Below are 72,089 nucleotides of genomic sequence, written 5' to 3'. Positions count from 1 at the left end.
CTAAGAAATTATGATTTAATGGATTAAAATAGTAAATATACCATATTAGTTTATAATGCACTGTTGTGGCATTGTTTTTAATGAAATTTTATTTAAATAATAAATGGTAAACTCGTAATTAAATAATTAAATTAAAACTTAAAACAAAAGATGAACAAAGCTATTTGTTCATCTTTTTGCTTGAAAAACCGAAACCCCATGGAAGCTTAGACCAAAAAAGCTTTCGACCAAGATTCATTTCACTTGTATGGTATGTATTTTTCACCTATTTTCATGAATTTTATGTTTTTAAGATCGTTTTAGCTTAATCTAGCAAACCCGAGGGTTAATTTGTAAACCTGTTAAATTTTTTGAAAGACACCATTGATGAGTTTGATATGTTTTTGAAGTTTAATGGTAGATTATTAAGCTTGGTTGTTACATAGGATTATTTTGTAAAGTAATTTTGTATAATTTTTAAGTTTAGGGTTTCATTGAAAATAATGAAAATATGACATGCTTTCTCATGAAATTTCAACATGTTAGAAATGATTTGGAGTATAAAGTTTACTTATAAAAATAATCTTGTTTTGGTCATATAGACCAAATTGATCAAGGTGTAAAAGTTTAAGGCAATTGTGCAAAAATGTAAATAAGAAGACATATGTATTAAATTGAATATTACATGAAATTGAGGCTAATGAATTGAAATAAACTACTTTATAGATCAAGAACAAGTAGACAATATAGGAAAATGGAAAGTTGCTAATTAGCCCCTAAATCTTTATTAGCTCTGCAGTTTAGCCTTAAAAAGTTCGTACGGTTTAGTTTAGTATAAATTGAAATATGATATTGATTGTGAAATGTGGTTGTTGAATATTTTATGTATAATTGAATTGTTATAAACTGTTGTGAGTTGAGAAATTAATTGACTTGAACATTCTTAACACAATTATATGTTTTGAGCCCAGATGAACGTAGGATAAGGTACAATTGGCATGCCAATAGGTTATATTGCGCGTTGTACGAGATTGACTTGCGATGAGATGATGATTTCTGACTTGTTATTATTCACTGTATATACTGGAGCTCAGCATTTGTTGTGGGCTATCGTGTTATATTTATAGTGATTCTGGCGTGTTACTGGGTGCGGGTGTAAAGCCTTCGGGCTTGGAACTTGGTGCCCAGGCATGTTGCCAGAGGAATGTTAGCCTACAGGTTAGGCACTTGGTGCCAAGGCGTGTTCTCGGTTGGTTTGGCTCGTTTGAGCTTTCTAACATGTTTCGGGTGGATAATCACGTATCCGTATCTGTTATATTGTTTATTAGGCAAATTTCTAGTGGATGACTTGTTATTGAATTATATAAATGTTTGCATGATTTTTCGATATTATCATGACTTGATATCAAATGATTTCGTGTGGTTGAATAGATTATGCAACTTGTATATATATACATAAACTCACATGTTGAATGATTGTGGTTGACATCATTATTGTTTATTAATCTTGTTAATGTATAATTACTATGTTTTTTTACGGTAAGTCTTATTGTTTTGACCGCTGAACTTACTAAGCTCTATTGAAGCTTACTCATGTCACTTTCCCATTTCTTTGTAGATAATTTTTTGTGGAATCAGGCAATTGGATCAACATGAAGATCACACTATCTACATAGCTTTTAGTAGATTTTGACATGTTTACTTTTGGATTATATGGCATGTAATAGGTGTGTCTTGTAAATGTTTTGGATACTTATTACTTGTGATACATCTTATACATGATGTTGTCTAAACTTGATTTTTGGCTCACTTGTATATATATGTCTTTGGCTTTTGGCTTGTAAAGGTCCATAAGAATATCTTTTGGTCATTTTGTTTATGTTACTTGTGAATGAATAGGTTATGGTAGAATTAGATATGAATGGAATGGATGAATTGTAAGTTTGGCATGTGTTTAAAGTAAATGCTTGTGAACTTTGAATCTGAATTAGTTGGTGTAGAAAATGTGGTGCCATTGAGGGCATATTGGTTGGACACTTAGGTTGTATGATTTGGTATGTGTTAAGCTTGTTTAAATGTGTTTTGGTGGTATATTAATGCTTGTTTTTTGTTTGGCTTGGCACTTAAGGATTTGGTTTAGTTTTGCCTTGTTTTGAAAGCTATTTTAGGTGCACAAAGCCTGGGTCAAGGGCTGTCACACGACCGTGTGCCACACACGATTACACCACACGGCCTGTAGACTATTTAATTTTAGTGTAGGTTAATTACACACAGTCACAGGTTGTTACACGGTCTGAAGACACAATCGTATGACCATATTTCAAATTGTATACGATCTGGTGCACGATATGCGACACAGCTGTATGACCCTACTTCGATTTGCACACGGGCAAGCACACGGTCTGCGATATGGCCGTGTGACCTAAATTTCAAATTGTTCAAGGTTTGGCCACATGGCCATGTTCTTGGGCCACACAACCTGGGCTCTGTCACACGGTCGTGTAACCCATGTTTCCAAAATTTCCAATTTTTTATTTTTTTTATTTTGTTTCAAATTAGTCCCTAATTATTTCTAAACTATTTTTTAAGGTCTTGTAAGCTCGATTTAAGGCCTAAAACTGCTTATATGTTATGCTTAATGTCTAGATTGAATATTGATTTTTTAAATTAATAATTGAATGGTTTTGATATGTCATTTGATTGAATGTGTGCCGTAATACTCTGTAACCTTAATCTGGTAACGGAGTTAGGTTAGGGGTGTTACATTTAATGGTATCAAAGCTATGGTTTAGTCGATTTTCGGACTGAACATAGCATGTTAAAGTCTAGAAATTATGTCATATAAACCTGTGATAGTGTGATAATAATTGATATGATCTACCCTTATTTTTTTTATAGATTTAAAGGATGTCAAAAGAATCTGATCATGCTGACATTGATGAAGTAAATAGCAATGTCCCGACTTCCGAACATAAAGTAAGTCGTAGTCTACCGATTTCGCAATTGTCTAATAATGAAGTAAAAAATGTCTTCTTCAGTTTAATGGGTCAATGGTTCATGGAATTTATACAAACCAACCCTGTGGCTCAACAACCTCCACCACCTATTGTACCTTCTGTAGTACCTCTACATCCTCAAATGACTGAAACAAGTAGACGGCCTCCTATTGATAAAATCAGAAAATGTGGTGCTGAGGAGTTTAGAGGTAGGATAAAGGATGATCCAGGTAAGGCTAAATATTGGCTTAAAAATATCCAATGAGTCTTCAAGGAAATGGCCTACTCTCCTAGTGATTATCTCAGATGTGTTGTGTCATTACTTCAAGATGAAGCTTATAGCTACGGATCAACGTTAACAGTAGTGGTATCGAGAGACAATGTTAATTGGGACTTCTTCAATTTTGAGTTTAAAAAAAAGTATGTCAGCAAACAATACCTGGATCAGAAAAAGAAAGAATTTTTTGAATTGAAGAAGAGAAATAAATCAGTAGTTGAATACAAGAGAGAGTTTGTGCATCTTAGCAAGAATGCTTGTGAAATTATGCTGAATGAGGAAGAAATGTGCATCTGTTTTGAAGATGGACTAAATGGTGAAATTAAAATACTAATTAGAAGGACGAAAATACAAGAGTTCATTGATTTATCTTATTGGACACAAAAGATGAAGGAAGTCACAAAAAATAGAAGGAAAGAAGGCTCGGGAATTTGGTAAAAAAAGTTTCTCTAAGTCACTTTTTGGATCACCATCAAAGAAATCAAAAAACGATTTTAATCGTGTCACTTCACCATCTAGGTTTTCTGGTAAAAACAAATTGAGGCAACATGATTCGAAATCTCAGGTTAAACATGCTGACACTGTAGGAAGTGTTCATAATGCCTCAAGATCGGTGTGTGAACATTGTGGAAAACATCATGTTGGTGAACGCAAGACCAAATTGGGTGCGTGTTACAGATGCGGTTCGACAGATCATTTTTTTGTGAAATTGTTCGAGAATAACGGGGGATAATGATGAGTGAAGTAGTAAACAAGTGTCTACACCTCAAAAAGGTAGATGTATTGGTCAGAGGAATAATACTGGAGCAAATCACAGTGGGGCCAAAGATACAGTTGTTAGATCTGAAGTTAGAGCACCTACGCGAGCATATGCTATTTGAGCCAGATTGGAAGCTATTGCACCTATTGTTATTGTTGGTATATTTTATCTCTTTGATCTTATTGTGTATGCATTGATTGACCATGGGTCAACTCACTCGTATATTTGCACTGCATTAGTAACGGATAAGAATTTACCTATTTTGTCAACTGAGTTTGATGTTCAAGTCACAAATCCACTAGATCAGAGTGTGATAATTAATTTAATATGTTGTAAGTGTCCGTTGAGAATTCAGGGTTGTGACTTTCTTGCTGATTTGATGTTGCTACCCTTTTGCAAATTCGATATTATTCTGATAATGGAGTGGTTGACGTTACATGATGTTGTGGTGAATTGTAGGATGAAACAGATTGATTTTTGATGTTAGATGGGTGAAATAATTACAGTTGAGTTAGATAGATCAAACAGTGTTACTAGAGTTATTTCACCTATTTCGGCACAAAAATTTATTGTTAAAGGTTGTAAGGCATTTTTGGCTTATATATTGGATACTCGAGAACCGAAATAGAAGCTTGATCAAGTACCGATTGTAAACGAGTTTACAGATGTGTTCCCTAAAGAGTTATTAACATTACCTCCAAAACGTGAAGTTCAATTTGTGATTGACTTGATGCTTGAGACTGTTCCGATATCAATTGCACCGTATCGAATGGCACCAGCTGAGTTGAAAGAACTTAAAGCACAGTTGCAAGAGTTGTCAAATAGAGGTTTTATTCTATCGAGTGTATCTCCTTAGGGTGCACCAGTATTGTTTGTAAAGAGGAAAGACGGGTTGATGAGATTGTGTATTGATTACAAGCAATTGAATAAAGTTACGATAAAGAATAAATATCATTTGCCTCGTACCAACGATTTGTTTAATCAGTTGAAAGGTGCAACAGTGTTTTCAAAAATATATCTCAAATCTAGTTACTATCAGTTGCGAGTTAAAGAAGTCGACGTGCCAAAAACTGTTTTCCGTACTCGTTATGGCTATTATGAATTTCTTGTGATGCCATTCGGATTAACCAATGCCTATTTTGTTTTTATGGATCTAATGAATCGGGTTTTTCAACCTCATCTGGATAGATTTGTGGTTGTGTTTATTGATGATATTTGATCTATTCTAAAACAAAATTTGAGCATGCTCGGCATTTACTAATCATATTGCAGATTTTACGTAAGAAATAGTTGTATGCGAAATTTAGTAAATGCGAGTTTTGGCTCAAAGAGGTTGGATTTCTTGGTCACATAATTTTTGCAGACTGGATTTGTGTTGATCCGAGTAAAATTTCCACAATTGTTAATTGGAAAGCTCCGAAAAATGTTTTAGAGGTACATAATTTTTTGGGCTTAGCTGGTTATTATCGTCGATTATTAAGAATTTCTCGTAAATTTCTTTTTCGATGACCAAGTTGTTACAGAAAAATGTTGAGTTTGTTTAGTCAGATAAGTGCTAGCAGAGTCTTGATCAGCTAAAATCTCTATTGATGGAAGCTCCTGTAATGACTCAGCCTGAATCCGAGAAAGAGTATGTTGTTTATAGTGATGCGTCGCTTAGTAGGTTAGGTTGTGTATTGATGTAAGCCGAAAAAGTTATAGCATACGCTTCTAGATAGTTAAAGTCACATGAGAGAAATTACCCAACTCGCGATCTAGAACTGGTTGCGATTGTTTTTGCTCTAAATATTGAGTGACATTACTTTTATGGTGAGAAATGTCATGTATTTACCGATCATAAATTTCTAAAATATTTAATGACTCAAAAAGAATTGAACCTGAGGTAGCAATGGTGGCTCGAATTATTGAAAGATTATGATCTAATTATTGATTATCATCTGGGAAACGCTAATGTGGTTGCAGACGCATTAAGTCGAAAATCATTGTTTGCCTTCAAAGTGTTATATGCTCAATTGACCTTGAATGTTGATGGTATGTTTTAGCGAATTGAAAGCTAGACCATTGTTTCTTCAGTGAATTCGAGAGTTGCAAAATGATGACCCGAAATTGTTAGGTAAATAAGAACAGATTCAGAGTGATAAATCTACGGAATTTAGGGTTGATACGGATGGTATGTTGTATTTTCATAACAGATTGTGTGTTCTGAATAATCTAGAGTTAAAACGAGACATTTTATCTGAGGCTCACAGTAGTACATACTTTATTCATCCGGGTAGTACTAAAATGTTTGGTGACTTGAAATAGATGTATTGGTGGTCGGGTATGAAACATGAAATGTTAGAATTTGTGGCTAAATTTTTTGTTTGCCAACAGGTGAAAGGTAAGCATCAAGTTTCTTATAGGTTATTACAGCCTATTATGATTCTCGAGTGGAAATGAGAGCGAGTTACGATGGATTTCATATCGGGGTTGCCTGTGACAACAAGAAAGAAAGACTTGATCTGGGTTATTGTTGACAAATTGACGAAATTGGCTTATTTTATTTCGGTCAAAACCGATTATTTTCTTGAAAGGTTAGTCGAGCTGTATGTGTCCAAAATCATTAGATTGCATGGAGTGCCGATATTTATTATCTCTAGTCGAGACTCGAGATTCACCTCTAGATTTTAGGGTAAACTTCATGAGGCTTTGGGTACTAAACTCAACTTTAGTAAGACATTTCATCCGTAGACAGACAAATAGCCAAAATAGGTAATACAGATTCTGGAAGACATGTTACAGTGTTGCATTCTCGAGTTTGAGTGTAACTAGGAAAAATATTTATGGTTGGCTGAATTTGCTATAATAAAAGTTATCAGTCCAGTATTAAAATGGCATCCTTTAAAGCTTTGTACAGAAGAGAATATAGAAGACTATTATATTGGTCAGAGTTGAGTGAATTCAAGTTAATTGGAATCGACTTGATTCGTGAAACTAAAGACAAAGTCTGTATTATTCGTGATTGCCTGAAAGTTGCGTCAGATCGTAGAAATCGTACACATACTTGAAAAGAAAATATATAGAATTTTCCATTGGCAATAGAGTGTTTTTAAAAGTTTCACCATTGAAAAATGTGCTACGATTCGGATGAAAAGGGAAACTAAGTTTGAGGTTTATTAGGTCATACGAGATTATTGAAAGAATTGATCTTGTAGCTTACAAGTTGGTTTTACTTTCTAAACTTTAAAAGATTAACAACGTTTTTCATGTTTCAATTCTGTGGCGGTATAGATCAGATCCTTCACATGTGATTACTTCAAGTGAGATTGAATTACAGCATGATCTGTCGTATTCTAAAGAGTCGATCAAGATTTTAGCTCACAAGGTAAAAGAGCTCCAAAATAAATGAGTACATTTAGTAAAATTTTTGTGGCGTCGGCATGGCATTGAGGAAGCTACCTGAGAAACTGAGTAATTGATGAAATCGCAATATTCGAACATATTCTCAGGTAAGAATTTCGAGGACGAAATTTTCTAAGGGGGAAGAGTTGTAATAGTCCGTTTTCTAGTGGTGTCAAACAATAGTGGTTTTGGGACCACAATTCCAACATGTTAGTCTGTAAATATTATTTATTTATTTAATATTTACGAGGTCATTACAGTGTCGTATTAAATTTTGGTCTAGTAATTTCAACGTTTAGATAGCTAATTAAGTAAAATGACTAAATTGTAAAAGCGCAAAAGTCAATCATTATTAGTTTAATTGTATTAAATGGCTAAGGAATTATGATTTAATGGATTAAAATCGTAAATATACCAAATTAGTTTATAATGGCATTGTTTTCAATGAAATTTTAAGTAAATAATAAAGGGTAAACTTGTAATTAAATAAATAAATTAAATCAAAACATAAAACAAAATATGAACAAAGCCATTTCTTCATCTTTTTGCTTGAAGAAATGAAACCCCATGGAAGCTTAAACCAATCTTTCAACCAAGATTCATTTCACTTGCATAGTATGTATTTTTCACATGTTTTTCATGAATTTTATGTTTTTGAGATTATTTTAGCTTAATCTAGCAAACCCAAGGGTTAGTTTGTAAAATTGTCAAATGTTTTGAAAGATATCATTGATGAGCTTGATATGTTTTGGAAGTTTAATGGTAGATTATTAAGCTTGATTGTTAAATAGGATTATTTTGTAAAGTAATTTTCTATAATTTTTAAGTTTAGGATTTAGTTGAAAATAATGAAAATATGACATGTTTTTCTCATGAAATTTCAGCATGTGATTTCTGATTTGAAGTAGTTATAAATTCAGTTTAATGGGTATAAAGTTTAATTATGAAAACTAATCTTGTTTTGGTCATAAGGACCAAATTGATTAAGGTGTAAAAGTTTGGGGCAATTGTGAAAAATTATAATTAGGAAGACATAGGTATTAAATTGAATACTACATGAAATTGAGGCTAATGAATTGAAATAAACTACTTTATAGATCAAGAACCAGTAAACAATCGAGAAAAAGGGAAAGTTGTTAATTAGTCCCTGAATTTTTACTAGCTCTGCAGTTTAGCCTTGGAAAGTTCGTACGATTTAGTTTAGTATAAATTGAAATCTTATATTGATTGTGAATTATGGTTGTTGAAAATTTTAAGTATAATTGAACTGTTATAAATGGTTGTGAGTTGAGAAAGTAATTGATTTGAACATTGTTAACACGATTATATGTTTTGAGCCCGGATGAACATTGGATAAGGTACAATTGGCATGCCAATAGGTTATATTGCGCGCTGTACGAGATTGACTTTTGATAAGATGATGATTCTAGACTTGTTATTGTCCATTAAATATACCAGGGTACAGCATTTGTTGCTGACTGTCATGTTATATTTGCAATGATTTTGGCATGATACCGGGGGCAGATGTAAAGCCTTCGAGCTTGGCACTTGGTGCCCAGGCATGTTTCTAGAGGGAAGTTAGCCTACGGGCTAAGAACTTAGTGTCAAGGCATTTTATCGGTTGGTTTGGCTCGTTGGAGCTTTCTGGCGTGTTTCGGGTGGATAATTGCGTAACCGTGTATGTTATATCATTCATCGGGCAAATTTCTAGTGGTTGATGACTTGCTATTGAATTATGTAAATGTTTACATGATTTTTTGATATTATCGTAACTTGATGTCGAATGATCTCGTGTGATTGAATAGATGTGCAACTTTTATATGTATATATATAAACTTACCCGTTGAATGATTGTGGTTGATAGGATTATTGTTTATTAATCTTGTTAATGTATAATTGTTATTTTTTACGATAAATTTTATTGTTTTAACCGTTAAACTTACCAAGCTTTATTGAAGCTTACTTGTGTTATTTTCCCGTTTCTTTATATATAACGTTTTGTGGAATCCGGCAATTGGATCAACCTAAAGATCACACTATCCAGATAGCTTTTGGTAGATTTTAACATGTTTACTTTTGGATTATATTACCTATAATAGGTGTGTCTTGTAAATGTATTGGATACTTATTACTTGTGATACATCTTATAGATAATGATGTTGTCTAAACTAGATTTTTGGCTCACTTGTATATATATGTCTTTGACTTTTGACTTGTAAAGGTCCATAAGAATATGTTTTGGTCATTTTGTTTATGTTACTTTTGAATGAATAGGTTATGGTAGAATTAGTTATGAATGGAATGGATGAATTGTAAGTTTGGTATGTGTTTAAAGTAAGTACTTGTGAACTTTGAATGTGAATTGGTTGGTGTAAAAAATGTGGTGCCATTGAGGCCATATTGGTTAGCCACTTAGGTTGCATGATTTTGTATGTTTTAAGTTTGTTTTAATGTGTTTTGGTGATATATGAATGCTTGTTTTTGGTTTGGCTTGGCACCTGATAACTCTTAAAAAGAGTTATAATTCATGCCTTTAGAGTGGGTCAATTGTCTGTACTTAAGTGAACTTAGTTGCATTTTAGGATATTATTTTAGGACCTTTTAGAACGTTGCATAAAGAGCTTGGACGGTGCTTAAATATTATTCATGTTACTTTTAATTGGATGTGGAAGGGTTGTGTTTGGTGGGTTGGCATGTGTAGGATGTGGAGAAAGTTTGCCGGGGCAAAAGGTTGGACATTTTGTCAGCATGAATGACGTGGCAATTCTAGGAAGACCGAGTCAACACTCAACGCATACCAGTTTCAGCCCAACTATACTTGTACCAGAAAAATCTGCCTAAAAAAGAGAATAAGATAATCTTCGGATGTTAGTTTTTATCCTAGAAAAAAATTAAAAAGAGGAGAAGATAATATTGGGTTGTTGAAAAAATAATTTAAGAAAAGGAGAAGATAAACAAAAGTTGTTGGATTTACCCTAGGGAAAAAGCTATAAAAAATCAAAGGAGGAAACCCTAAACGACAAACACAAAGGAAGAGAGATCTTTAGGGAAAAATAAAGGGTAGCGGCTGAGTAGTGACGGGAAGAGGAAGACAAAGGCAGTCCCTCTCAGCCACCATAGGACACTGTGTCGTTGGAGTGTGGGTTGGATAAGCGAAAGCTATCCTCTCGAAGTTCTTCCGTTATTTCTTGATTGCTCTTCGTTAATTGATTCGTTGAAATGATGTTAAATAATATTTTGATTTTGAATCTTAATTGTCGACCCATGAGATAAAATCTCATAGGGTTGGGATTATATCATGAAACATTTATTTTCTTTAATGATTAAATCATATATCTGAATTAATTTATTGTTTCATTCAACTTTTTTTTTATTTCTAAATTGTACGCGTGCAATCCCTAGACATAGACGACTGTGCAGCATACCCATAAACTAATTTAATTCTGAAAAGGTTGGATTAGTTAGACCAAAATTGTATGACATGAGCAAGTACTTGACAGATACTTGTAGTAGACCCTAGACATAGAGCAGCGTTCATATAGAAGGAAACAGTGCAGGGTACCATATTAAGGCCTATAGACACGGGTAAGGTAACTTGAGGTTTTTGCTCTGGAAAGAAGTAGACCACTTTAGAACTCTTCTGAGCAGTAGATTGATTACGATTTTGCTGAGGCATTTCTGACAGTAAAGGTAGATTCTTAGTAATTCCAACCTTCCATATCAACATCGTTTATCTCTTATCTTTTGCCATAGTATCTTTGCTATCGCATCCTTATTTGTTAATTTGTTCAGTTGCAAATTATTCATATAATCATTTTCATAATTGTCATTACATTCCTACTCTCATTTTGCCATACCATTTCCTAGTATTCATTAATTCTACATATTGCATTCATCATTATTCCTTTTAATTGCCACTACATACTTACCATAGTTTTACCATAACTTTAATTGCATTTTATTCTAATAACTTAACCACTTTCGTGCCTTAATCCGATCCTCGTGGGAACGATACTAATTAATCATTTTATTACTTCATTCGATGTGTATATTTGCATAAATCGTATATCATTTCACACGTGATAACACCTAAGGATTTGGTTTAGTTTTTCCTTGTTTTGAAATCTATTTTAGGTGCACACGGCTTGGGACATGGATTGTCACACAACCGTGTGTCACACGCGGTCATACCACACGGTCATGTGGACTATTTAATTTCAGAGCAGGTTTATCACACAAGGTCAAAAGTTGTTACACGGTCTAAAGACACAGCCGTATGACCCTACTTCGATTTACATACGGTCTGTGACATGGCCGTGTGACCCAAATTTCAAATTGTACATGGTTTGACCACATAGTCGTGTTCCTGGGCCACACGGCCTGGGCTCTGTCTCATGACCGCGTGACCCCTGTTTCCAAATTTCCAAATTTTTTCCATGTTTTCTGTTTTGTTTCAAATTAGTCCCTGTTGGTTTCCAAACTATTTTTTAAAGTCCCATAAGCTCTATTTCAATGGCATTGTTCTCTTTTAATGGCATTCGCAGAGTTGTCGATATAATTGAAAATTTCTTCCAACCATTCCATCTTTATTCTACTACCAAAAAACTTGTCTGACACATTGCCTAATAATTGCTCATAAATTGTGCTTCAATCGCCTACGATCACTGGCCCCATAACTATTGGGTCATCCACTGGTAAATTGAGTTGTAAAGCTATGTCCTCAAGTGTGATTGTACACTCACCACATGGAAGATGAAATGCATGTATCTCGGGTCTCCATCTTTCCACCAAAGCATTGATTCAATTTAGTCCCCCGGGCATACGAGACATGTGCAAGAATCCTGCCTCTTATAAGTGTTGTTTAATAACACGCGGTGCCCTTACACTTAAATTGTGTATTTACGTCTCTAGCATCTGAGCTTCAGTCTGATTATGTAATTAAAAAAATTATAAATTTAATAATGTTAACAACTTAATAATGAACTTAATTAAAATTAAAATATTTAGTAATATTTTCTTACCATTTGCAATTGGACGCCAAAAATGTGCTTGTCATCAAAACCAAATAAGCGAAATTGTCATTCCAAAACTAAACTAAAAACAAATAAATTTCAAAATATAAAATTAAAACAATAAGATTTTGAGAGAAATTGAATGAAAAATTAAAAACTAAAAAGTTGAGAGAATAGAAAGAATGGATGGATTGAGAGAATTAAGAGAATAAGATTTTAATGCAAAAAAAGAATAAAATGACTTGAGTTTATATAGCAAATAAACTAGTCGTTGGAAAAAATTTACCCATTGAACTTTTTTACTGTTGGAAAAGTTACCGTTAGCTAAAAATGCGTCTACTACGACACGTTTTCATCTGAGTTGATAGGAAAGCGCATACAACAAAATACATATTTTATTTTTCATTTCAAAATGAACCAATTTCCTTTAATATAAAAAAGGGCATCGTACAAATAAAGGCTCATTTCAAAATTATTTACGAAAATGGGCCGTTCAAAAATAATAATAACGGGTATGGATCGAAAGCACTAAAACGCACTGACGTGGACGCTTTTTCAAGGGATAATGCAGAAAAGTGCACTGACAAAGATGCATTTTTCCTCGTGTCAGCCAAAAGTGCGCTAACATGGACGCGCTTTAGTGAAAAGCGCTGATGGGGACGCACTTTTCCCCGTGTTTGATTAGGGTTTTTGGGTTATTTGCAAATTAAGGCTTAAGTTTAGGGTTTTGGGGTTTGTTTAGGGTTTAAGAAAAAATAAATTAGAGTTTAGGGTCTAGGGCTTAGGGCTTAGGGTTTAGGGTTTAATTTTTTTTAATTGCTAAGTATTGTTCTGGAAAAAAAATTTCACAAGATGGGATATGAAAAAATAAATTTGAAGTGATGTGTTCTGAAAAAATTATTTTGATGAGATAGATTTTTTTGGAAAAACGCTCTAAGTAAGAAGCACAGTCAGTAATAGTATAGAAAAAGCTTCCATCTGAAAAAATAATATTGCGAAGATGGTCCTGAAAAATATTTTGGGATTCCCGAGAAATCTGATAGTTGGGTTGAAAAACGCTCCAAGCAAGATGCGCTGCCAGTAAAAGTACTGAAAAAGCTCCCAATTGGATGCCCTTTTCAGTAGTGCTAATGACAGTGCATCCCACTATCCTTTATGCTATAAATGACCCAAATTTCATTTCTGGTTGCATAAGTTACAGCAAGAAAAATTGAAGAAGTTTAGAAGAATAGAAATTGAAGTTTAGAAGGTATAAGTTGATTTATCGTGTTAATATTTATATGAATCATTATATTTTTGCATAATGTTTTTTGTTTTGAATTTCTTTCAACAGATAATTTGGTTGAAAATGAGTGGACGAATTAGTGTTGTTATTTACTACGACGGTGAGGCCCGTGACACTAAAAACGGTGTTGTTTTTTTATTGGAGAACACAGCGCGACTAGTTTTTAACCAGAACATAAAATTGACAGAACTTCGTAAAAGAATTAGGCGCAAAATCTTCAGGACGACGCCAATGAGAGTTTCGTCTATTAAGTATTAATTTTATGCTTCAGCTGATCCGGTGACATATGACTCATTTGATATCAAAGGTGCTCGTGGCTTGGAGGCGATGGTGTTGATGCACCTCACTAGTGGATCACCCTATCTTGAGTTATATGTGGAATTTTCAAGGCCAAATGAAGTACTTGCGACTTCAACATCTACTACTATTCGAGAGGAATACACAACCCTTACTCGACACTCTATTAGTGGGAGGCAGAACACATAATCGTCCATTTTTTGTGGCAGGATGAAATATACAACCCCTGCAGAACATTCCGATAGTGGATGAGACACGCACCTCGGTGGGTCGATGTTCAACTTCTAGTGGTTGGAAATCCACATCTGATTAGGGACATTCTGAAACGTACACGAGAAGGGATGATGTACTCCTTACAACATTCACTGATGAGGGGACCTCCTACATTGCAGATATAGGTGGGTCGAATGATGAGTCCAATATGAATCCACCCTTGGAGCCCGGTGTCGATGGTGCAGAAGTTGCATTATTTTCTGAACAGGAGACTGTTTCCAACCAAACTTGAAGATAGTGAAGGAGGTTCAAATTAAGGAGAAGAAAATCCCCGATTCAGAGCATACTCGCCTCCATCCCACATGCATAATGTCAATCTATTGGCAGATGATGCGTTGGAGTTTCCAAATCTACTACACAAGAGGCGTGACCACACAAGTTCGTCATTGGATTCAAGTGAATTTGAAGTTGGTAAGGAGTTTTCCAGTAATGATGGCTTTCTCGGTGCATTGAAGCAATATAGCATCATGAACAGGGTTAACTACCTCGTGATTAAATCCAAATCCAAGAAGTTCAAGGCCAAGTGTGTAGTGCGAGACGGTACACGTTCATGGAAAATCATGGTTCGGTTAAGAAAAAGATAGGGTTGTGGGAGATAAAGAAGTTCACCAGTTCGCATACGAGTGTTGTCTCTAGTACAGTATCACTGGGTGTTTAGGGTTTTTGAATATTACTGTTATTATTTAATGTTCATTATTTAACGTACTCATGGGTTGACAGGTGTTTCAGAAGATCATCCCAAGCTGGATTCAGAGATGATAGCGGGCTTAATACTACCAATGGTGAAAGTGAATTCCAAGACTGCTGTATCAGTCTTAATTTCCAATATTCGTAGCCAATTCAAGTACACGCCTTCTTACTGCAAGGCCTGGATAGATAAGTAGAAGGTGTTCGAGAAGATGTACAGTGGGTGGGATGCTTCATTCAATGAGGTGTGTCAGTGGTGTCAGGTGCTGGAGAGGTACATCCCAAGTTGTGTAATAAACCTTGAAATGGTTCCTATGTATTACAACGGTCGCTTGCTCCGTGAATGCCAAGCGTTCAATCATCTGTTTTAGAGCTTTAAACAATGTTAGGACGCATTTCAGTACTACAAGCCATTGGTACAAATTAACGGTACCTTTATGTATGGTAGATATATCCATCAGCTATTGCTAGCCATGGCATAGGATGGTGATGGGAGGATCCTTCCAATTGCATTTGCAATAACACCAGAGGAGTCAAGTGACGATTGGAATTTCTTTCTTTCTAGGTTGAGGAGGCATGTTTACCCCAACCTGATATCTGCATTATATTGGATCGGGGCACTAGAATACTAGCCACAATTGAATGACAAGGAAGCCTCTAGGATCACACACACCATCGGTATTGTCTAAGGCACGTTGCATCCAACTACTACGGGCAATATCAGTCTACCGCTGAATGACGACAAGTGACCAACACGGGTATTTAATCGCCACTAATATTATTTGGTTTGTAATATTCAATTTTTTTCTGAATGGAATAGTGGTACGTAATTATTGCTATCCACTTATATTGACCGGGTACGAGATCAATAAGGACCGTTTTCATGAGATGTTGCTAATTTTGCAGTCAATTAACGATCAAGGCACAAACTAGCTCTGTAACATACCTTTTGATCAGTGGACACAATCATACGACGGTGGCTTACGATATGGTTAGATGATCTCAAACCTGGTTGAATGCATCAATTCTGATTTAAAAGGAACGTGTCATTTGTCACTAACCTCAATTGTGCCAGAGACATACTTTTGTTTGACGGCATTGTTCCCAAAGCGAGTAGCGAGTTATAAAGGCTACATGCAAGGACGCCATGTATGGTGCCGAAAGGTAGTGTAAGAAATTAATAAGGCCAAGGCGCGGGCCAACTCCATGCACACAGTATGTCATGATCGCAACAACCTATGGTTTTGTGTGACGGAGTTTGACAGACTGAACCAATGCATTCCCGGCGAACAATATCATGTACACCTCAAAAATAGGACTTGCAACTTTGGGAGGTTTGACACACTTCGTTATCCATGCACTCATGTAATTGCAGCTTGTCAGAATCTCCGTCTGGATCTCATGAGCTATGTTGACGAGGTGTACAAATTAGAATACATGTACAATCTGTGGAGACATGTATTCCGACCAATCTCAGATGAATGTAAGTGACTGTATATATCACTTGTTTCGTTTAAGTTCTTATCGTATAGAAAATTGAGTCGCAAACCAAAAAGTCGACCGTGCTCAACTAGAATATGTCATAATTTGGATATCCAGGAAAGAACGAACCAATAGAAGTTATGCGGGTGGTGTAGGAACCCGAGTCATATAATGCCAACATGTCGACATCGAAATAACTTCTAATTTATTAAATAAAACAATATAAAAATAATTTGTATAAAAATATTCAAAAGAACATCTAATTTATTAAATGAAACAATATAAAAATAAATCAATGCATGTGCCGGTCGGAATCAGTGCCACATTGGAGTGGTTGACGATTACACGCTAGATTCCTTCTTGGTTCAGCTTTCGGCCGGGGTTGTAGTTGTTCGAGATCATATTCTAGTTGTGGATGTTGGGAAGATGACCCACCTTGGTAGAACAAAGATTGCGAAGGTGTTTACATCAACCACAGTGAATGAGCATAACCTTCTTGAATCATATAAGGCAATAGGGATTGGAAATGAGTTGAGCTCCACGATGGTGCCTCGTGCGGTCCCTCCTACGATGATAGCCTATATATCATCGGTTGACTCAGAGTCATTGGGAAATGAGATGCACTAGGCCATACATTCCAACCTTGCATAGGAGTAGAAAAAGGATATACATACGGGTTAGGATATGCAACTTGCATAATCTGAAGGGGCAGTGGCGTGGGCATCGTCGATTGCTCCGTTAGGGCTAGTGATTGCGTGGGCACTGTTGACGGGCTCGCCTCGCCCTCTCTTATCCTTGGATTTAAAGGGCCCTGTTATTCCCTTTCAACACGGATTTGCCAACGCCACTCTTTTTCCAAGAGCAAATATGGCTTGCCATGGATCCTAAACTATGTAACAGCCCGTTTTGTAGTGGTGTCGGAAACAGTGGTTTCGGGGCCACCAAATCCAATGAGTAAGTTTGTAAATATTATATATAAAATTTAAGAGTAAAATATAGTTTTTAAAACATTTTTGATGTGATAATATATGTTATATAAACGATTTATAAAGTTCAAGTGGTTTGACCCTAAAGTCAAGTGATTTTAGAAAATGAGGTATAGAGACCTTGTTTCAATAAATCGAGTAGTAAATATTTAAATTATTTAAATATTTATAGAGTTCTATTAAGGTGGTATTAAAGTTTTCTTGAAAAACTTTAACGTTTCAATGGTTAATTAAATAAAATGACTAAATTATAAAAAATGTAAAATTTAATCACTATTTGATTTGAGTGATTAAATGGTTATTTGCATAAAGGAAAAGGGACTTAATTAGTAAATTGACCATTCAAAGGTTCGTGGACTTTAGTGGCGTTATAAATTGTTAATGTTTGGTTTTAATTACAAGGGTAAAAGAGTAAATTATTAATTATGTATATTATAATCAAAATATGACAAAATTAATTATCATCTTCGTTAACTTTGGTTCCACCAAAATTTGTTGAAGAAGGAAGCCGTAGCTAGGGCTTAACATTCGGCCAACTTTGTCTTCTTGAATTGGTAAGCAAACTTTACCCGTTTCCGAAAATTTTTATGTTTTTGAAATCGTTACAACTAGGTCCAGCTAGCCCATACCTTTGATTTTGAAACTATTAAAGATTTTAAATGTTGATGTTGATTAATCTTCAGATTTTTTATCTTTGGTGATGAATTTGGAATGTTGATTGATATTTAAAAGTATTTTTGTTAAGTAATTTTGATGAATTTTTCGATTAGGGACTAATTTGTTAACTTAATAAAAGTACAAGGATTTAATGTGAAATTGTTGCATAAATGGGATTTTTTAAATACTATGAACATTTTGCTAGCTTGGGTTTGTATTAAAAATGGTTAATTTGCATGTTTTGGGTTCAGGGACTAAATTGATAAAAGTAAAACTTTAGGGGCAATTTTGGAGAAAATTCAAAAATGACCAAATTGCAAAAAATGATTTTTTTTATTGTTTGAATTAATATATTAAATGAAAATATTAATTTAGATCAAGACCAGGGTGGAAAATTGAGGAAAATAGAAAATTACCAAAATACCCCTGAATCTTGGTATTTCCGCAATTTAGCCAGGTAAGTTCATATGAACTATATTCTGTATAATTTTGATTAAAGTGAATGTTAATAGGTGATTATATTCTGATTAAATCAATATATATATGTTAGTATGCAATTTATCGTGTTATGAAACGACGTAAATCCAACAACGTACAACGATTACCGAGTCTCGTTTGAACCATAAGAATTCATAGGATACCAATGACATGTCATTAAGGTTACCAATTCTTAGCTCGAGAGAGCTTATTGTTATTCAGCTTGTATGAGGTTACCGTTACTCAGCTCGTATGAGCTTACCGATTACAGCTCGTAAGAGTATACCGATTCAGAGCTCGTATGAGCATACATGTATAGGAATTAACGGATTATAGTTTAGCACACCATGTGTGAGCTACTCGAGTATCCAATGATATTCTAAATGGTTCAACGGGAAATGTTCTGTTACGAGATGATATGAGGTCGATACAAACTAATACAGGTATATATATGAAATACATAGAAATGATGGTACATGATATATTGATATATTGAAATGGATGATATATGTATATGAAGAAACGGTAAAAGAATTATATGCATCATGACATGTATATATATGAATATCTTTAATATGTTGATACATGGAAATTATGTAAGTTTAGACGAGTAATAAACTCAAGCGTGACATGTTAAGAAAATAAGGTTATCAATGTTGAATTTATATAAAATATGTTCAAGTATGCTAACAAGTGTTGTTGTTTAATGCTTAAGCAAGTGCCAAGCTGTTGGTTGAATGGTATTATGTTTACTTATAAGTTGCATTGAAATGGTAAGTGCTCAAATGAAAATATACGTGTACTCATGAAAAAGTGGTAAGGTTTAAATTATGCAATTTCTTGTGAAATGGCTTATCATGTGATTAATTCGAAACGGGCTATGTTTAAATGCACTAGCTTGTGGCTATGGTTGAAAGATATGCTTATGACTTGTGTGTTATGCATATGGAACGAGTGTGGAAAGTAATGAAATACAAATGAAAACAAAAAAATTTGAAAGGGTTTAAAGTTTTATAAATCCTACTCTGCTAGGGATGATTTGTATATGTGATGCTGTGAAATTATTCACTTTGTGAGTTGTTGAATATGGTTTCATGAATCTTGCGGTATTGGTATAGGATTATTTTTTATATGTATAAATTTCATATTTCAATTAGATTGATATGACTAATGTTTATACGAGCTTACTAAGCATTCATTACTTACTTACCTGTTTTTCGTTACTTTTTAGATTATTGGAAGCTCGATTGGGTTGGAAGCCTGTCGGAGTTATATCACGCTATCCATCAGTTCTATCGGTACTTTCGAATGTTTTGATTTTGGTTATAATGGCATGTATAGGTATTCTGGTTAATGTTGGCCCATGTGTTTGAATGTTGAAATGGCCATTTGACTTGGTTGAGTTTTGGTATCTTGATGGTATAATGGCAAAGTTTGGTATTTATGTGAGTAGCGTTATTATGGTTAATGTTTGGCTTGTTTGTTTGAATGATAGAAGATGAAATGATAGTTGAATATGCATATGGTATATGTGTTTTATGATATGTGGTATATGTGGTGATTTGGTACCTTGTTATGTATAGGTATTTTGGTTAATTGATATTAGTTAAAGAATGGTATTTTGGTACTAAATGGTTTGTGTTTTGGTAAGTAAGATTTATGGCATGTATGGATGCAAATCAAATTGGAAGTTAGTTGTTTATTTTGACCAAACGGAGTACTTGGTTATACATGTTTATAAGTTGTTATTTGAGATGCCTATGTGCATATTGGTTGAGTGTGGTTATATTATATGTATAAAGCTAGAATATGCATGATTTTGATGCCTTGCTATGGCTAGTATACATATGCATTTTTACTATAGGTACATGCCTTGTTGGTCTAGAAAAATGGCTTGTAAAATAGCCTATTTTCGTCCACACGGATATGTGTCTCAATCGTGTGTAACACACGGCCAGGTGACACAACCATGTGTCCCTTATAGCTTGTAAAGGTTTGTAAGTCAGTATGTTCACACGGCCTAGCACATAGGGGTGTGGCTTGGCTATGTGACCTAAGTCAGTATACTCATACGGGCACAGGCTAGGACACGACCGTGCGTCCCTATTTCGAATTCCCACACGGCCTAAGACATGGACGTGTCTCTTGGCCGTGTGAGTCACACAGCCTAGCCATACGGTCGTGTGACCCCTACAGTTTTAAAAATTTTAAGTGTTTCTGAAAAATTCTCTGAGTTTTCGATTTAGTCCCGATTTTTTTCTAATGTGTATTTTGGGCCTCGAGGGCTCGTATAAAGGACAATATGTATGATTTGACTTGCATATAATGTGTTTATTGATATGATATGAAATATTTTAAATTTTTGTCTGTTTGATTTGTAAACGCCGGTAATGCTCCGTAACCTTGTTCCGGCGACGGATATGGGTTAGTGGTGTTATATTTAGTGGTATCAAAGCTACGATTTAGTTGGTTCTTAGACTGAACGTTGTATGTGTGAAGTCTAGAAATACATTCCATTATATAACCTGTGATAGTGTGATATCTCCCGATGCTGATGTGATTTGTTTCATTTTTAGACAGATATGTTTTCTAACCGAGCTAATTCTGATAATGCTTAATGCGACACTCTAATATCAGATTAAAAAAAGTGTTGCTTATGATGAGACAGAACTCATAAATGTATGAATAAATGTTTATAATGATTATGTTGATGATAAATGTTATGTTATACGTGTGTATATATGAGAGTTAAATTTTAAGGGTTTACGACATTCACCCCCTCACCTATAAAGTCTTATACAACGGAATTTACAAGATTTATATTTATTAAGCTTATAAGTGTGAAACTGAAGAGTTCAATAGCTGAATGAATAATAATATGGCCAGAGCTGAGGATAGGTTAGCAAGTAAAGAGGGTTCTAGAAGAGATATCATATTTTTCAAAAGATTATTCGGGATACGCAATGTTGTTGTTAAGGAAAAAGTTATTCACGACTAATAGACTTATTCAGGTATGGTATTTAAAGAACGAGCTAACCGGAATTTCTTCTGAATTGATTTCTTTAGTGATTGGGATAATGTGGGATCATTGATGACTGTAGTAGTCAGTGGGATAGTATTGAAATTACAAAGATATCTGAATGCAGCTATTATAGTCGAGTATCTTACAATGATCTCTTCTGGGTATTCTATATGTTCATTTATTCTCAGTGGTTTATGTAATAATTCATCTTCAGAGGTGATTCTTATCGTAAGATTACATTAGCTAATCATAATGTTAGACGGAAGTATTGTTAGGCTGGTTGATTTTTGATCAGCATTACTCTATCTTTCTTTGGCATTCTATTCCATTATGTTTCGTAGAAAATTGGATGATAAAACTCATGTGATGTTATTATTCTATTTCTACCGGTTATTGCTTTACTTTATATATACGCAAATTATGTTGTTTCTATTACAATTGATTCCAGGGCGTATGAATGGTGTTCTTCTTCTGAATTTTCTCTGAAGAATCATCAAGCTCTTTATCATTCAATATGGGTTGTGTTCTCAAAAATTCAGTATAGCTTCACATCTTGGATTTCATTATCTCGATTTTCTTATCATTTTTGTAGTTTAACTTATCAAACATGGCTCATCTGTAAAGGATATTCATTGGCCAAAGATAATTATATCTATTACGGTTATAATTTCTAGTTTAATCATGGAGCATGGTGATACAGTTCTCAGGTTTTTAGAGATTGTGTTCCTGTACTGATTGTTACTGGAACTATATTCGATTTTCCTCTTTTATTTCGAAGTACATTATTGATGTTGAAATATTGTTCTATCTATACGGTTGAAACATCATCGATCTTATTATAGTACTATGGTTTTTAATCTATTTGATGGTTGTGGTTTCGGTATAGTTCAAAGCTTCAATGTTAATAATTAAAATAGTTTTATTATATATAATCCTTTCTAGCTTTCGTAAAAGGGTTGACATCGGCAAAAGTGTAGATGGTGGAAGATCGAGCTCAAACTTGTATATTGGTTTTCATTCCTCAGGTAATCTTGATTAATGTCAGCGAGTTAAAACGGGATGTTATGTTTCTTCTGAGTTAATGCAGTTTTTAAATATCTTTAATTAGTATTCTGAGGGAATTGTGATAACTTGTATGTTTGGGTTGTCTTGACAACAAGAAGAAGGGATTATTCTGAAATGTTATTATTTGATAGATAAAATCGACTCGGTTTTTTTAATCAGAGTGGGTTATTCATTTGAAAAGTTAATTAAGTTATACGCATTTGAGTCTATCCTCAGGTTCGGGAATAAATTTTGTGCATTCACGGGTAAATAGACGGACAGTCGAAATGAGAAATTCAGATTCTAGAAGACATGATACAAAAATATATCTATCAGGTCAGTTCTAATCGAGAAATGTTATTAGGGGTTAAAGTCATCCCGATTGATGAAGTTATCGCACCTGTGTAAAATGATATTGTTGGACGTTTTCCAATAAAAGGGGAACAAATATCAGTTGAAAGTTACAGATGCAAACATGTTAGAAGCACTAATTAGAGTTTGATAATCCGGGTTTCTTGGTTACATTTCAGCAGACGATACTGGGAATTTCTTGGTAGTTATATTGCTAATGATAAAGTTGTGACAAGAGAACATCATAGTTGTTCAGTTAATCTTAGATATAGTATCAAGTTCTGATATGACTTCCGATACGAGTTCTGAATCAAAATGAAATTATGATTGACTTATCTATGAATTATCATTAAGAAGATGATAGAAAGACTCGACTTGATAGCTTGTGTCAAATGAGAAATTTCGAGGATGAAATTTTCGTAAGAGGGGAGAGTTATAACAGCCAGTTTTGCAGTGGTGTCGGAAACAGTGGTTTCGAAGCCACCAAATTCGATGAGTAAGTTCGTAAATTTTATATTTAAAATTTACGAGTAAAATATGGTTTTTAAAAGGTTTTTGATATGATAATATATGTTATATAAACGATTTATTAAGTTCAAGTAGTTTGACCCTAAGGTCAAGTGGTTTTAGAAATGAGGTATTGGGACCTCGTTTCTATAAACCGAGCCGTAAATATTTTTATAAATATTTACATAGTGTCATTAAGGTAGTATTAAATTTTCGTTGAAAAATTTTAACGTTTCGATGGTTAATTAATTAAAAAAGACTAAATTGTAAAAGATGTAATTAAATGGTTATTTGAATAAAGGAAAATGGACTTAAATAGTAAATTGACCATTCAAAGGTTGGTGGACGTTAGTGGCCTTATAAATTGTTAATGTTTGGTTTTAATTACAAGGGTAAAAGAGTAAATTATTAATTATGTATATTATAATCAAAACATGACAAAATTAATTATCATTTTCTTTTAACTTTGGTTCCACCGAAATTTGTTGAAGAAGGAAGCCATTTCTAGGTCTTAACATTCGGCCAACCTTGGCTTGTTGAATTGGTAAACAAACTTTACCCGTTTTCAATAATTTTTATGTTTTTAAGATCGTTGCAATTAGGTCCACCTAGTTCGTACCTTCGATTTTGAAACTGTTAAAGATTTTGAATGTTTCCATTGATGATTCTTCTGATTTTTTTATTTTAGATGATGAATTTGGAATGTTGATTGATATTTAAAAGTATTTTGTTATGTAATTTTGATGAATTTTTATTAGGGACTAATTTGTTAAATTAATAAAAGTACAAGGATTTAATGTGAAATTGTTACATAAATGGGGTGTTTTGAATACTATGAACATTTGGCTAGCTTGGATTTGAATTAAAAATGGTTAATTTGCATGTTTTGGGTTTAAGGACTAAATTGAATAAAAGTAAAACTTTAGGGGCAATTTTGTAAAAATATCAAAATAACAAATTGCATGAAATGAATTGTTTTATTGTGCAAATTAATATATTAAATGAAATTATTAATTTAGACCATGACCGGGTGGAAAATCGGTGAACTGAATCTTGGTATTTCTGCAATTTAGCAGGTAAGTTCGTATGAACTGTATTTTGTATAATTTTGATTACAGTGAACGTTAATAGGTGATTATATTCTGATTAAATCAATATATATGTTAATATGCAATTTATCGTGTTATGAAACGACTTAAATCCAACGACGTACGATGATTATCGACTCCTATTTGAACCTTAAGAATTCGTAGATACAGATGACATGTCATTAGGGTTACTGATTCTCAGCTCGAGAGAGCTTACCGTTACTCAGCTCATATGAGCTTACCGTTACTCAGCTCGTATGAGCTTTCCGATTACAGCTCGTAAAAACATACCGATTCAGAGCTCGTATGAGCATACATATATATGATTAGTGGATTACAGTTTAGCACACCATGTGTGAGATACTCGAGTATCCAACGATATTCTAAATGATTCAATGGGAAATGTTCTATTACGAGACGATATGGGGTCAATACGAACTAATACAGATATATATATGAAATACATGGAAATAATGATACATGATATATTGATATATTGAAATGGATGATATATGTATGTGAAGAAACGGTAAGAGAATGATATGTATCATGACATGTACATATATGAATATCATTGATATATTGATACATGGAAATTATTTAAGTTGAAACGAATAATAAACTCAAGTGTGACATGTTGAGAAAATAAGGTTATCAAAGTTGAATTTATATGAAATATGTTCAAGTATACTAACATGTGTTGTTGTTTGATGCTTAGGCAAGTGCCAAGCTGTTGGTGGAATGGTATTATGTTTACTTATAAGCTACATTGAAATGGTAAGTGCTCAAATGAAAATATTCTTGTACACATGAAAAAGTGCTAAGGTTTAAATTATGCAATTTCTTATGAAATGGCTTATCACGTGATTAATTTAAAAAGGGCTATGTTAAAATGCACTAGCTTGTGGCTATGGTTGAAAGTTATGCTTATGACTTGTGTGTTATGCATATCGAATGAGTGTGGAAAGTAATGAAATACAAATGAAAATAAGAAAATTTGAATGGGTTTAAAGTTTTATAAATCCTACTATGCTAGGGATTATCTGTATATGTGATGCTGTGAATTTATTCACTTTCTGAGTTGTTGAATATGGTTACATGAATCTTGAGGTATTGGTATAGGATTATTTTTTATATGTATAAATTTCATATTTCAAATAAATTGATATGACTAAAGTTTATACAAGCTTACTAAGTATTCATTACTTACGTAGTTGTTTTCCATTACTTTTTAGATTATCGGAAGCTCAATCGGGTTGGAAGCTTGTCGGAGTTATATCACGCTATCTATCGATTCTATCAGTACTTTCGAATGTTTTGATTTTGGTTATAATGGCATGTATAAGTATTCTGGTTAATGTTGGCCCATGTGTTTGAATGTTGAAATGGCCATTTGACTTGGTTGAGTTTTGGTATCTTGATGATATAATGGAAAAGTTTGGCATTTATGTGAGTAGCCTTATTATGGTTAATGTTTGGCTTGTTTGTTTGAATGATAGAAGATGAAATGATAGTTGAATATGCATATGGTATATGTGACTTATGATATGTGGTATATGTGGTGATTTGGTACCTTGTTATGTATAGGTATTTTGGTTAATTAATATTAGTTAAAGAATGGTATTTTTGTACCAAATGGTTTGTGTTTTGGTAAGTAAGATTTATGGTATGTATGGATGCAAATCAAATTTGAAGTTAGTTGTTTATTTTGACCAAATGGAGTACTTGGTTATACATGTTTATAAGTTGTTATTTGAGATGCCTATGTGCATATTGGTTGAGTGTGGCTATACTATATGTATAAAGCTAGACTATGCTATGATTTTGGTTGAGCGTGGTTATACTATATGTATAAAGCTATACTATATGTATAAAGCATGCTTTTGGTGCCTTGCTATGGCTGGTATACATGTGCATTTTTAGTGTAGGTACATGCCTTGTTGGGTGAGAAAAATGGCTTGTAAAATAGCCTATTTTCGTCCACACAGGCGTGTGTCTCAGCCGTGTGTGACACACGGCCAGGTGACAAAGCCGTGTGTCCTCTATAGCTTGTAAAGGTTTGCAAGTCAATATGTTCACACAGCCTATCAAACGGGTGTGTTGCTTGGCCGTATGACCCAAGTCAATATACTCACATAGGCACGAGCACGGGCTGGGACACGGCCGTGTGTCCCTATTTTGAATTCCCACGCGGCCTAAGACACGGGTGTGTCTCTTGGCCGTGTAAGTCATACAGCTGTGTGACCCCTGCAGTTTTGAAAATTTTAAGTGTTTCCAAAAAATTCTCTGAGTTTCCGATTTAGTCCCGATTTGTTTCTAATGTGTATTTTTGGCCTCGAGGGCTTGTATAAGGGACAATATGTATAATTTGACTTGGATATAGTATTTTATTGATATGATATGAAATATTTTAAATTTTTGTCCGTTTGATTTGTAAATGCTGGTAATGCTCCGTAACCCTATTTTGGCGATGGATACGGGTTAGGGGTGTTACAAACCATAGCATGTAATCTGGATCGCATGCTAACTCCAGAACGATAATCGGTTCACGAGTAGGTATATTATCATATCGATTTTCTCACATTTCGATATATTCCAAGTGGAAGACCAGCCAATGTGTATTGGGTTGCCGTAAGTCAATTTTGTGCTCATCATCGAGCACCTCAAGTGCAATGGGAATCAGTTTTCAGAATCTGAATTGCCACAACACTTTATCCGTCTGGTGCATCTTGACGGTAGCATAGTTGACCAATGGGACCCTAACGTGCCAGATGTTCAGATTCTATAGGAATTCATCTGGAATTACTGTCCGAATTGTTGGATCCTCGTATGGTGTCCATTGAAACTATATGAATGTGATAAAAATATTACTTATATACATAATTCTAAAAACTAAATACAAAATCGATTATGTTATGTATATATAGTTCAAAATGAAATAAATACTTACATGCACTTTCAATCGTTGGTATTCTTTCGTAACTCAGCGAATGGTTCCACCTATTTAAATAAAATTTTAGCATAATATTTTATTTTAAATTTATTTAATAATTGTAAAATCTAATATAAATTTTACCTTGTTAAGAGTGGAAATGTATACGAGTGGTCTACTTGAGGACGTAAAAATGGAAAGCGAAACCTAGCCCATGATTGTAGTAGTGAGAGGTTACCTCTGATTTTGGTTTTATTTGGTTGCGTCGCCCGACACATCTTTCGGTACAATGTCGACAAAATGACAAACCCCAACTGAGTTTGCCAACTACTCTAAAATCGATGAGTTTCAGCAACCACCTCAGATGTACGAGGTTTCATAACTTGTCCGACATCAGATAACCTCCGAGGATTTGAAGGATGTACATCCGAGCATATCGTACTCTTTGTACTTCAATTTAATCATCCCCCAGCATCAGGAATGTCTCTCATAACCAACCCATATCGATCCTACCTCCGTAAATAATATCTGAAATCGCACCCATAAGATCGTAACATATGACTCCCCAATCAGCAGATTGAGCAGACCCGGTGAGTACGGACCCATCCATAGGTAACCCTAACTGTAACTGAACGTCCTCCAAAGTGATGGTATTCCCCACATGAAAGATGGAGAGTGTGTCTTGGGTCTCCACCTCTCCACAAACGCGCTGATGAGTTTTGGGTCCAACTTGCACCCCTAGCCTATATTGGCCACGTGCCAAAAACCCGCTTCCCTCAAGTAATTTTCAATCAACGGTGATGGAGGACCAGGTATATTACGAATAAAACATTGTAACACTCGATTTACCAACTGTTATAAAAAATTATAAACAAATATTAATTAAATTACAAAAATAAAATAAAAATATTAAAAATAAAATTAACCCTTACCATTTTCATTTGGTCGACGGAGATATGTTTATCATCGAGACGAATTAATTGTCGGGTCATTGCTAACATTATCAAATTTCTTAGAAATTATAAAAATTAATACTACAGACAAAAATTAAAAATTTATAGAGCTTTGGAAGCTTTTTTGAGAAATTTAGAGAGAAATTTGGAAGAATTATAATTTGGAAGAAATTGGTGTGAAAAAAATGGGTGGGGATATATTTTTTTTCCTTACCGTTGGGACCAATGATCAAATTTTTAAACGATCGTTAGGGGAAAACACGGGGAAAAGTGCGTCTATGTCAACACGCTTTTGCCTGACACAAGGAAAAATACGTCCTTATCAATGTACTTTTATGCGTTACCCCTTAAAAACACGTCCACATCAACACGTTTTAGTATTTCTATAAATAATTTCAGAAATAGACCTTTTTTTTGGTACTATGCCCTATAAAAAAAATTCAAAACTCTAAATCATTTTCTAAAAATTGCATGTACTTAAAATTTAACTACGAGGCGTTACGAAAATGGAAAGCCTATATATGAGGAGTTGTAACGGAAATATCTAAACGTCGGTTAAGAAGTGCCACGTCTCGAGTTGTTCCATAAGCATTTGCTACCCATTTTTTCATTTATGATTTTACTTTTAAGTAACCAACAAATAAATAAATGCGGCGAATGACGCTTTCAGTGTGAGATCGGCACCTAGAAATCGACGGCCGCGACATGAAGCAAAAAACATGGCCGGATCGATCCGACGGCGTCCGCTTCACTGCTTTTCCCTTGTCGAAACCCAACGACAATGAAGAAAATATCATATTATCGAGGCGTTCCAAGATCGGTTCAAAACCTTCATTATCGCCGACCGACGGCCCTGATTTCTCGGCTCTCCCTTTCGACATCTTGACGAAAATCGCGGCGTCGTTTAATTTTCCGAACCTTCTAGCGGCTTCGCTGGTTTGCCGGTCATGGAGGGACGCGCTCCGGCCGTTGAGGGAAGCGATGATGCTGCTGCGTTACGGGAAGCGATTCAAGCACGGCCGTGGCGGTGTTCGGCGTAATTTGGATAAAGCTCTCGACTCTTTCTTGAAAGGCGCTGCGCGTGGATCTACGCTTGCTATGGTCGATGCGGGGCTTGTCTACTGGGAAAGGGGTCTAAAAGAAGAAGCAATTGCTCTTTACCAGAAAGCCGCCGCCCTTGGCGACCCTGCCGGCCAGTGTAATCTCGGAATTTCATACTTGCACGGTATTTTTCGCCAAAATTACTAAACATTTTCCCTCAAATCTTAGCTCCTTATTCAGTTTCATATTATCTTACAAAAATTGACCTTTTCAGCTCAACCTCAAAATCATAAGGAAGCTGTAAAATGGTTGCATCAAGCTTCAATTGGGGGCTATACACGAGCTCAGTACCAGTTGGCGCTTTGCTTGCATCAAGGTCTTGGAGTTCATCGAAATCTTTACGAAGCAGTAAGAACTTCTTTGCTTACCCATTTTAATTTTATTCATAAAGTGAACCTTTCTATTTAAGAAGATTTAGGTGATTCCTGGCCAAGTAGTAAGGAGCTCGGTGCCCTTATAAGCTTCCCCATTTCGAGTATTATGAATGGAGAAAATAGGTGTCAGGAGAACTTTTCCTGTTCTGGTCTGACCTTGAGGCCCAATGTGGTTACCAGATGGTGAGGGTTTTAGACCCAAATTTTTGGGTGATTAAGATGTGCTCTGTTGCTTATTGATTATCAGGCAAAATGGTATCTAAAAGCTGCTGAAGGTGGATATGTTCGTGCAATGTACAATGCTTCACTTTGTTATTCATCTGGGGTAGGTTTGTCGCAAAGTCGTCGACAAGCAAGGAAATGGATGAGGAGGGCAGCTGATCGTGGTCATAGCAAAGCTCAATTTGAACATGGACTTGCTTTATTTTCTGTACGTCACATTCTTAGTTCTTAGTTTCTAAGTATATACAATAATAGAATCATGTTCTGATGCACCTAGGATTCTCTAGAAACAAATGACTTCTAAAAGGACTCATTTTTCTTGAAATACCTATATCAAACAGTATATGGTTATGACCTACAAATGCGTGGAAACTTGGAAAAAAACTTTAATACATCCATGTTGAATACGTACTTATATCGGAAAAAAACTTTAATACATCCATGTTGAATACGTACTTATATCTAACACTCACACTTGAGTCCAAGTAATATAGCAACAACTATGAACTTCTGCTCAAGACTCGTTGAGATAGAATGCAGAAATATGAATGCATGAAAACAGTGGGGTGTCTTGTAGTTGGTTAAGAGAAAGATAAATGTATGCAAGCTTGCCTCGTGATCTGAGTCTGTTTTTTGTCTGGTCATTATTTCTCTTCTCTTAGGCATCAATGCTCGCTAATAATGTTGTACATTCAAGTCTAAGTAATAGCAAATAACTATGAATTTATGCTCCAAACATTTTTAAGTAAAATGGAGAAATATGCATGAATAAAAAAAATGGGATTTTGTAGTTGGTTAAGAGAAGACAAATGCATGCAAGCTTGCTTCATGGTGAATATTAATTTTTCACATCTGGCCATCTGATCATTTCTATTGAAGTATTCGTGTCTGACACATGAATGTGGGGATATGACTCATATTCCAATGATATCTGTTGTTATGCAATCTAAGCTAATGCTGATTTTGATGATAATATTTGGACAGGAAGGGGAAATGATGAAAGCTGTAGTGTACCTTGAACTTGCCACACGTTCTGGTGAAACAGCTGCAACTCATGTAAAAAATGTCATCCTTCAGCAACTCTCAGCAACTTCTCGTGAACGGGCGCTCCTTCTTGCCGACAATTGGCGTGCTTTGCCTTCATCTCGCTAAGTATATCAAGAATACTTACTTTGTCGTATACTCCTGTAATTGCCTCATTCCCTTTTGATTGTCTTTATGCTTGATGACAGCTCTAAGTATATAGATGCCCTAACTGTTTTCCTTTTGCTTCCAGCGTCTTTAATCCTGTCTCAACATCCTATATGATTTATCTTATTTCTTTTTGCCGCGAGGAAGTGAAGTTCCTCTAAACCTACTACTTTTAGGAAGGTGCAGCTACGTTAGGTCACAGCCTATGTTACTCAAAACTCAGGTGTGATTGTTAGATATCAAATACAGATGTGATCAGCTTTTTCTAAGGTTTTTATCTTAGGTATGGTTATATCCGCACACTTGTGATAGACATAATTGTAGAACACGGGTTCTTAAGAAAAAAAAGTCAAGTCGGTACAATATAGGTCACAACCATTAAGTTATTGCCTCAACCGTATCTTATAGTTCATCAGGTTATCTGTTTCAACTGTTTGTATTTCTTTATGTTTTGCTGTTCTGTTTTTCCTTAATGGGGGTAGAGACTGAAGATAAAAGAAATTGGCTTCTGAGGTTTCAAGTGCTTGGTTGTATATTTGAATGAGCAATGGGAAAACGTGTTACGAGTTTTAACATTCTTTCTTCTCACGCATGGATTGACAATTCCACATAGAGAGATGGCAACGCGGCATTTTTTTGCCCGTCCAACCCCAACTCTGACCCGATGTATCATCCGAACCCGATCCAAAATTAAATATTAGTATATTTGACCCGAATCTAATCCGACTGTTTCTTATCAAAATAGCATAATAATTTTTATTCATTTTATTACTTTTGATGATATTATTAATTGTTTTCTAGGTTTAATTATGTAAGAGCAAATATTAATATAAATTTTTTATCATATGTTTTAAACTAATATTAGATACGAAGGGTATTTTGTTAAGTACATTGGAGCAGAGTGTTTTTTTTGTTTGTTTGTTTGTTTGTAAATTTGGCACCGATTTGACTCAAGTCTTTGAAATTTAAGCTCATCCAGGAACTCATTTAAAAAAAAAAAAAACCTATCCTATCAGATGACTCGTCGAGTTCAGGTATTTCGGCATATATCAATTCACGTATGATTATCATTTTATTTCAATAAACCTCTATACTTTTTCTAAATAAAGCTTTTATCATTTTATATGTATCTATATGAATTCTTATTTCATGAAATAAAAATGTTCTTTTATCTTAATAAATTTGTTTAGATATGAGAAAAATATAATTTTTAATTGATTTAATTGTAAATTAAAAGTTAGGAGTACAATACAAGATATTACGAATAGTGGAAAAGATATTTAAATGAAGTTTGAAGTTTTTATTGTTACTAGCACCGAAGCCCTGGTTACGCTTATTGATGTTGATTGGATTGGATGGATCAGGATAAGGAATGGTTGTTGATTGGATTGAATGGTTGATTAGGAATTAATTGGGGTATTGATTCAAAGTCTTAAGTCAATTGATTTGAGAATCGATACAAATTGATTGAATTAAGTTAATTCAGATATTTTTATTTTTGATTTAAGGGTGTAAAAGCTTTCAAATTTTTCAAAATTAACAAATGTCTTTGCTTTTGTTTTTACATTCAATTGAATACTTGAATTTTCAAAATACATAAATAAAAAAAGTCTTCAATTAAAAAAAGCAATTAAGTTTGTTTTATTTTTTGACACTCAATTAAGTAATTGAACAATTCAAATATATCAAAAGGCTCTTAGACCACCTAATTTTTTCAGTTAAAGGCTGTACTATGTCATAACTACGATGCGACATGTGGCAAAACATACAAAAATAAAAATCAATAAAAGTTATAAAACTATTAAATTTTAATAAAATGTAAAAATATATTTAAAATTATTAAAATTATAAAAAATTATAAAAATGGTAATATTTATAAAATCATAAAAAATTATAAAATGTCTCAAAAAGCCTTTTAACAATTAACTTTAATCATTGACTGTTAAATTAACAACTTCTAGTTTTTTTTAGTTAAGGTCATCACGTGTCGCAACACAAAGTGACATGTGGTGAAAATGATAAAAAAGTTAAAATAAAAAAGTTATAGAAAAATTATAAAATGTTTCTTTCGGTACGATAATTTTTATAAGTTTTACGATTTTATAAATTTTTCTAATTTTAATAAAATTTAAATATTTTTATTAAAATTTAATAATTTTTAGGTTGTGACATGTGGTGGATTTAACTGAAAAAAATTAGGGGCAGTTAACTTTAATGGTTAACTATTAAAATTAACGGTCAAATGACATTTTTAATACATTTTGGCAGCAATTGAGCGCAATAAAAAAAGAAACAAGGGCTTTTTTTTTTTTTTTTTGAAAAAATTTGAGGGTTTTTTACACCCTTAAACCTTTTTTTATTATGAATCTTTAACTATTTATTAAATTGAACCAAATAAACTGGTCAAACTGTTGCCTTGACTGATTCAATCATCAATTTAGTTCTAAAAACTTTGCTTAGTCTTGAACTTTTATTTTAATTGATATATTTTTTATAAAGTAATAGTAAATTGTAATTTTAAGTTAAAAGTTTTGGATAACAATTTATTTAATTTCTACTTCTGAATGCTAATAATATACAAAATTAAGATACTATTCATGGTCTTAGATGCACGATTTAAATAATGAAATTAAAAGAATTTCGATTGAATTGGATATAGTATTAAATTGACTTATGAGTAAACTATAAACAAACTTTAATTATTTAAATCATTTTAAAAACAAAAATATGCACAACATTTAAAATTAAATCATCATAATAAAGACACAACATAATTATATAACACAAAAAATATTTTTAAAAATTAAATCATGATATTATATTATACAAATTAATATATCATAATACAAAGGATAATTTTAAATGTATCATATATGAAAATTTCAAAGTATATATTTATACATTCATAATAATAAATTTTAATACTCCAATTCCCTTTCTCTTCATTTTCCAGTCAAACATTGAAAAGAAGTAAATAAATATACTAAGCCACGTGTCAATATAAAACCATTTTTCAATATATTGTAATAGATTAGTAGGCTGGGTTATTTTTTTAATAAAATTTAATAATTATTGATTTACAAAATTTGTTTGGAAACCTAATAATATTAATACATTTTATAAAAATTAAATTAATTATACATTTTTAAATAAGTTAACTCTTCACTATTCAAATTAATCACTTAACTATGTTACTTTAAATAAAAATAAGAAAAATAAAATAACTTATTTTTCCATGCAAGTTGGATATTAGAGCTGCCGTTAAACACACATTCTTCAAATTCATCATTTAGCAAATAAAAATAAAATAAAAATTTGATTTTAGATTAGGTCGATAATCTCTCTATTGTTATAAGGATCAAATCAGTTTTATATTATTGAAAAGAATCAAATCAAATCAAATCAAATCAAATCAAATTAGAATTAAGTTAATTTTTCTCGTTTAATAGAATTAATATTTTAAAGTTTTTATGGTTATATAAATAAATTTTTGTTAGAATTGAACTGCAATTGAAAAAATAATTTCTAGTCATTTTCTACAATAAATATTAACTCTTTTACAATTTAAACTTATTTGATTCTTTTTAATAGGGACTAATTTGATTCAATCTCTATAATGCAAGGATCTCTCAAATATTTTAACCCTAAATTAGTGTATATATCAACGTGTGATCTGTCTTTTAAATATGTCATTTAAATTCAAAATGAAATATTTAATAAAATTATTTTAAATTTTATTTATTTAGGGTGTGTTTGATAAACTAAAATTTAAGTATTGAACAATTAAGTGTTTAATTTTATTGCTAAAACTTTTAAGTGTTGAATTTATATTAGAAATTTGTTTGGTAAATTAGTAAATATAAGTGTCGAATATAATTATGTTATTTGATAAAAATAAATATTGATTTTAAAAAGATTATTTATTATTTATTTTAACCTTATTAATATAATGTTTTATATTATTTTAGATAGTTTTAGATAAAAGATAATTACGGTGATTTAAATATCTCATTTTTTAAATAAATAATTTATTTTTATTTTTAATAAAATAAAATCAACTTAATATTTTCTAGGATAAGTAGCTACTTATTCAACACTTCTTTTGGTTAAAAATTTATATTATGTAAAAATTAAAATAATTATCAAACACATTTAAAATAATTGTAACGCCTCAAAATTTTGATTTACCATATGGTACTTTTCTTATAAATTTGTTCATAGTTATTTAAAGTATATTTTGTTGTTAGAGCATTTTGCATGTACTTATGATAGAATATTAATGATGAGATGAAACTTTAACCATTAAAGCCAAATTTGATATTGAAAATGAATTTTGGCCACACATTTAAAAATTAGTTGACTTTTTTGACCAAATTTTTGTTATTTTAAATGTCAAAAATATTGGAAAGGGGAACAAACGCCCACTTTCCCTTCATTTGGCCGACCGTACTAAGGAAACAATAGAAAGCTCTTGTTTCTTCCTCCTTTCTTGTTTTAATTTTGTATCTTCTCGAAAGTCAATGATATCACAAACGGTAATTTTAAAATTTTGTTTTTCGATGATAGAATCAGTAAAAAAATTATTTATTAATATTTACAAGGGTATTACAGTATTAAACTGAAGCTTGGTCTAATAGTTTTGATTAATTAGAAAGTTAGACAATGTGCAAGTGTATTGGTTCTAAAGTTATCGAGAACTCGTTTCAGAAGCGGGACTTGTAAATATTTTTATAAATATTTACAAAGTTTTATTAGGAACAATTAAATTTCAGTTAAGTAATTCCATCAAATTAGTGTTTTATTTAGGTATAAAGAGTAAATTGCATAAGTAATAAAAGTATGAATAGATATTAGTTTATAAGGTGAAACATGATTAAGGGCTTTTAAATAAATAGATCATTATATAAATGGTTATAATGATGGCCGGTCATGGTTTAGTATTATATGTGTTTTATATTATAGAACTTAAGTTAAAAAAGTTATAAAATAAAATAAAACAAAATGAAGACAAATAACAAAGTGGGGAGAAAGAGAAAAGAAACTTATCATCTTCATTGTTTGCATGCCGAAATTGGGAATGAAGAAGAAATACTATTTTTACTCGTTCCTTGTAATTTTTATATTTTTGGGATCCCCGTAGCTCGATTTAGTTGAACTATGTTACAATTTTTAGTACTGTTAAATATTTATGATATTACCATTGTTGAAATTAGAGTTTGAGGTGTGATTTTGATGGGTTTTAAGTTTAGAATTGATAAATGACTAAATTGTAAAGTCAATGGTTGATTTTGTACAATAGGAATTAAATTGTGAAAATTTCAAAATTTAAGGTAAAAATAAGAAATAGAGAGTTAAATTAGGCTAAGAGTGAAATCAATATAAAAGTTTAGAATTAAATAGTAGATTACAAAGCTGGATAGTTAAATATAATTAGTTTGTAAAATGGGTTTTAATGATTTTGATGTTAATGATCAAATTGTGGAAATAATAAATTTGCATGGTAATTGATATGAAATTATGTTAGATGTGGACAGTAGAATGGTCATATGAAATTCGATTGTTTAAGATTTTTGTCTAAATGTGGATAAATTATGAGCTGCGAAAATTAAGGATTAAATTGCATAAAGGGGTAAATGATTGAGGAATTTTGTAAATATGTGATGAAAGAATTTATTAGCTTAAGTTTGACCAATTTAAGTGTTTAGTCGAGTTAACTAATAGAAGTTCAATTTGATCAAGAGAAAATTCAAACGGACTCGAACCGTGGAAAGGCGAAGTTGGCAGAATAGACGTCGGCCTCATTATTATGTCATTTTATTTAAGTAAGTTCGTATCTCTTTGACTTGAACTATTTAATTTGCATTACTTACAAACTTTGTAATATATATATATATATATATTTGTGATAATTCTATATGAAATAGACTATGTAAGTATGATGAAGAGTGAATTGGAATAATTGAATGATTGAGTAAATAGTTTTAAATGGTTGGTTATGGATAAATGATTTATGTGTATAATTATGGGTTGTATATTGAATTGAATAAGTTGATGATGAGTAATGTTGGTAAACTTGAGAAGTTTAGTTATGATATGATGGAATAGATATTATCTGATCTTGTGTTGGAAGTGCAGGACTTTTATACGCAAACCATTGTCAATTCATCCGACTAGCGCTGGGCGCAACTTTCGTCAGTTTACCTAACTAGTGATGGACACACCATTATATTTGTCGGTTTATCTGACTAGTGCTAGGCGCAACTTTCGTCAATTTTTTTGACGTGTGCCCATTTATCTAACTAGTGTTAGGCACACCATTATATTTTTTGGTTTATCCGACTAGCGCTAGACGCAACTTTCGTCAGTTTATCTGACTAGTGTTGGGCACATCATTATATCTGTCGGTTTATCCAACTAGCGGGGTGCAAAACTTGGTTATGGTTTAACCGTTAGGCACCAAGTGCCATTCATTAAATGACTTATATCGACAAGGTACAATAAATCTAGTGGAAAAGACATGTGAAAGATATCATGAAAGAGGTATTAAATGAATTATTGAGTAGTATGGTAAATTCCATGGAGATAAACTTATACATTATGGAATGTAAATTTAGGTCACTAGGTGTAAGTGTGATTCTTTGAAGGAATGAGTTTGCTTAATGTTTGAACCCTTCCTTGAATGCAAGTTAGCTACTTACTTTTATTCAACGACTCAGCATCCACGACAAATCCCAAACTCAACATTGGTGACATATTTCTTTTTGTGTCATGGCATGTACCTAGGATAATGATATTTTGAGTAATAGTCTTCTGGTTTATGGTTGAATCTAGTATAAGTTAATTATATTGAAAGTCATATAAACTTTAAAATTATGTTATGTCTTGAATCAAATGTTTGTATATAGTTATGAATGAAATAAGTATGTTAATAAGCTTGACTCTTTTGGATGTGTATAATTGTTGATGTGAATTGGTAAATGTTTTGTGAAATGGCAACTTGGTGAGATTGTTTATATTTGGTCATTTTGGTGAATGTTAATTGAGGATGAGAAAGTGATTATTGCCATATGCTCTTTAACATGATTATGAAATAATTAGTCTCTGATTGAGGTACCTTTGAATGGCATATTGTTTAGGTGAAGGATGGATGAAATGCTGGCTTGTATTTAATGATTTAAATGTGGTGTTAATGAAGGCACATTGGTTAGGCTCATGAATTGTAGGTAATTGGTATGTTTTGACTTGTTTGAGAGTATTTTTGGTCATGGTTTTAATATGGTTTTAGGCTTGGATTGGTGGCCAAGTTAGGTGTAAAGTTTACCTTGTTTTTTAAGCAAAATTTGGTACACATGGCCTGGGACATAAGTTGTCACACGATCGAGTGTCACACATGGTCTACCCACACGGTCGTGTGTCTTAATGTTTTCATGTATAGGGTACATACGGTCTGGCACACGGCCTGCTACACGGTCGTGTGTTCCAAAACAATTTCGAACACGGTCTGGCACACTGCCTGCAACACAGTCGTGTGACCCAACATCGAATGCATACACGGGCTAGAACACAGCCGTGTGTCTGGACTTCGAATGTCCACACGGTCTGGACTGTGACACACGGCCTGGCTACACGGTCATGTGTCCCTTAAATTCAAAATTTTCAACTTTTTCCTAACTTTTTTGTTTTGTTTCGAATTGACGCCAGAATGTTTCCAAATTATTTTTAGAGGCCCGTAAATGCATGTTTATTATAATTCAAATGTGATTTGTTTATTTATAAATATATTTGAATGATTGTTTCCATGAAATGTTAATTGTTTAAAATTTTATTGTAATACTCGTGACCCTCATCCGACGACGGAGACGGGTTTAGGGCGTTACAAATTTCTTTAAATCTCAACCATTTTCTTTTATTATTTTTTTTTAAAATTTACTCTATAAAATCGTATTTAAGTCAATTTTTTTATCATCTTCACCACCCAATCATCTAGGGCTTGTGTGGCTAAGTGAGAAAAATTATAAAATTCTCTACTCTATTGGTAATTGGTTATAAACCTTTAATCTTCATAATCGGTCTCTGTAAACTTGGTAGAAAAGTTAAGATACAGTTGACAAGCCAATTAGGGTTTGTTGCGCACTTTTGTATAGGTTTTGTGTGGAGTTGGAGCATTGTTTTTGTTTCCATAGGTGGGCACTCTTGTATGGACCATTAGACTCATTCTCTTATGAGATCTCTAGTGTGTTATGGTTGAATGCATGTCTAGTGCAATGCTCTTGATGTGTCTGGTTGGAATGCACTTATAGTGCGATATTTATCTAGTGTGATTGGTAGATTCTTGTGTGTCTTAGCCTTATTTTGCTAAAGTTACAATGGGCTAAAATCTACAATTCTGAATGTTTAATGTCAATAAGAATGAAAACTTATTTTATGTATGTTGAAATTTTGAACTAGTGGAAATTGAGGTTATCACAAATTTATTATCGTTTTGAATTGATTATAAGTTATGATTATGTACTTGGTGGCATGATGTTAATATGAAAAAGCTATGACTTGGTTGAATATGATGTTAACATGACATAAATTCCCTTATGCTCAGATTTATTCACTATATCTTAACTTTGTTATGTTATCACTTTTCCTCGTTATGTTTTAAATGTTGAGTTATGTACTTGATTTTCTCACCTCAGGGTAAGGTAAACATAATGATTTCCATCTAAGCAATTATTTTTATGCGCCATTATCTTTTCGTGTATATTTCATTTTGGATTCGTAAAGCTAAGCTCAATCATCGAATCATCACACTATCAACAAGTCTTTTGAAAGTATGAAATTAGCATATATGTAATTTGTGGCATGTACTTAGGGTGTCAATCATTTGTATATATTCTACTTTTATATATCATCAAGTATTAGATATATCAAAATTTGATTTGTTGATGTGAGCTAGGAATTGAATGAAAATTTTACATATTTTGAAGGTGTTAATTAGGTCCTAACATGTTTCAAGAGTTGCATTAATGGTATGCAGATATGAGTTAAGTTAGTGTTTGTTTTGAGGTAGAATTTGCATGTTTTCAAGTGATCTTTGAGTATGCTTTTGATTAACTTGTTACGAAGAGTTTTGGGATGGTTTTAAGGTGTTTCCAACTTGAATTTTTGGTCCACCGCTTCAAGGTTTCAGTACCTTACTTTTAGGCATATAAAAAAAAAGGCAATGGCTCAATTTTGGCTCCAAGAGTCCAAGGTTTTGATACCTAGCTTGGGTGTATCGAAACATCCAAGTCAATGAGCAAAAATGAACAATACCACGGAGAGGTGTCAGTACTTCTTCCATCATGATGTATCGATACCTCCGCTCCAGGTTGGGCCAATTACACTATTTTGTCCCATTTTGACTTCCCGAGGCTCACTTTGGATCCCAAGCACCACCAATTCCCTCCAAACCAATTTTAAATCATTTTAAAATGTTTCTAAAGCCCCTAAATTGTTCTAAATTTGATTCAATGATTTCCTTAAATTATTTTAAAGATTTACTACTTGGAGGATTATAAGTCATATATGTGCTTATTCGTATGGCAACATTTCTATTCGCACCGATTATCAAAACATGTAAGGGATGTTACACAAACAATCATTGAAAACAGACTACAACAGTTTAGAGAGCAACTTCATATTCTTGTCAAAGAGCACTTTCCATGTTAGGGGTTTATTAACTTCCCCATTAATATGTAATTCTAAATTGTCTAATGCTACAATAATATCCTCACGTAGCTCTTCACGAACCTTATTTACTCCCCTTACCACCATTATTCTTCAAAACAAATCCTCTACTCTCTTTAAACCTAGATATGGCTAAAATCTTAAGACTTTCTTATAAAAACACAACAAATATTCTAAATAAAATTGTCAAAACCCTTTTTTTGGAATCGACTGTTTATTTGAAGAAACGAAAATGGAGTCGCCACCAATCCTTTTTATGAGGTGTGATCGGATCACCTCGTAATTTGATCGTTTTAATAAAAGGTTTGATTTACTAAAACAATATTTTTCGGTTTACAAAAATCCAGAAAATGGGTTCGGGAGTCGGTTGCGCACGATGAAGGATTAGCACCCTTGTTATGCGCAAAATTGGTACCTAATTGATTACTTGATGTCTTTAGTGTCGAAAATTGAGAATTTGAAGAGAATTTAAAATACGATCCCTTATTAAGACATTACTTAATTAAATTAATTTTCACGACAATGAGCTTATTTCAAGTTAATGGAGAAGAAAGGATCATGTCCCGTAAGTTAGGACATAATGCCTTAAATCCTCGAAAACGAGAATAAACGCTAAAATATTATTTTTTATTTATTTTAAAGTCGATATTCGACTATCTCAGTTTTAGAAAGAAGCCATATTTTGTAAGTTAGGAACACGACTCTTTTTAATTCCAAAAATAATGAATATTGCTTTGATTAAAAAATTTCTTTTTTTATGCACCGTGCAAAAACTAACATAACACTTAAAACGATATACATTTAACTTATTCGGACATAATATACACCGGATGAATGCTTAAACTTAATGTATGATATAGTGATAATAAAATAATTTAAAATGGTTATGTGGGTAAAATGATAAATAATAAGTAAAAAAGGAATATTATAATAATGTAATTGTAATAATAATAATATTAATTCATGGCATTAATAACAAAATAATAAAGTAACTTTGAAATAAAAAATAAAAAATAAAATGAAAGGGAAGTATAAGTAATATCAAATTTAAATATTTAAAAAATAAAAGAATAATAAATAAATAGGCAAAACAAATAATATTAAATTTAAGTATTTAAAAAGTAAAAGAATAAATAAATAAATAATATTAAATTTAAGTATATGAGAAATATACTAAAAAATAAAAAATAATGATGACAATATAAACAAATAAAAGGAATATAAACAATAATTCTTTAAACATATGAGAAAGAATAAATAAATAAGTAGATAAATATAAAAGAAAACAGTTTAATAAAGATTAAAAATAAATGGCATAAATTTTAAAAAATAAATAGACTAATAAGAACTAAAATGTAACACGCTAAAAGGGACAAGGACCGAGCAGGAAAATGTCCCAAACTCCCCTATGCACATCATTTAAAAGGACCAAAATAAAAAAATTAAAATTAAATGGGATAAATTTAAAAAGAAAAAAAGAAATAGGACTATATTGAAAAATCTTAAAAAGTAAAAGGACCAAAGGCACAAATATCCTCCCTTTTAAAAAAAACACGTGGATCCTAGGTCGAGTGGTTTAGGTCGGATCGAGTTGGCCAAAACGATGTCGTTTTGGCATCTAAAACAGGTTGGATCGGGTCAGCCAAAACGACGTCGTTTTGGCATCTGAAACTTAAGCCCAAAACGACACCATTTCACTAGGCTATATAAGTAAAAAAAATTTTTAAAAAAATCACTTTTGTCTGTTTTAAAAGAAAAACTCTTTCAACCTTTTTTTTTTCTCTCAGCCTTCCCTACTCCGGCCTTGGCGCCGACAAACTTCCGCCGCGACGGCCACCAGTCGTCGACGACGGCTTCGCCGTTCACGGTGGCTAGAATCACAAAAGACCCCTTTTTCAACCTTTCGACTCCTACAGCCCGGATTTAAAGGCCAAAAGCCTTAAAAGGTAAAAAAAAAAGCTTCAATATTTTATTTTTCTATTCGTCTTCGTTTTATATATATATTTGTTTTTTTTTTTTGCTTTCAAAAAAATAAATAAACACAAAAAAATCACCTTTGAAGTTTTTTTTATTTTTGTATTTTGATTGCTTTTAGGTTTTTTTATTATTTGGGTCATTTGGAATTGGTCTTGGGCCTGATGGACTGTTGTTATTTTATTTTTATATGGTTTGGTTTGTTTTTAGTCGGGCAGGATAAAATTAGCCCATTACAGCTGCATCTTTTTGCGTATTGTCATGTAACGGGAATGGAGTAAAGACTTTAAGAAAGGTCAATTTTGTCTAGTCTTGCCGAATCTCAACTTCTTTGGGTGTTTCTCTTCTTCAAGTAGCCTCATTCCAACCCACTTCAACTTCAGGGGTATAGGAATTGTAATTTCAATCTACTCCACTGCAACTTCAGGGAGATAAGATTTGTAGCTTTAATCTACTCCACTGCAACTTCAGGGAGATAAGATTTGTTATCTTGTAGCTTTAGTCTATTCCATTGCAACTTTAGGGAGATAAGACTTGCTATGGTAGATTTAATCCGACCTACTGCAACTTCAGAGGTATTGGATTTGTTGTTTCCATTTGCTCCACTGCAACTTCAGTGAGATAAGATTTGTAACTTCAATCTACTCCACTGCAATTTCAGGGAGATAAGGTTTGTAGCTTTAATATGCTCTACTGCAACTTCAGAGAGATAAGATTTACTATCTTCAATCTACTCTACTACAACTTTAGGGAGATAAGATTTGTAGCTTCAATCTGCTTCACTGCAATTTCAGGGGGGATAAGGTTTGTAGCTTTAATCTGCTCTACTGCAACTTCAGAGAGATAAGATTTGCTATCTTCAATCTGCTCCACTGCAACTTCAGGGAGATAAGATTTGTAGCTTCAATCTGCTTCACTGTAATTTCAGGGGGATAAGATTTGCTATCTTCAATTTGTTCCACTACAACTTTAGGGAGATAAGGTTTGTGGCTTTAATCTGCTCCACTACAACTTCAGGGAGATAAGACTCACCATGATAACTTCAATCGGCCCTATTGCAACTTCAGGGGTATAGAATTTGTGGCTTCACTAATCTTTTACACTGTTCTCTAGGGAACATGACCTGTAGAATCCATTTTATGGGCCTATATTTAGGCCAAACGATTAGGATGTAATGATCATAATGAATCAAATGCTCCTAACTAGATGTGTATGAATGATATTTACGTGAATACAGAATGTCATTTTTCGAGAATGATCCCCTTTTAATGTTTAGGTTGACATTGCTCGTTGTTTGTCAAGGTTCCATCACTGATGTATTGTCATGCCTTCTTGTTCAGATCTGGTATCTTTGACAGGAAATTCAAAGAAATAATCGCAATTCAAACTATTCGTTCCCAAATATTTCCAACCCTTAGATTTGGTTAGTTTTGACTATTGGTCCTGTTTCAAGTCATTGTACTATTTAAAACCTTTCAGAGTAATATGCAAAAAATCCTTTTACTTGAATATTATTTGTCCATTAATCGTTATTTCAATGATAAATGCTTGAAAGGATCATAATAATGGAAAAGATTGAAAGTTATTGATAGTAGAGATCGAAATGAATAAATTAATCAAAATAGAAAACATTTCTACAATACAAAATGAGTAAGATAAAAATAGGTGCCCTAGATATCATAGCATGAGCTTCTCCACACTAACTTCTCGAAGACCCTTTTGAGCTTGATATGTGTTTAGGAGATCCAGAGTACTTTGTTGATGTCCCAAGATGTAACGTTCTTCCTTTTGAGAAGACTTGACCATCACATGTTCAATCTTCAATCCAAATTTAGCAATGTTTGAAGTCCTTTTGTTTGGGAAAGATCTTTTTCAATACCAAGTCCCCCTCATAGAATTCTCTAGGGTGAACCTTCTTGTCATAAGCTCGCATCATTCGTTTTTGTTACATCTGACCATGACGGTTAGCTTTCAACATCTTCTCTTCAATCAAGTTCAGCTGATCAAATTGGGATTAGATCCATTTTGCTTTATCTAACTTCAATTCTGAAAAAATTCAGAGAGAAGGAATCTCCACTTCAATGGGCAAAACCGCCTCCATTCCATAAACCAATGAGAAAAGCGTTGCCCCGGTGGAGGTCTTAACAGACGTTCGATAAGAATAGAGGGAAAATGGTAACTTCTTATGCCAATCTTTATAAGTCTCAGTCATTTTCCCCACGATCTTCTTGATGTTCTTATTGGCTGCCTCCACCGCACCATTCATTTTTGGGCAATATGGTGACAAGTTGTGGTGTTTGATCTTGAATTGACTACAGACCCCCGCTAATGTGCTGTTGTTCAAGTTCAGTTTATTGTTGGATATAATTCTTTCTGGCATCCCATACCGACATATGATCTCTTTCTTCAAGAATTTGCTAACTGTTGACTTCGTGACATTGGCGTAAGAAGTGGCCTCTACCCACTTGGTGAAGTAATCAATGACTACGAAGATGAATCGATGCCCATTGAAAGCTTTTGGTGAGATCGGCCCAATGACATCCATGCCCCACATAGAGAAAGGTCATGGAGAAGTCATAACATGAAGAGGTGAAAAGGGCACATGAATTTTATCTCCATAGATTTGGCACATACGATATCTCTTGGCATAACTGATACAATCCCCTTCCATGGTGGACCAATAATACCTAAATTTCATGATTTCTCTGGCCATTGTAAACCAATTAGCATGTGTTCTGCAGACACCCTCATGGACTTCTTCTAAGATTTTCTTAGCCTCAACAGCGTCTACACATCTTAGTAGCACCTGATCCTTTCTTCTTTTGTATAGGATCTCCCCATCTAAGACATAGTCATTGGCCAGTCTCCTTAGCATCCTTTTATCATTCTCGATTGCCTGATCAGGGTATTCATGATTCTTTACATATCGCAGTATATTGTGGTACCAAGGGTGGTCATCCTTTTCTTCTTCCTCGATGTTGTAAAAATGGGCCAGAGCCTCATAAATACTCATCTGGATAAGTTTTATATCCTCTTGTTTATTCACTTTGATCATGGAAGCTAAAGTAGCCAGGGCGTCAACCATCTAATTTTCATCTTACGGAAGGTAGCAAAAGGTGATGTCATCAAACTCTTTAATTAACTCCCGGACCAGCCTTCTATACTTGATCAGCTTGGGATCTCTTGTCTCTCATTCACCTTTGAGTTGATAGATCACTAGTGCAGAATCCCCATATACCTCTAGTACTTTGATCTTGCGTTCTATGGCTGCACGAATACCCATAATGCATGCTTCGTATTCTGCCATACTATTCGTGCAATTAAAATCCAATTTACTAGTAAAGGGATAATGATCTCCATTTGGAGATACCAGGATTGTACCGATTCCATTACTCATAGCATTTGAAGCCCCATCAAAATTTAGTTTCCAATGATGTTTTTCTTGAGTACCTTCTTCAATGGTTGTAACATACATCAGATCTTCATTTGAAAAATCAAAGTTTAGAGGCTCGTAATATTTTAGAGCTCTACTGGCTAGAAAATCTTCTATTGCACTCCCTTTTATTTCCTTCTGGTTCACATAGACTATATCAAATTCGAAAAGTAGAATTTGCCACCGGGCCGTTCTTCCATTTAAAGCAGTCGACTCTATCATGTACTTTAAAGGGTCCATTTTTTAGATAAGCCAAGTTGTGTGGTACAATATGTACTGTCTCAGTCTTTGGGTTGTCTAGATTAAGGCGTAACACAATTTCTCACTTGGTAAGTATCTTGTCTCACACTTAGTGAAATTTTTACTGAGATAATATATCGCTCTTTCTTTCTTTCCTGACTCATCATGTTGACCCAGCACGCATCCCATAGAATTCCTAAATACTACCAAGTACAGTATCAGTAGCTTATCTGGATTAGGTGGTATCAACACAGAGGCATGGTAATGTTTGACCTTGTCAAAAGTTTTCTGGCACTCCTCATCCCATACACTTGGATTGTGTTTCTTAAGGAGACGGAATATGGGGTTGCATTTCTCAGTTAATTGTGAAATGAACCAAGCGATGTAATTTAGTCTTCTTAGGAAACCTCGAACTTTTTTTTGAGTGTGCGGCAGAGGCAACTCCTATATAACCTTAACTTTATCTGGTTCGATCTCAATCCCCTTTTCGCTGGCTACGAATCCTAGCAATTTTCTCGACCTAGCCCTAAAGGTACATTTTGCTGGATTGAGCTTTAGCTGGAATTTTCTCAACCTCAAGAACAATTTCTTCAAGACTTGTACATGTTCTTTTTCTGTTTAGGATTTTGCAATCATATCATCAACGTAAACCTCAATTTTTTATGCATCATGTCATGAAACAAAATTACCATAGCTCTTTGATACGTCGCTCTTGCATTTTTCAGTCCGAATAGCATCACTTTATAGCAAAATGTTCCCACACGGTTACAAATGTAGTATTTTCCATATTTTTAAGATGCATCTCAATTTGGTTGTATCCAGAGAAACCATCCATGAAGGAGAATAGTGAGTAACCTACCATGTTGTCCACTAAGGTGTCAATGTAAGGCAACGGGAACTTGTCTTTCGGGCTGGCTTTGTTTAAATCCTGTAGCCTACGCACATTCATACTTTCCCATCTTTCTTAGGGACGTGGACTATATTGGCTACCCACTCCGAGTATCTAACCACTTGTAGAAAACCAGCGTCAAATTGCTTCTTGACCACTTTTTTATTTTCAGCAGGACATCGGGCCTCATCCTTCGAAATTTCTATTGAACTGGTTTGCATTCTTCTTTTATGGGGAGTTGGTGTACCACGATATCAATACTTAGACCAGACATGTCTTGATACGACCATGCGAAGACATCTTTGAATTCTTGGAGTAACTCAATGAGGTCTCGCTTTGTCTCTGCGATGATGCAAGCTCCGATTTTCACCTCTTTCTTTTTTGGTCAGTCTCCTAAGCTCATAATTTCTACTGACTCTTTGTGAGGTAGAATTTGTTTCTCCTCTTGTTCTACCATCCTTAACAAATCAGGAGATATATTACAATCTCGATCATCTTCAAAGTCCTGAGGTTCCTCTAGACATATATATTGTTCAAAAGGAGATTCTGAGTCAATAGCAGCGTCGCTCATATCATTGATATCTGGAGACCTATTATAGGAACAAAGGAAGACCTAAATAACAAATGGCTCTAGGAATAATTATCTGTGTGGTATGAGTATGAATGAAATGAAAGAATAAAAGAATATTGGCCAAAATAAGACACAAAGATGCATTTTATTGGAATAAAAATAATGGACATGTCTTTTTCAAAAAAGGATTCTTATTGCTCTCAGACTTAGAGCAATAAGTGTATTTTGAACATTACTCTGAATTCGTTCTAAAATTTACAGGGATCTCTTTCGCAGCCCAATTGTTCAGAACACTTTCGGAGATAAAAGGACGAATGCCTGACAGGTTTTCCCTAATTCTTTCTTCGAATATAGCATTGATGCTCAAATTTCCCAACATTCCTTCCAGGCCTTTGACCTCTTCAAAGAATTCCAACTCTTTGTTATCCATTAGACTTTGCACCAAAGTTTTGAATTCAGTGCACTCTTGGATTTCATGACCTTCTTCAACATGGAACTCACAGTGGCTCCTCACTTCTTTAGGTTTCTCCTCTAAATTTTGCATGATTAATCCCACGTCTATAATTTTTTCCAAACCCATATTAGTGGGGTTTTTACTTTTGCCACATCAGTTTTGGTATTTTTTCCTCTACTATCAATTATCATATTTACCCGTAGGTTTGAATGACTGGGTAATAGATTTCCTGCCACATTAGGTCCCGATGGATCGTCGAACCTTATGATCCCCATCTTGATGAACCTCTCAATCAACTTTTTGAATGTGGTGCAGTTCTTAATTGAGTGTCTCGTTATTCCTGCGTGGTACTCGCATTAAGCATTTACATCCTACCATTTTGGGAATGGAGGTTGCATAGGCTTTAAGTAAAATGGGGATACCACATATGCATCGAACAAATTTTGATATAACTCCCTATATGTCATCGGGATAGGTGTGAACTAGAGTTTTTCTGTGTTTGGTCTTGAATTAGATTTTTGCCTTGAAGGCTGGTTGTTACGGTCATTGGTTGGCCTACAGTGACCGATTTTGAATAACCTTTATACATACTCGTAGTGTTCACTTTATTTTCCTTCTTTCTTGAGGCTGATCTTTTAGCGTTTTCCCTCGTATCAATTTTCCCACTTCTTACTGCATTTTCAATCATCTCTCCGAACATTACTATATCTGAGAAGCTCTTGGTAGCACTTCCCAACATATGGTTAATGAACGGGGCTTTTAGAGTGTTTATGAAAAATATTGTTGTCTTATTCTCCAGAAGAGGCGGTTAGACTTGCTTTGTCACCTCTCTCCATCTCTAAGCGTACTGCCTAAAACTTTCACTTTGCTTATTCTCCATGTTTTGCAGCGTAAATCTATCGGGTGTTATGTCAGTCACATGGCTGTGTTGTTTCATGAAAACTTGTGCTAGGTCTTTCCATGAGTTGATTTTAGCACGGCTTAGCTGGTTGTACCACTTGGCGGTCGACCCGATCAAACTATCCTGAAAGTAGTGAATTAACAATTGGTCATTATTAACGTATCCCGTCATTCTTCGGTAGAACATTGTGATATGGGCTTCAGGACAACTAGTCCCATTATATTTTTCGAATTCTAGAGTTTTCAATTTTGGTGGGAGCACTAGATCTGGGACTAAGCTCAGCTTTTTAGCATCAACCCTGTATAGGTAGTCGACACTCTCCATAGCTCTGAATTTCTCTTCCAACCACTTGCACCGATCTTCTAGCTATTTCGACAATTCTACTCTTGCTCTATCCATTTCTGCCATGTCATCCAAATCGGGAACAACTAGGTTGGTCGAATTATCCTCAGGATTGGAACCTGAACCTGTAGGGCAATTCACTGATGCCGAGGTGCCGGCTTGGTATTGTTGTGGTCTGATGGTAATGGGTACCCTTCGTGGATATGTATCTGATTGGGCTTGGATATTCACTGGGGTAAAGCCTGGGGGGTATATAGAGTCTTCATTATCATCCCTAGAGTTGTTTACAGTACTTTTCCCTTTTTCAGTCCCTCTGGCCAGATTTATCTATACACATATAAAGAAATACAGAGACACCAATTTATTTATATAATAGATAAATAGAATTATCTATGTATGCAATATGTAAAATAATTTTATAATGATAATTTTGTTAGTGACTTGTGAAACATGAGCGAAACCAGGGGGTTGGCACGGGTCCCAGCCCCCCTAAAATGAAAATTTTTTCATTTAGGCCCTTTGAAATTTTTAAAATTTTAAATTATCAAAGGTAAAATTACACTTTGGCCCCCTAAAAATGATAAAAAAAATTGATATAATCCTTTAAAAATTATAAAAATATAGACTATTAAAATGATAAAATTACATTTTACTATTGTAAAAATTATAATTTAATTTCGTCCCTCCTAAAAAATTTTCTAGCTTCGCCCTATTGTAAAAGTTAAATTAAATGAAAATCTTATTTATAAAATTACGTAATCGAATTTATGTGTAACATTACATATTTTATCAAAGTTCATGTATAATTTTGATATTTATCCTATAAAAATCAACATTTTGTATACCATTTGAGCAACCCTAAATCGTGTTTTAACAAATTTGTTACCTTAAAAGTTCTAATAGCACAAGCATAATCATTCCAAACTAGAAATTCTATCACACGTGTATACATGTGAACACCAAGCATTTAAAACACAAATGTGTGTTTAAAAATAACATACAATAAATAATGAAATGTATGATTTAAAACTAATTATTAATAACACATGAATATGTACAATATTAAAATAGAAAAGAATTAGATTAAATTGTAAGTAAAATGAAATTTAAACACATAAATATATCAAATTAATAATACTAAATGGACACATCTATCCTAAGTTGGTGTCGAGTTAATTTGTGACACCAACTCAATCAACAATAGGGGTGTTCATAGTTCGGTTAAAACCGAATTAACCGACCAAACTGATCTAATTCGATTAATTGGTCAGTGACCAAATTTAGTTTGGTCGAAGGTCGGTTAATGATTTTCTGAAATTTTGATTATCGATTAATTCGGTTCAACATCAAGTAATTAACCGAATTAAATAATATATATAATATATTTTATATTAGCAATATATTTTTTGAACTATTATTTTTATATTAATCGAAATAAATATTATATATATTATATATAATATATATTTTAACTATTAAAAGGAATGAATATTAGCAATATATGATTATACTTATTTTAACCAAAAGATAAAAATATATAAATTTTGGTTAATTCGGTTAACTAATGAATTAACCGAAATATTTCGTTCGTTAATGTATTTGAAAAAAATAGGTTTGGTTAATAGTTAAAGGTTTTTACATTTCGGTAATTCAATTAATAATAATTCAGTTTGGTTAATAATCGAACCGATCGTTTGAATACACCTAATCAACAATATGCATATCTTTTATGGTTTTAAATAAAAAGATGAAATACTCTCGAATAATATAATTTATTTTAAAAATGGAATGATTTTTGTAATTTCCCTAACGAGTTATATTCAATTGACTTGTGACACTAACTCAATTAAGAGCTTAAATAATAGTATTGAAGTATATATATGTAATTAATTAAGGTAATAAAGTGTACTTAATAAAATAAAAATGTAAAAGGAAATTTAAAATAAACTTTAGTTGAGTAAATTTGAGATTTCACCAATGTAATTGATGTGAGTTTAAATATTACAAAATGTATATTTTTATTTTTAAATGAAAAATTAACATACCCTTAAATAATATAACTTATTTTAAATACGAAAGAATATTTTTGTAATTTTTAATTGAGTTAGTGTCTAATTAACTCGTGACATCAATAATAATATAGATTATAAATACAGAAATAATAAATTAGAATACTGAATAAAAAATGAAATACAAGGGGATTATTTATAAAAATTAACGTAATTGAAATTATCAATGTTTAATGATTTTTGATCCGTTTAATGCAAGAAGACGCAGTTCGAAAAAGCCGACACACGCAAAGACCCGGCTCAAAGCGAAATGTGAAAGCCACGTGTCTCTAAGCAAACATGACAAACGGTTACCCTTTTTAAATTCTTGTCGTGCAAAAACAACCAACCAGAAATTCAAAGCAAACAAGTGAGCCTGTCCGTTTCAACGCGTGGCCGACCCGGTCCAATGACCATTTATCAGTTCGATTGCGTTTTACTTCTGCAAAATTTTTATTTCAGGTAAAAAAAAACCATTTATTTTTTGGCAAAAAAATTCATTTATTTAATAAAATAAGTTTAATTCGATCTTAAACAAATTAAATTCAAAATTCTGTAATAAAAATCTAATAACAATTTTATGAGTATATAATATGGTTTACACCGTATACGTTTTGACTTTGACTTATCCATGAAGGAAAATCCCCAAGGGTGAAATAGTAAACCCAGAGAAAATCAGAGTAAAGTTATTTATTTTTCATCTAATTTTCCTTTTGGTCCCTGTACGTTTTACACGTTTAAAATTTAATTCCTCTACTTTTAATCTTAAGAATTTAGTCTTTATTCTATTCTGATTAATAATTGATGTTTAATTTATAATTTCATCAAAGCATTTTTTTAATGCAGATTATGTAACATTTTTTGGGTACATGAATAAAGATAAAATCATATCTAGACTAAACGAGGCTAAATCATTCCAAAATAATCACCATGTAATTATTAAAAAATTCATCTGGGATTGCATATAGCTATACCTACCTAAAGGCCTTGAAAATACCATTACTACCATTCCATCGATAACTTTATTGTCTTCGAATACATGTAACAATTTTAAAATAAAAGAAATGTGCTCACATGACCAGCATTACATGTGCTCAAGACCAAATAAGCCAAAAAAAAAAAGAAAATGAAAAAAAGAGAAGAAAATGTTGAATATGGGGTTGTAGGATTTTCAATTATGAATCTATGAATGTTGTAAGGTTTTTATATAATGTTTTATAAAAGTAAAATAAAACTCCATAATTTTTTTCTCATATGAATTTTATGTAATTTTAAATTGATTATGAGAGCAATTTTTATTTTAAAATTGTTATATGCCTTAGTGTTTTTAGAAGTAATTTTGACATAGAAAACATTTTTGAAGCAAAAGAATGCTAAACAAATAAATTTTGATGGAAATTTTAGTTTTTCAAAAGCATTTTTCCAAATGAAGAAGTTTAAATTTTTAGCTTTTCTCTCTCCAAAACATTTTTGGCAGCTTAGTTACGTTTTCATCCCTCCAACACATGATACTCTCTCTTCTCTAGCTAATTGCTTAAAAATAATTAAAATTTATTTTTCATATATTAAAATATTAACAAAAATTATAATAAATTATTTTTATATTCTTATTAAAATATCATGATATTAATTAATTTAAATATTATTTAAATGCTTATTTTTTTAACACCATGTCTTAAATGGACATTTTATTTCTCAAAAGTAATTTTGAAAGTAATACTAAACACTTAAATCTTAAACCAAACATTTCAAAAATACTTCTCAAAATCACTTTTCCAAAACACTCTTTAAAAACACTTCTCAACAACAATATTAAACTAGCCGTTTAGAATTACTTTTCAAAAGTGCTTTTGGGCCAAAAAGTACTTTTGAGCAAAAATTAAAATTATCTGCTTCTACTTTTGACTAAAAAAATACTTTTGTAAAGAATTTTTGTTTGAAAAACACATTTGAAAAGCTCAAAAGCATATTGTTTAACAATATTTTTATCTCAAAAGTGTTTCTTAGAAGCAATGCTAAACTAACACTAATTTAGGGTCAGTTTAGCATTGTTCCTAATAAGTACTTTTGGGACAAAAATATTTTTGAGATAAAAATTACTAAATAAGTTAATTTTGAGCTTTTCAAAAGTGCTCTTAAGACAAAAAAAAAAAAACTTTATGAAAGTGATTTTTCACCTAAAACTAGAAGCAAAAATTTTAGTTTTATTCAAAAATATTTTTGATCTAAAGCTACTTTTGAGAAGCAATATTAAGCTAAGCCTAATGAAAGTGTTTTGATGGTGTTATCAATTGGAGTAAAATTATCAAATAAAAAAATAAAATAAAGAGGCTAAAATTTTTAAATTAAAAGTATAAAGGCTAAAAAGTTCACACATGCATAGAGTACAGGGACTTAGAGCAGAATTAAACCATTTGTTTTTGCTCATTCATTAGGTTTAGTATTTAAAATTGCCACCGATTAACAGAGAGGCACCAGCTCTTTATTCCTTATAATTTTATTTTTAAGATTCAATTTATTTTCTCCTTCTACCTTATTTTTCCATCAGTTTCTTTTTAATGTTTTGCATTAATCGATTTTCATTAGTTGATAAGAGGAGTCTCTCACTGTCTAAATTTCGGGGCTTTTTGTGTTTTTTTTCCTTGTGAAAAGGGAGATTATAGTTAATAGGTAACCGTTGTAAGTGGAACAAGGTTGCTGAAGATCGAGCGAGATTTTCTGGAAGTTGAGGTTTCTGGGTTCTTCAGCACTGACTTACAATCATATTTTTTTTAATTTTTTTTATTACTAAAAGGAGTTATAAATTTCTAGAAAAAATGTGGTGGATGATGAATGAAGGAGGAGGGCATTGTCCTAAAAAATCTGATGATATCTATGGAGATGTTTGTGGTCAGGTACTTCAATATTTTGATCTCTTTTCCTTTACCTTTTGATGTTTCTGTTAATCTTTTCGTAGGAATTTGAGGGAAATTGATGCGTTTGAGATTATTATTATTATTAATCAATTTAGCTGCTAATTGTTGGTTGTTAATTTCAACGTTTTTTGGGGGTTCGGATTATGTTTTTTGAATCTTTCCTTTTAATTTAGGGTTTGAGAGTTTGATGGTTGATTTATCGTCGATCTGAAATTGTGTTTAAGTAACCAAAAGTCTTTAAAAAGCTAAAGAATAAGTAATTTGTGAACCTAATTTACATAAAAATATTGGTTTGCTTTTAACCTATTTTATTCGGATTCGAGATGAGTGCCGTCAATATCTGTATATGTATTCGGCATGAATGTAAATACGAGTATTTTAGAAAAGATGAAGAATCTAGGTTCGTAACTTTTAATCATGGAGGAACGTCTGGAAAGCTATTACTTTTCATAGAATCTTATTGGGCATTACACTTCGAATATGAGTTGCATGTATTCCATTGCTTTTCTGAACTTCCCCTTACAAATCATGATGTTTATCGGCAGGGGCGAAGTCAGGAATTTTATGTTGGGGATCGGGATAATAGAGAATCAAATTATAAAACGTATCCCCCTTTGCTTTTTATACTCAAATAAATTTGATTAGTGGTAATATCACATCTTCTCGATGTTATAGGGTTTGAGCCGGTTGAGCATGTCGAGAATCCGCTGCATACTGCGTGGCATTGATTTGAGAACTTGTATTTTGCTGTTTGTGCTGGTTCCGACGTGCATATTTGGTATATATATTCATGGACAGAAGATTTCATACTTCCTTAGACCACTCTGGGAATCGCCACCGAAACCTTTCCATGATATCCCACATTATTATCATGAGAATGTATCGATGGAAAAGCTCTGCAAACTTCATGGTTGGGGAATTCGTGAATTTCCAAGACGGGTTTATGATGCAGTTTTGTTTAGCAACGAGGTGGATATGCTAACAATACGGTGGCAAGAGTTGTACCCTTACATTACACAGTTTGTTCTTCTTGAGTCTAATTCAACATTTTCGGGAATTCCAAAGCCTATGGTTTTTGCTAGCCATCGAGATCAATTCAAATTTGTTGAGCCCCGGTTAACTTATGGCACAATCGGAGGAAGGTTTAAGAAAGGAGAAAACCCTTTTATTGAGGAGGCTATGCAACGAGTAGCATTAGACCAGCTTCTCAAAATAGCTGGAATTACTGATGATGACTTATTGATAATGTCAGATGTTGACGAAATACCGAGCGCACATACTATCAACCTCTTGAGATGGTGTGATGACATACCTCAAGTTCTTCATCTTCGGCTGAAGAATTATCTTTACTCGTTCGAGTTTCTCGTGGATAATAAAAGTTGGAGGGCATCAATCCATAGGTATCAAACAGGTAAAACAAGGTATGCGCATTATCGGCAGGCGGATGAAATTTTGGCCGATGCAGGTTGGCATTGCAGTTTTTGCTTCCGCCACATCAATGAGTTCCTATTTAAGATGAAAGCTTACAGCCATAATGATCGAGTGAGGTTCTCTCATTATTTAAACCCGAAACGAGTTCAGAGAGTAATCTGCAAGGGTGCAGATTTATTCGACATGATTCCTGAGGAGTACACATTCAAGGAAATAATCCGTAAAATGGGACCTATACCGCATTCCTACTCGGCTGTTCATCTTCCTTCGTATCTTTTAGAGAATGCGGACAAATATAAATTTCTACTACCCGGAAATTGTTTGAGAGAAAGTGGGTGATTCTTCTAACAAACTTCAGATGTTTGCATTTATAAAGGCTAGTCCGAGGTGCTACCGAACAACCTACGGGGAAAATGCTCGAAATCCCAGGTTTGTATAGAAGTTATTGTTGACCCGAGTTTTAGTTGGAGGGTATTTGGTTCACTGATCCATTCATTGTTACTGAATCTGCGGTTGGATTCTCTAATACATTAGTTTGAGGTTCCTAAGATCTGCTAATCTTGGAGAAATTTTGTTTTGTTGATATAATTTATTCATACATGTTCTATTCAATTCCTTAATCCCAATTCATTACCGTTGAGAGAATCCGTCTGATGGGTCAAACTCTATTTGGGCCGTTACAGGCTGTTCATGGGCCGCAGCTGTTTTTGAAAAATTGAATAGATTAATCATAGAATATAGGCTTAAGGGATGCTAACGAATAAAGACTAAAAAAGCTATTAAAATTTGGCAAAAAAAAAATCAAACAATATCACTTCCAACAATGTTTTCCATTTTTATCATTATTTTGTTAACATGGTCATAATGAGACAAATAGTTGTCCTGTCAACAACCGTTTTATCCATTCAAGATGTAATTATTAGAAAATTAAAAATTGATAGAATACTATCAAAATTTATAATAACAAAAGTGAAATAAAAATTAAAATGTCCTACACCAAGAAGCATGAGAATCTTTTATCCCAGAAATCCAATTCATACATTTTCGAGTAGTAGCAAACTTATGAAAATAACCAATATTAGAATCCCACCAGTTTGAACGAGCCCGTTGCTCCCAATAAATTTCCTCACGATCAAGAAGAATCCTGTAGCTAGTTTTGCACCTTAGATCTCAGAAAGAACTTCATTTGTTGCCTCTTGTTCAAGGGCATCGAGACTAGCTTATAAATGATGTTTAGGAGCTTGATTATGTGCATTTTGAGATTCCTTCCAATTAAGAAGGCCTCACCAAGCTCATACAAGTATGAGATGGCGAGCCCTGCGAAAGTCGAGCAACCTCCTATTCAGAAGATCGATCCAAAACCCAAGTTGCATCAAAATGAAAAGGAGTGGAACCCGGGTTTCCATTGATACTTCCCACCAATCCAATGTTTAAAAGTAAAAGGTAGTGATAAGATCCTAAAAATGACAAATGTGTTAAACAAAATCTTAAAAATAAAGACCATTAGGCTTCATTTGCATCACCTCTGTCAAGCTTTTCCCTAATCAAAGTGTTCGAGAAGCAACCATGTTCCCAAGTAAACCAATGTCACTAAGACCACAAGTATCGAGTGTATGACAAAATGCCTCCATACACTGAGAGCCTATCCCTTCATTTCAAAATACCACATTAATTCGTTGAAATCCCTGAGAACAAGGCAAGGTAAGTTACATATATGAGCAAGATGCGACAATGACTAAATTATCACAAGACTTAATCACTTCAACATCAATATGATTTTTACTATAGCTCAAACGAGTAACATCGATACTTGGTTTCCAACCCAAAGAGTTAACTCTAATCAAACCATCAATACCAACATCAATACCATGAAGGTAACCCATTTTATGCCCAATCCTTTCCATCCTTTTGACATGTAGCTTAGTCATCATTAGAAATATTGCATAGGGAACTTTGGTCTTTAATAAAGTCGAAGATATCAGATTGCACGTGGGTTGCCAAGCCTCCAGTAGTTCCAACTAAAACACTTGATGGATCTTTGCGTCACTGATCATTAGTGCTCATTGATAGAGTTTTTAAGAAATCAGTGGAGGTAACAAAACAAAGTGTTTTAGTTGTAGGACTCTCGACATCCACAACTAAGTCAACATCATCTACAAGATGCGTTCTATGCTTACCACAATTAGGAAGAGTCTAATCATTAAAAACTACCACAAACCTTACACAACGCTTCCAAAATGAATTAGACTTATCTATATGAGGTTGCACTGAATCAGAGTGAACACAAGTTGACTTAGTAACCCCTGAACCATACGAAAGTGAACAAAACAAAAATTGCCGAGGGAATCTTTATATTTCCCAGGATAGTAGACAAAACACGTTACATAAGGATTCAAAGAACTATTATCAACTAAAGAGGAAGCCGGAATTTTACTTTAAAAAGCATCAGAAGAAGAAGTTGTGATAGCCCCAATCGGTGATAACCTTTCAAAGAAAGCACCAAAGTTTTTGAATCACCTCAAAATCTAAAGACACATCAAAAGACGCAGAAGAAGTAGTGGAAGGTATTCTATCCGAAAAGAAAGATGGGCCTGGTCCAAGTAATGAGCGGGCAATAATTTGACTAAGATTAGAAACCCTGTCGCAATAATCTTCCATTGCATTTTGAATGGATCTTTTGATTGGTGAAGCTTTAAGCCAACTGCCATAGGGTAAGCCTGTTGAAGGTGAAGAATCAACATTTTGGAGAAAGCAATCCCCATTAGAAGGCCCAAGTACACTGCAAAAATAGAAAGTCATTCATAATTTAATTGCCCTTGAAGAGAATGCCCACCAAAATTGAGTGAAACACATCGAAGCAGAGGTTCCGTGATGTCAATCTCAACACGCAACCGGAGAAACTTACTCCAGCCAATATTGCACAAAATATCATAAAACTGAAGAAACCTCCCAATATAATTGCTTATATATTCTGATGTAGATCGACATTGTTCAGTAAGAAGAAGAAAGATTAGAGAAAAGAGAAGTAGAGACAAGAGAAATCAGGAGAGGAGAAATTCTTATGTATTTTTTTACATGCCTTTTCTGGTTCTGCATAACCAACATAAAAAGAAGAAAAACAATTGTAAAAGATGGTTCAAAGGTTTGTTACTAACAATATAGCCATTGTTGACCAAAACACATCGTTTAAGTAAACTAATACTTATACCAGTACGCCCTGTTTAAGCTAACTGCTGCTCCTTAATTTATATTGCTGCTAGACACCGTTTTCATTAAAATAAAACACACAATTTTCATCATTTCTGATTTTGTCCCATAACAAATATCCTTCCTTCAAAATGATCCTTGTCCTCAAGGCTGATTCTCAAATACTTGAGAGACTTCTAGATAGCATCTTCAAGGAATGAACTTGCCCACTCCACTAGCACTTTAGTCACAACACTGTTCCCATGTTTAACCATTCATGGGTCTAGGATGCAAGCAAGCTCCTTGGACCAGGTACTGTGTGCATCAACTACATGTAAGGCCTTTTGAGTTAGAGTTGTTCCTATATGCTTCTTGAGTTGAGAAACATGGAGTGTGGGATGCACTCTGAAACCAGGTGGTATTTGCAAACGGTAAGTTACCTTCTCCACTCGAGCCATGACCAAGAAAGGGCCAAATATTTTAGGGAAAACTTCTGGTTCAATAGTTTTCTCATGAAGTGCTTCCTATATGGTTGTAACTTTAAATAAACCAAATCACCCTCCTTAAAGTGTCTTTCACTCCTATGCTTGCCAGCGTGTTGCTTGATTCTGTCCTAGTCCCGTTTCAAATGGAATTATAACAATTTTCTAGTAGTTTCTCTCTGCTACAGGTTTCTGTCAACTAATAACACATGAGATGTGCCTACCATAAAAGGCATATGATGTGGGGGAGGCTGACTGTAAAGAGCCCCATATGGAGTGGTGTGAATGGTAGAGTGGTAAATGGAATTGTACCACCACTTAGCCATGGGGCAGTCAGTCACCTGGTCTTTCCCCAGTGATACACCTTAGGTACCATTCAAGGTAGCGGTTGAGTACGTCAGTCTGACCATCAGACTCTCAATGGTAGGAGGTGAATAAGTTGATCCTTGTTCTGACTCTTCTAAACAAATCCTACCAAAAATTGCTAAAAAATATCTTATCCTTATCAGATATGATGGAATCAGGCATCCTATGAAGCTTGAAGACATGATTCAGAAAGTTTTGTGCCACTGTACCAGCTGTAAAAGGGTGTGCAAGGGATAAAAAATGTCCAAACTTGGTAAGGCAGTCCAAAACTACCAATATGATAGACTTCCCTTTGGATTTTGGAAGACCCTCTATAAAATCCATACTAATAGAGGACCAAGCCCTGTTTAATACAGGCAAGGGTTGTAGTAGGCCAGGTTTTGCTACATTCTCTGCCTTACATTTATGGCATATGGGGCATTCTTTAATCCATATTTTGATGTCTCTAGTCATACCCTTCCAGTAGAGTAAAAATGTCATCCTTTTACGACAAGCTTGGCTACCAGAACGCCTTCCTATGGGACTAGCATGAAAATGCTAGAAAAGTTATTATCTGAGGCTGTCATCCTGTCCCACAACAATGTTACCCTTCCTCCTTAAGAACCTTCCAGCCCACACATACTTAGGATGTTGAGCAGGTTGATGCTGCACCTCATCACACAATTAATGAAGCTTGTCATCAGACTTATACAATGCCTGCACCTTATTCAACAACTCAAATACCATGGTACGCCCAATCAGCTGCCATGTCTGTACTTCTAAAAGTAACTTGTTCCTAGAGAGGGTATCAACTGTTGCATTACAAAAGCCTTTTCTGTATATGACTTCATAGTCATACCCTAGCATTTTAGCGACTTATCTTTGCTGAAAAAGGGGTTATGGCTTGTTGGTTTGATAGGAACCTCAAACTTTGATGGTCTGTCCTTATTTTGAAATGTCTTCCCATCAGGTAGGCATGCTATTTCCTCACAACTAGCAATACAACAAGCATTTACTTCTCATAAATATGATTGGTGTCTAACCCTTAGGCCCTTGCTAAAAAAGGCCACTGGTTGTCCTGTTTGTTGTAGGACAACTCCTGCACCCAAACCAAAAGCATTTGTGTCTACATAGAATTCTAGCTTGAAGCCAGGTAGCACTAATACAGGTGCTGATTAGAGGGTTTCTTTGAGTTTTTGAAATGATGTGCTAGCTTGTTTATCATAGAACAAGGCATTCTTTTTTAGCAGATTGGTGAAGGATAGAGCTAGTATGCTATAATGTCTGATAAAGCACCTATAATAGCCAGAGAGGCATAGGAAGCCTCTTAAATCTCTTATGTAAGTAGGGACTGACTAGTTGGGCACATAATCAACTTTAGCTTAATCCATGAGGACAATATCCTTGGTTATCACATGACCCAAATATTCAACCTAAAGAGCATTTGCTATGCTTAACAAACAATTGATGCTACTGTAGAATCTGAAAGACTGCTCTCAAGTGCTCCAAATGTTCATCCCAGCTTGTTGAATACACCAAAATGTCATTAAAGAGACCAAAATTGATCTTCTTAAGAAAGGCTTGAAGGTGGCATTTATAAGTACTTGAAAACTTAAAGGTGCATTAGTGAGTCCAAAGGGCATTAACAAAAATTCATTGTCCCCTTCATGTGTCCTGAAAGCTGTTGGATGCCAACTTTATGCATCCGGATTTGGTTGTATCCTGATCTTAGGTCTAGCTTGGAAAACACCTTAACCTGACCCAACTCATCTAACAATTCCTCAATGATAGGAATAGGAAATCTGTTCCTAATGGTTAGCTGGTTGAGATGTTTGTAATCAACATAGAGCCTCCAGATGCCATCTTTTTTCTTTACCATGACTATAGGAGAGGCAAAGCTACTGTTACTATCCCGTATAATGCCTATTTGGAGCATCTATTGAATGATTTTTTCCATTTCAGCCTTTTAGACAATAGGGTATCTATAGGGCCTTATATTGATCATCACTCCTTCATCTTTGAGGGGAACTTTGTGGTCATGAAGCCTTGCAGGTGGAAATCTAGTAGGAATGTTAAAACTATAAACAAATTCATCAATGAGGGCATGTAGATCATTAGGTAGTTGGGAGGGAGGTGCTACAAGGAAACTTGAGCAATAGAGGACATGGCCATGGTACGAGGACCTAGCCATTGGCCTATCATAGGAAAACATCTTAAAGACTGGATTGTTGACATCAAATGGACTATACGAGGGAGAATGCCCCTCAGAGTATAGAGATCTCCTCCAGCCATAAAATTCGTAGTCATAGATCCAAAATTCCAATTTATTGACCCTAAGGAGAGAAGCCATTGTATACCAAGGACTATGTCACAACCTTTCAAAGGCAATAACATGAAATTAGTCTAAAAAGTGGACCTCTGTGCCTTCCATTGGACCCTTTCGCAAGTTCCCCTAGTGAACACACTTTTTCCATCAGCCATAGTCACCTTCAATTGATCTTGCTTTGGAAGAGCCAACCTATTAGCCAAATTTATGTCTAAGAAGTTATGTGTGCTACCCAAGTCTACCAATATGATAGCCTTTACAGCTCCCACAGTTACTTCAAATCACATGGTGTGAGGTCATTGTGAGTCTCGAAGGGCATGTAGTGACAGAATAGGCTCTTGAGTAGAATCACCTTCCACCATAGGGTCCTTCAATTGATTTGAGTGTTCTTGGAAGTTGTCACATTCACCATCAGATTAAGGCTCAAGAACACCTGATACAATTGAGCTTTGACACATTTATGGCCTACATGGTACTTGGTCCACACAAAAAACACAACCCTTTCTGTTTCCTCTCAGCAATTAAGGCTAGACTTATTCCTTTGGAAGGAGCCCTAAGAACATTAAAACCATTGGAAGTAGTTGAAACAAGGTGATTGAATGTACCCTGAAGAAGTAGGACCACTGACTTGTGTGTACCTGCTAGTGGAGTAGTTGTAGACCTAAATTGAGTTAGAGAGTTTGATCCATTGAAGAAAATGTTCCTGGGAGAGTTAGATAAAATACCCTCCACTTGTTTGGAAATATAGAACCTTTCAAATAAAGTTTGTGGCCTAAATAAATTTAGATACTAACCAATCTCATGCTTTAAATTGCTAAAAAGAAAAACACTTAGAGCATATGATGCTAACAACTGTAACTAGTTTAGGAGACTTACAAATAGGTCATGGTATTGCTCGACTATCCCGAGTTCCTTCAAGGCTATCAACTGAGACATGGGGTCCTTGAATATGCCCAATCCGAACCTCTCTCTCAAGCTAGTAGCATATCTTACCCATTCCAAAATATGCAACCCACCATGCTTCTAAGCATGGAAGTAATGCTAATTTAGAGCCCGTCCTTCCAAGTGCAACATCTGTGCAAACCTCATCACCTTCTAGTATGCCTTCAACAATAAAGTATTGCTCAAGCTTTGACCACTAGCCTCTAAAATCTGACCCATCAAAACAATGGTAGTCTAGCTTATTAAACCTTTCATGGAACAACCCATATTAAGATCAAGGAGAACTTGTATGACTAGTCACCAAAAAGGGCCGATGAACCTCATTGATTCTTTGGAAGGAAAACCATGATGTGGGCCTCCCAATATTCCTTTTCTCTTGACTGGGTAGATACATTGCTGGGAGTAGTTGGGTTCCCAAGATACTACTTAAAGAGATTGTGAATATCTGTTTTCATCTCTTTCATGAAGGCTTGCAACCTGGCTTCCATCTTGACTTCCAATCTCGTATTTAGGAGAGCCAAACATTTTGAATCTTTATAATCTCCTATTGTAGGCTATTGACCTTCTTTTGCAGAAGTGTGGTAACCCCTTCCCTAGCCATGAAGATCGTGCTTGCTCTAATACCCTTGATGTAGATTGAAATTGTTCAGTAAGAAGAAGAAAGGTCGAAGAAAAGAGACGTAAAGAAAAGAGAAATCAGGAGAGGAGAAATTTCTTATTTTTTTACATGCCTTTTTTGGTTCTACATAACCAACATGGAAAGAAGAAAAACAATTGGAAAAGATGGTTCAAAAATTTGTTACTAATAATATAACCGTTGCTGACCAAAACATATTGTTTAAGTAACTAATACTTATACCAATACACTCCGTTTAAGCTAATTGCTGCTCCTTAACCTGTATTATTGCTACGCAGTATTTTCATCATTTCTTATTTTGGCCCATAACACATTGTGCCATCCGCTTGGTAAAGAATTTTAATGGAAGACCATAAATACAAACCCAAAAGGTATAATTGACAAAGACATAGTGTGTAAGTTAGAGATCATCATTATAATTTGTTGGAAAAAGGAGATGGTTGTCAAAGGTCCATGAAGCACCATCTAACACCCTATTCTTGTCACAAAAATATCCAAATTTGATAAGGATAAGGGAACCATCCATGGAAGAAAACTAAAGTGGAGATGATAATTTCCAGTGGGATTTTAGAATGGTTATACTCACCTCAAGATTTGAACATCTTTTTCAATGCAGTTTGCTTACCATCCAATAAGAAGTATCAAGAAAATCACCTGCATCATCTTTAATTACAATTTCTGAAGTTTCTAAATCAATAAGACTAAGTTTTTGGTAATTGTTAGCCAAATCCTCCGCCATGATCGATTGAAAAAACTAGAAACAATCGAAGTGGAGAAAAAATGGTAGACAAAAACTAAAGAGAATTGACTAAAATTGGAAAAAAATGTAACGCCCAAGTTTCTTAAGTTTTGAATGGCCAAATCATGTCAAGTACTTAATTTGTTTTAGTGGTTAGGTGTTTTGGATATGTGCTTGAGCTCTTATGCTCGATTCCTTTCCCTTGAATTTTGATTATTTTTAATCCTTATATCTAGCTAGTCACACCTAGCTTATCTTTAATTTTTGTATGCTTGCCAATAAGAATGAGCCTATTGGTTTAGTGATGAGGCTTTAGCTTGCCTTTAGGTCCCAAGTTTGAATCCTGTTGTGTGTAAAAGTGAAAATTACTTTTACTTCCCCTTTGTTGTGTCGCCCATGCTGAGGGTTGATCAAACTCAAATTATGAACGTTCTATTTTTTTCTTATGCTATTATTTCTTGATTTTCCCCATTTTTGCTGCCATTTACCCACCTCTTGTCGCACAAAATAGTTACCATTACTGCTGTTGTTGTGGTATTGTCGCCCCTTAAAACACCATTAGTGGCTATTATTTTGTTCACCTTTGTTGCCCACTCTTGCTTTCATTTTCCCTCCCTTTTATTATATTGAAACAGCCACTCATCTCACCGTTTAAGTGTGCCTTCCATTTCGTTCAAATCGTAAACTCGGATCTAGGAATCAAAATGCGTAAGTGCTATTTTTTTCTAGCATCATGTTAGTTTAATTAATTATTTTAATTTAGCCGAATGCTTCTAAAGGCCATAGGTGGTTAATCCTTACTAATTTGAGTGTTACTTTTTTGTTAGGAACTGGTTTAAAAGTTTCGAATCAGTATTTACTTTTGAGGCTGCTTTAATTTCTATTCAAAGTCGAAGTAAGAGTAAGTAGTGAGTTTAAAAATTGGATCTGATGCTTCAGTTTAATTCCTCTGTTTGACCGAACCTATAGGGGAAATAGGGACTGATTTTAACTCGTGTTTTGGACATCTCATGTACAGATTAAATCGACCCAGCCTAGACTTAAGATCTAGGAGTTGAGGATTAAGCGGTAGTGCATTGGTTTAGCATTAATCAGGTGTGGATTCTAAACCTTGTGTGTGATTGTATAATGATTTATAATTGTATTTGGTTGCTGAAATTTTGTGCATGGTTGAATGGTAAGTGAAATTGGTAGATTGGCCGATTGAGGTAAGTAAATTAACTGAGTGGTGTGTTTATTAAATATGTTTCATGAATTGAATTTTTGCATGACTTGAAATATGGTGATTGTGATATTGAGTATTGTTGCTTTGTAAGCATGCCATTAATTGAAATTGAATTGACTGAAGCATGAAAATATCCCCTTTTTATTGATATATGGAAAGTATGTCATATTGCATTGCATGGGGTTGGTTATTGTAGATGATGGAGGAGTTTCAAGGAGTATTGGCGGTAAACTCGCAATCATTCGTTAGTCAGTATACTGCATCGGAGTATTGGAGAGATTGGCAGCTTGTTTGCAATTGATATTGGTGATTTATTCGCAACCTTAATTGACAGTTTTAACTGCAAGATTGATAATAGTGGTTGAACCACATTGAGCTTTGGCTCCAATTGTTTGGTGCTTGGATGACAAGTTCCTGGAAGACTCGTGGTGTGTAACGGAGGATATGGGTAGGACTTACATTGTTGCATAACTGTGCCATAAACATGACATTTGGGAAATTTATTGAATTGATGCCATAAAATTTTAGGAAAATTGCTACCTGATGATTGATTGTCTTACTGGTTGAAATTGTGAATATTCTCTGGTTGCCTTATTTTACACGAAGCTCTTGAAGCTCGTCCCTTTAGTTAAATTTTTTTAGGTAGCCCATGATCGTAGGATTGGATTTGGGCCTTCGGAATTCTCGTCACGAACACTGGACTTATTTAAATTTTTGAATTTAAATTTAATTTTAAATTAATTTTGGTTTGAATTGCAATTGTTTTTTTTCTTTTGGGACTGTGGATTTTGGGATGCATTATTTAGGTTTGCATGCATGGTTTTTATTGCAATGAATTGATTTAATAACTGATAATTGCATGATATTGTGCTTAAGTAAAAAAATATGATTTTCCTCTGCGTATTAAAAGAAATTGATTTTGAAAATATAAACTGTTTTGCGACTTGACTGTGTTCTTTCCCTAAAATGTCATTACTAAGTAAATGAACTATAATTATAAAGACAACGCTAAAACTTGGTGTTTTAACAAAGATGACGAGTTATGTAAACCTTGACAAAAATGATGATTTCAAAGAATGATTTTATTTGGCTATTTCGATGATCCATGTAGTCAATGAAACCTTTAAGATCCGATCATAACGTCTACGCTGAGTTTGGGGTGTTAACAAAAAAGAAGCTGAAAACTACGGCTCCGCAAAACTAACAACCACCACTAAAAAAGAGAGAGTGGGTGGATTCTCTTGATTAAATTTATAAAAATGTTTGAATATCGCTTTTAGATGTGAACACTACATATAAAGTAATAAATAAAATGAGGTTTTTGCTATCCAAAATACTTTTAGAAAGTGTTTTCAAAGGTAAAAGTGTTTTGGAGAAAATAAAATGTTGATTTTAGATATAATATTGTAAACAAAAATATATATTTAAATAATATTTAAATTCATTAATATTATGATATAATCAACTTAATTTATAATAAAATTATAAAATTACTAATCATTATTAATACTTCAATATTTGAACCATAAATTTTAAACATCTTTTAAGCAATTAATAGCAATTATTTGTACATTTTAATTTAAATATATTAATTATTTTTAGTTATTAAAATATAACATGTTTGCGCCAATTACTTAGTCCAAATGCAAATTCAGTTGCAATTTAGTTTGTATCTGGAAGACAATGTAACTTGTTATATTTGGTCAACATCTTTTGACCAAAAAATCTTGGACTCTTTAAACACATCTTTGCAAGTTTTTAATAACACATTATTGAAATCAAAACATGGAAATCAAGTCAAGCAAGGATCTTTTGAAGACTTTTAATGAGAATGGGGTTTTTTTATTTGAAGAGATTTATTTTTCAAAGAAGATTACCCAAATAATATTTTGCTAATTCTATTCCATATTAAAGACTTTATCAAGTTAAATTCAATGAGACAAAATTCACATTAATTGTAATTTTGCAAGCCATTATATGTTTACAAGACTTCTTGTAGTTTTATGTATGAGATTGAGAGCATTTAACTTGTTTATGTGATGAACTTATTTTAGTGCATAGTTATTGTAAACAAAATGTTCTCATTGTTCAGTTTGTAACTAAGCTTTCAAGGGGAAAGTCTTAGTGAAAAGAGTGATCTAGATTATATATAGGAGTGAGGTTGCAATTTGTAAGTGAGTTAAACTTAAATCACATCTTGTACAAGTAGATTTATAGTGAATTACTTTTTGAGCAAGGTCTCGTAGATGTAGGAAGTTTTCTAACCAGATATCCAAAATTTTGTAACAATTTCTTATTTTTTATACTATCAGTTAGAAGGCAAAGTCAATAAGCTCTCATAACCATTACAAATTCAAATGTATAATGTTATATATTTGAAATAAATTTTAAAAAGTAAATAATTATGTATCTAATATAAATATTACAAAAATACATTGAATGATAAATGAGTGTTAAAAACACTATTCTGACTCTGAAAGTGCTTTTTCCAAATGCAAAATTTACAAATTATAGCTTTTGTGTTTAAGTTTAAAAGTTATAAATTATATAGCCTACGTGTTTGGGTTCAAAAGAACTTTTTTAAAATACTTTTGTCTTCAAAACTTATCTGTTTCGCATTACTTATGACTCCAAAACTGTTTTTGAAAAGAAATGATGAACATACCCCACGTACTTTTGTTGTTTGACAACTGTTATTCTTTAAAAACTATTTTCGATAAAATGTTGTGATTATTGTAATTGAAATTTACAGTTATTCTTTAAATTGTGAATATGGGGACTAAATTGAAGAAGTTCAAAAGTGTAGTGAAATTGTGAAAATCGTAAAATATCAAATTCATTTGTAAATAATGTAAATATTCGAGTGCTAATGTAGACTAGTGTTGAAGGTTGTGGATATAGTCGGCATGCGATAAGAACCTGAGCACTCCTGTGTTAATCGTGATATTCGTGATATTGTACTCTGAAGCCTGTGTTTTCAAACTTATGTGGTCCGTTTATCGTGTTATGTTCCATGTATCCATCTTGTTTAAGCGAGTCTAGCATGAGCTAAAAAGTTTGGTAAGTGATTTATGATAATAAATCCTATTAAACCGTGAAGTGATAAAATAGTGAATCGAAGTATTAGTGAATTTGTAAATATTGAATAACCTCTTGATTAATATGATATATTCATGAAATTATAATAGTAATATTGTTAATATTAAATAAATTAAAGTAATGGAAAGATTTTAATTCATGGGTATTGACTAAGCTATATTATAGCTTAACGTGTTGTTGTTTAACGCATAGGTGAAATATTAGATTGAAGCCTTTGACAAAATATCATCATAAAAAAATCTCATCACATCATCAAGGCTTGGGGGGAAAGAATATGAAATTTAACTCATGGTATAGATTATGACATGTACATAGGCCTAATTTGATTATTTATGTTCAATAATGTGAGTGAAAGTACTTACAGAAGCTTAAATGTTTTGATGGCCTAGTGAAATTGTTTAAATTATGCAATGAGCATATGATGAATTATATGATCTTTGAGGTGTAAGATGGTTTAAAATGATTGAAATGTGTTTAGGAATGTCTGGTATTGAAATTGGCATTAAATGAAAGTGTTCTAGGATGTTTTAGGGTCCCTTGTATTGAAGTATCGATACTTGTTGAACTCGTATTGATACAAGTAATCCAAAGAGAAAAAATAAATAGTTCCAAGGAAGATGTATCAATACTTGGAATAGTGAGTATCAATACAAGTGCCCTGTTTTACTTTGTTTTTTTCTCAATTGGACTTGAAATAGGCCTGAATGACCTCCGATCACAACCAAACTGTAGGAGATGCCCAAAAGTGATCCGAGATACATCAAAAGAGTTTGAAATGATAATAATAAACTGTATAAATGGAATTTGAATTAAATTAACTTAGAGCGCAAATGCAACATCATTTTCTCGAGTTATCGGATTAACCTAGGTAAAGGGTGTTACATTATATACATTTTACAATGCTTGCTCTTTCATGCATGTTTAACAAGTTTTCATTCCATTTGAATATGTTTTATGTTAAGTCTTAATTGGAAACTTGTTAATCTCAAACCATGTTTTATAAATGACTCATTTAGAGGTGTTTCAGTGTTTGTTTACAACCAATAAAATGTGATTTTTAAGATCCTTAAGCTTGGTTTTTGTTATGGTGAAGTTTAGGAATGAAAAATGGGGGTTTCAGGGCATTTTTGTGCTCTAAGGACTATGGTTTCGAAACATGGGATCAAGTGTACAAGTGAGGCGAAATGAATCAATGTGCTATTTGGAGCACTTGTATCAGTACACCTAGGACTTTTATCACAAAAAGTGCCCTAAACTTAAGAAACTACACTGTTTTGAGTCGTTTTGACTTTTCAGGGTTGATTTTGGGTATTGAGCACCTTTGGCAACCACGATCATCGTTAAAATGATTTAAAATTTTCTTCAAAGGCTTTTAAATTCCCAAACTTGGTTTAATGATTTTAAAAATTGTTTTCATGTTTTAAATTAGGATCAAGCTCCCATTCCCAAACTCAAAATACTTCGTTTTAAGCTAGTGAACTTTGGAGCCTTGCTTTATGACTTGAATAGGTTCAAACAAGTTACCAAACAACTCAAATGATTTATTTAAGTTCAATATTCTTTCAAGTTGACACCAAAAACATTTAGTATCTGTTGTAATATGAGTTTTTTATAAAAGAAAAAAAATTGCACTAGCTTGAATGTACTCTGATGGCATCTCTTACTCATATCGTACACTAGGATAAGTAAAAGGTGTTACATTTTTGGTAAATGCAAAATTATGGAAAAAATGAAGAACTAGAGTCTCCTAATCTCAAATAATACACTTCTGACCTTTATTCCTAGTAGATTTCTTCTTGATTAATGTAACACCTCTCATCTGACCTCGATTTTGGGTCTCTTAATACCCGGTCCCGGGGTTTGAGTTACGGGATCCTTATTGCTGATGATAGGGATAGAGCTCTAAGATAGTATGCTGTGTCAGTGTTTCATGATCTTAATTCGGGTATTAAGAGAGCCAAAATCGAGGCACAATAGTTCAAGCTAAAGCTAGTCATGTTCCAGATGCTTCAGACAAGGGGCCAATTTAGTGGAATGCCTATCGAAGATTCTCACCTTCACTTAAGACTGTTTATGGAGGTGACAAATTATTTCAAGTTAGCTGGAGTACCCGAAGATGCATTACGATTAAAGTTATTCCCATATTCACTAATGGACAGGGCTTAAGCTTGGTTAAATTCATTGCCACTAAATTCCATTTCCACAAGGCAAGAGTTAGCAGAAAGATTCCTCATGAAGTATTTCTTGCCTAGCAAGAATGCTAAGTTGAGGAATGAGATCTCTGCTTTCCAACAAATGGATGATGAGTCCTTGTATACGACATGAGAAAGGTACAAAGAATTATTACAGAAGTGCCCTAAGCATGGATTCTCTCATTGAATCCAACTTGAGACATTCTACAATGGTCTTAATGCTCACACGAGGATGGTAGTTGACGCTTCTGCTAATGGTGCTCCCATTTCTAAGTCTTATAATGAGACTTATGAAATCATTGAGAGAATTGCTAGCAACAATTATCAATGGCCAACCAATCGAATAGTGTCAGGAAGATGAGCCTCTGGAATACATGAAGTGGATCCACTCACTTCACTTGCATTGTATGTATCTTCAATTTCTTCAATGCTTAAAAATTTTACCACTAATGGGTTTAATAGTTTTGCAGCTCAGCCACCTAATCACTTTGAAAATACAGCTTGTGTTTATTATGGGGAAGGACATTTGTTCGAAGAATGTCCATCAAACCTAGAATTTGTGTATTACATGGGTAATCAGAATTGCCACAGAAGATGAATCAACTAGTTCCAGTGAAGAAGCCTCCACCACCTTACCCTCAAAGGCTTCAGAAGTAGAAATAGGAAG

At 33.6% G+C, this 72,089-nt stretch overlaps 3 protein-coding genes and 1 non-coding gene across 5 annotated transcripts; 2 read left to right on the top strand and 2 right to left on the bottom strand.

The window, feature by feature from the left end:
• Positions 1–29,002: 29,002 nt before the first annotated feature.
• On the top strand, positions 29,003–31,909 carry LOC105765970 (F-box protein At1g70590). 2 transcript variants are annotated; one of them, XM_012585260.2, is made up of 5 exons: positions 29,003–29,671; positions 29,762–29,895; positions 30,169–30,351; positions 31,128–31,330; positions 31,420–31,909. In XM_012585260.2, exons 1-4 carry the CDS (start codon positions 29,152–29,154, stop codon positions 31,293–31,295), a joined length of 1,005 nt encoding a protein of 334 aa, XP_012440714.1. In that variant the 5' UTR covers positions 29,003–29,151; the 3' UTR covers positions 31,296–31,330; positions 31,420–31,909. The 2 variants fall into 2 exon arrangements, with proteins under 2 accessions (XP_012440714.1, XP_052487580.1); XM_052631620.1 differs by having other exon boundaries at positions 31,128–31,909.
• Positions 31,910–46,215: 14,306 nt separating this feature from the next.
• On the bottom strand, positions 46,216–46,698 carry LOC128041053 (uncharacterized). Its single transcript, XM_052630355.1, has one exon. It carries the CDS (start codon positions 46,696–46,698, stop codon positions 46,216–46,218), a length of 483 nt encoding a protein of 160 aa, XP_052486315.1.
• A 7,681-nt stretch (positions 46,699–54,379) lies between these two features.
• On the top strand, positions 54,380–56,894 carry LOC105765967 (uncharacterized). Its single transcript, XM_012585257.2, has 2 exons — positions 54,380–54,797; positions 55,494–56,894. The coding sequence occupies exons 1-2, from the start codon at positions 54,720–54,722 to the stop codon at positions 56,586–56,588; spliced, it is 1,173 nt and encodes a 390-aa protein (XP_012440711.1). The 5' UTR covers positions 54,380–54,719; the 3' UTR covers positions 56,589–56,894.
• A 14,598-nt stretch (positions 56,895–71,492) lies between these two features.
• LOC128041445 (small nucleolar RNA R71) lies at positions 71,493–71,599 on the bottom strand. Its single transcript, XR_008196467.1, has one exon. It is a non-coding gene; the product is annotated as a small nucleolar RNA R71 (small nucleolar RNA).
• Positions 71,600–72,089: the final 490 nt, after the last annotated feature.

This window comes from Gossypium raimondii, chromosome 5 (assembly GCF_025698545.1).
Source record: "Gossypium raimondii isolate GPD5lz chromosome 5, ASM2569854v1, whole genome shotgun sequence".
NCBI classification, from domain to species: Eukaryota; Viridiplantae; Streptophyta; class Magnoliopsida; order Malvales; family Malvaceae; genus Gossypium; species Gossypium raimondii.
This window is presented reverse-complemented; position numbering and strand designations above follow the sequence as displayed.

Coding starts and splice junctions, on each gene's coding strand:
- LOC128041053 (XM_052630355.1), bottom strand. CDS start 46,698: ATGGACCCTTTAAAGTACATGATAGAGTCGACTGCTTTAAATGGAAGA.
- LOC105765967 (XM_012585257.2), top strand. CDS start 54,720: ATGTGGTGGATGATGAATGAAGGAGGAGGGCATTGTCCTAAAAAATCT. Junction 54,798..55,493: donor ATGGAGATGTTTGTGGTCAG/GTACTTCAATAT, acceptor TCGATGTTATAG/GGTTTGAGCCGGTTGAGCAT.
- LOC105765970 (XM_012585260.2), top strand. CDS start 29,152: ATGAAGCAAAAAACATGGCCGGATCGATCCGACGGCGTCCGCTTCACT. Junction 29,672..29,761: donor CGGAATTTCATACTTGCACG/GTATTTTTCGCC, acceptor TGACCTTTTCAG/CTCAACCTCAAAATCATAAG. Junction 29,896..30,168: donor ATCGAAATCTTTACGAAGCA/GTAAGAACTTCT, acceptor ATTGATTATCAG/GCAAAATGGTATCTAAAAGC.